The 72,089-nt window shown below is 33.8% G+C and overlaps 3 protein-coding genes across 6 annotated transcripts in view; 1 reads left to right on the top strand and 2 right to left on the bottom strand.

Annotated features, from left to right (window-relative positions):
• LOC142973055 (very long chain fatty acid elongase AAEL008004-like) overlaps nt 1–18,109 on the bottom strand; it is a 27,655-nt gene extending 9,546 nt beyond the window's left edge. The window contains exons 1-4 of one of the 3 annotated variants that reach the window (XM_076114598.1): nt 17,771–18,109; nt 11,717–11,788; nt 1,830–1,911; nt 107–297 (exon numbers count right to left, since the gene is read on the bottom strand). In XM_076114598.1, coding sequence (XP_075970713.1) covers nt 107–297; nt 1,830–1,878 — 240 coding nt within the window. In that variant the 5' untranslated portion in view covers nt 1,879–1,911; nt 11,717–11,788; nt 17,771–18,109. Of the gene's footprint in view, nt 1–106; nt 298–1,829; nt 1,912–7,922; nt 8,140–8,404; nt 8,525–11,716; nt 11,789–17,770 lie in introns of those variants that run through there. The other 2 variants (XM_076114600.1, XM_076114597.1) reach the window with 2 other exon arrangements.
• Nucleotides 18,110–28,248: 10,139 nt separating this feature from the next.
• Elovl7 (ELOVL fatty acid elongase 7) lies at nt 28,249–52,424 on the top strand. The gene is made up of 9 exons (XM_076114596.1): nt 28,249–28,409; nt 43,334–43,479; nt 43,733–43,840; nt 43,958–44,038; nt 45,320–45,376; nt 47,006–47,111; nt 49,066–49,202; nt 49,660–49,815; nt 50,175–52,424. The coding sequence occupies exons 2-9, from the start codon at nt 43,339–43,341 to the stop codon at nt 50,319–50,321; spliced, it is 933 nt and encodes a 310-aa protein (XP_075970711.1). The 5' UTR covers nt 28,249–28,409; nt 43,334–43,338; the 3' UTR covers nt 50,322–52,424.
• Nucleotides 52,425–55,061: 2,637 nt separating this feature from the next.
• LOC142973052 (uncharacterized) lies at nt 55,062–62,409 on the bottom strand. Of its 2 annotated transcripts, none has more exons than XM_076114594.1 (3): nt 62,258–62,409; nt 58,245–58,499; nt 55,062–57,509 (listed from the first exon to the last, which is right to left on the bottom strand). In XM_076114594.1, exons 1-3 carry the CDS (start codon nt 62,298–62,300, stop codon nt 55,660–55,662), a joined length of 2,148 nt encoding a protein of 715 aa, XP_075970709.1. In that variant the 5' UTR covers nt 62,301–62,409; the 3' UTR covers nt 55,062–55,659. The 2 variants fall into 2 exon arrangements, with proteins under 2 accessions (XP_075970709.1, XP_075970710.1); XM_076114595.1 differs by having other exon boundaries at nt 58,275–58,499.
• Nucleotides 62,410–72,089: the final 9,680 nt, after the last annotated feature.

Raw genomic sequence — 72,089 nt, 5'->3', positions numbered from 1 at the left:
ATGGGGTTTACTGGCCGAGTTCATTGGCCAACGGCGATCACTACCCTTGCGCGAGGTTATTTAGCATTTATAGCAGCTCGTGTAATTACGTAGTGGGTCGACCAACCTCATAGAATATCCACGCGCTGAATATAGTTTGTGCGAGATTGTAGACAACTAGAACACTTCGTAGCTCGAAGGGTTTACGGTTTGCCATTAGCCGGGGGCCCAGTTCTTTCGAGCAATACGCATAACAAACGCAAGCTGCTAACGTGGGCCACGGCGAAGACATCATCGCCCAGTCCTTGACGCGAGGATCTAAAAATGATAAAAAATATACAGATTAAAATTAGGCGATGAATATATGTTACAAAGTTTGAAACTGACAGTGGATATTAGTTGATACAATATTACTTCCTTTGAGCAAATATTAGCTAACATCTTAGTTCATCAATAACGAAACACGCATTGGAAGACTTTGGTCCAACAATGGCATTGGTAAATAGTAAAGGGAAATTACCCGTACTGTAAATAAAATAATATAAAATACACATATTCATTTAAGAAAACGTGAACTGTGTTTTATGTTGTTTAAATATTGCGATATTTTCCTCGTGGCTTGTATTATTCCATGAATGTTTTGTTTGTTTTTCTTTTGAAGTAGCACTTATTACGATATATATACCTTTATGTACACGCACTAAGTTCTTATTTTTAAAGTCACTTAATATTTGATGTAAAACTCTACTATGACGTTTAATATAGATTGTTCGTTTTTTCACATGTTATTTCTGAAGTATAATAACCAATATTATATTTTTATTACTTAATACAAAATAGACGCAGCGACATGAAAATTAAAGTTGTTTTACCAACACTCAAGGTTACTTTTAGACAGGAAAAAATATTTTACAAGAACAAAATGTATACTTACCCCTGAGCACTAGTCTAGCTACAGTCTAGTACAGCTAAATGAATATGAATAATAATGCTACTTTAACTTTAACAAATTATTGTTCCTATTTCAATTCATTGTATTAAAATGTCCAAAACATACGGATTTTAATAATTTGTGGTGTTATGTAACTCGTTGTCTATAAATAACGACATATTATCTTAGACGGAAGTAGGCTTTTTCATAAAAATGTAATGATCTTCGCTATTATGTATTTTAAACAATAATTAATCATAGAATCGCTTTGTTGTATCGTATGGTCGATCTCAACAATTAAAATAGTTTTGCAGAATAATGGCGAAAGAATATTAAGTTAGAATTACATTTTTAGTATTTTATCAGCTTAGTTACGTATTACTGCTTGGGGACAGGTATAACGTTATTCTTTATTTCCCAGATATCATGTATGTAGCTCAGTTACCGAGACTGATAGGTTTCGAGGCCGCCAGTTGACATAACTTCTGCCGGAGAAGGCAACGTTACACCAGAGTGGGGCTGCTGAGTGTGAATCGTTCCGTGCTTCTTATGTAATGTATTGAGCAAACTCTTAGACTCGACTAAACGCGACCGGTGCACGTTGTCTTACATACTCGACACACGGTTTATTCAACTATTTCTTTATGAAACTGATTAGCTGTTATTACAGATTAAAAAAAACCGTTGCACAATTAATTGGCTATCGAAAATAAATAACTGCATTAAATCTCTAACTAAAAGGTCAAGCTATGTCAAATACCTCAATAAGTAGCTAAATACGTAATATCTAATAGACAAAAAAAGTAGTTCAACCTAAACCGACCGTGATTTTTTCATTGCGTACCGCATTTGGTTATGAATGTCAATGTTAAAAATGTTTTGAGCCCGTTAAAAATAAATAGAAGTGAAATCTACTTACCGCCCCTGTTGTCCATTAGATCTCGGTACCAATCATATATGGTAGCCATCTTTGGGTAGGTTTCTCTATCGACTAATTAAATCTGAAACAAAGAAAACACTATTTATAACAAGTGAGATAGTCGACCTTGGGATAAGTGCTGTTGACCGATATCAATAAATACGTTTGTCACCTATTTGTTAGTTGCAGATAAATGCAAATTGACTTATCAACTTTAGGGACAGAGGTTGTCATTTATTTTAATGTCTGACGAATCATTTTGACGCTTGCTGCAGATTATGTTTTTTATATAGGTATCCTTAGTAAAAAAAAATGAAAAGCTGAAGTTTTCAAAATTAGGTAAAAAAATATAAAATCATCTCTCGTGCGTAGTTACCAGCTGCTTGTTTGTTTGTAAAAATCAAATTAACATGGATATAAGGTGTCATCATAGTAATTTATGACTGCCATGCAATCACTCATAATCTACCCACGTGCCTATTGTACCAACATACTTTCTTCGATTGCTTTTATTAATCTGGTATATTGTCTAATAGTCTTGAACCCGAAGGGCCTTGATGTACAAGTGTGTGCCTAATGGACCGTAAACTATAACTGACCGTTTAATGTTTCTAGAGCGTAACACGTGGCAGTGAATTGTGTATTCATACTATTCATAGTTCTATGACGTACTGAAAAAACCTGTATTGTTGATAACCTCATGTATTGGTCGTTGGGCTTCTCTAGAACATAATAGACATGCTAGGTCCATTTAGAGTTATGTAATGCCCTCAAAGTTAACTTAATTACTAAATTTAGTTACAATGCGGCCATGGCACAAAATAACAGAAATAGTTAGTCACAGTCTTTTAATCGACAAAATTCAAATTCAAATTGTAAAAAAGTATTTAGTTAAAACAGTTTAATAACCTAAAAGCTGAACTGATAAATTAAAAAGATAGGTGAATTCAACATCATGTAAATTCTTAAACTCACAATTTTGTAAACACTGAACGTTTTCTATTCATAACACTAATCACAAACAAACCAAAAGTAATGTGGCGGTCAATGTACTTGTCGTAAATTGTAAACAAATCATGCAAATGAAACGGTAAAAAATCGATTAACATTATTTTAAAAATATTTTTAGACAACATGCAGTGCATTGTACTTTGCATGGTCATGTTATGATTTTGTCATAAAGTGTGACATTCACGCGGAACAGAATCAGAAACACGACATTTCATTGGAATTCACATCGGTATCTTCTTTTTAGTATATTATTCAAGTTTTCATAAAAAAATAAAAAAGAAAAAAGCAAGATATTAAATAGTTTGATATTTATAAGATGCGATTATAAACCAGATGTAGCTTAAATTGCGGATTTAAGCTACATCTGGTTTATAAGGTTATGAAAAATATTTTATTTTTCAGTGTTCATTAAGGTTAGGAAATTATTCCTTTTTTGTTGAGTTAAACATGTCTAATTTTAATAAAACATATTAAGTACCTATCTATTTCGTTTTCATTCTCATGCTATTTTGACATAATCTTACAACGCGTCTTTCTCGCCAAAATTCATACATGAAAAATTGTGGTTGTGGTTCTGTTATAACGTTATTTACCACTGAATATGACAACATTAAAGAGCAGTGATAGCCGAGTGGTATAAGTTGACACCTCCCACGCAAGTGGTCGCAGGTTCGAACCCAAGGTAACACACCAATGACTTTTCGAAGTTACGTGTGTATTAGAAATAATTGTCACATGCTCCAACGGTGAAGGAAAACATCGTGAGGAAACCTTGCATGCCTAAAAATTTGTTTAATACATTTATTGAGGGCATGCAAAGTCCCCAACCCGCACTTGGCCAGCGTGGTGGACTCGAGGCCTAACCCCTCCCTCATTACGGGAAGAGACCCTTGCCCAGCAGTGGGACAGTAATGGGTTAAATGACAACATTAGGTATGACTGAGGACACCGAAACGAGATTTATAAATTTTTACAAAAAAAATATTTTTTCAAAGACAGAACGGCATTGTTTTAGTCTTTTGGCACGATTTTGTACAGCATCCGTCTAAACTATTTCACGTTGAGCATCTGCGGCAGTTTTTAATGATAGAGTGTACTTATATTTTTGTATAGCGTTCATAAAAATAAAACTATCTAGGTATAATAAAAATTAATCGAACTTTACGATTGATTACACTATAAGGATATAATAACAAAAAAAGAGTGCCACATGAAGAATATTCTGGAAGCAGATCGACACTATAGTTGACTCCACCCGAATAAAGTTTTGAACATTTCAATCATAACCAGTCAATAATACTGGTAATTTTGACACTTTTCGCTGATCTCGTATGTCATCAATAACTTCATCATCTGTACGTGGAAACCTATTAACCTACGTTATTCACGAAACGGACAAAATATTTCACATCCGTTCATGATACAATTACAGTACCGGAGACAGCCGGAGCAGACAAGCACTAGTATCTTTAAAATGGGTCATCTAAAAATTCGCATATGGAATTACTTATTAAGAAGTTTCCGCAGTTACATCATTCCACACATTGGTACGCGAGAGAAAGGGAGGCGATTCGAGCGAGCAATGGACCTGTTTGCTTCGACGACGTTGCATCCGATACCTGATCTGACATAGGTAATACGGTTCATAATCACACTAAGTATTTATCTAATATATCGTGTAGGACGTGAGGAATGGACTTCCTTTTAGCTTCAATTTTACTAATGGTTATCTATTATAATTAGTTCTTCAAGAATTAATTAGTATAAATAGTATTTATAACGATATTGATAGATATCATTAGTATCAGCAAGTCAAGTAGACATTCAAGGCTTGGGATCAATCGGAAGCAACATTGGCACGTAGGTTTATTTTCAAATCTCACGTCGAAATATGTAATGTTTTGCGACTATCGGCACGTCTCGTAATCTTTTGTCACTAGCATCACAACCTTCGTTGCCATAAAATTGCTCACGTTATGAATCAAAGCTCCGAAGTATGTCGGTTATGTTTCCTATTAAAGCAAACAATCAAGGGAAATTAGATGCAAAGGACGTCAATAACATCGCACCATGTGCCTTATAATTAATCGGGTCGGACAAGTGGCAAGGTTTAGTTGATGGTCATAATAAATCATGACCGTGAAATATTATAAATCGTTTTATGTGTACTTTGCCGCGGTGCGAGCCGGTAGTATCTGAAAAGAACAAGATGACACGACGCTGAGTGAGGTGCAGCCGCTGTTGCACAACCGCCTATTGTGGGCGACCTTGACCTGCTCTTCACGGCAAAATTCACTTACACTCACCTACACTTGAGCCCAATTACCTATTTGTAAGTATAACTCTTACATAACTTTCGCGTTTTATACATGTTTTCATGAAATATTTTCATAATGTTCGATTGACTATTAAACATTACACCAATCATTAGGTAATGTTAATGAATCATCGTTAATACTTTAAGACCTTGACTGGGTTTTCTTAGACTCAGATCAATCTGCTCTGCAAGTTTATAAATTGCTTTAAAATCCGGTAGTAAGTTCTTATCATATTAAATAAAATTGAAACTAAATAATAATTCGAACTCCTGTAACCACGGGAAAAATATATAATTACATATTTATTATACGTACAAGAAATATAGGGTACGAACTCGTGTACCTACCTATATATTTTACAGAAGACATTTACACACAAATTACGGGCTTTTTGCATAATAATCGATACTACAGGTTAAATGGTTATAATTAAAGTATCCTTGTCGAAGGAAATTCCATTTGCACAAGCGGCAAGGAGACCGTAAACGTTTTCGTCTCGAGTGTTCTATGAAGCAGTCACAACTTTCACCAGGCCTCGGTCCGTAGTCCGCAGGTTTTACGTAAGGGTGTTGCGCCAGACGTCCGCGCCCGCGCCCTGCGGTACCACTGACCCACTGCCACAGACTCGTACGCAGAACACCCCACTATTCTACATCTATCCCGCAGACTTTAAGCGTTGCGTTATGTTTATATATAAACATTCCACACGTTTCTCTTTAAATATTACAGAAAAAGTCTAATAGTTAAAAAATACCTATACGGTATACTACAGTTATGAAATTTTGACATGCTTCGAAATATTTAATGTGGGGTAAGTTAAGTATAGTTTAAAAATTGAAGTTCCACGTCGATGCACAGTGTCGAAAATTGTTGGCATGAATTAAGTTACATTAAGCGACTACTTGTAACTTCTGGAAATATAGTGAAGTGTAATAAATCCTCCATGTAACGTAATCGAATTAATTACTAATGAATAAAGCAAGAAAAATATGTAAGACTATAATGACGGATTAATAAATGTATAAATTAAATAGAAAAACTGTAATAATACAATAATTTTTCTTATCAGCCAATCATGAGACTATTATAATGACGTCTTAAGTGTTACTTATTTTTTGCGCCTATCGTGTACACGTTGTGTACACAGCCGACGGTGTTTGTGTGACATTAGTTAAAAAAAGGCTATTTGAAACTTCTGGCAATGTGATTAAGTTAAACTGAAGTTATTCTAGCAATTATTGTGCTATTTGTTGGAATAAAGTATTGTGTCGTAAAGGTTGAAAATTCAACACCGCCTCTCAATCTACAAAGTAAGATGTTAATAAAATATTGTTTGTTGTTAAGAAATTGTATTCTATTTTTGTATTTAAAGGGATTCTTTGTGCAAAATACCAGCTTCAAAATAAACTATGATATAGACCATAATTTTATTATCTGTTGATCATTTTTTCCTTAACATATCATTATCTTAGCCACGAACTTGAATGCACCGCTGCAGGGTATAAATTATAATATTATTGACACCTTAATTGTTTACCTCGTTCTTCTAATAATTAAACATAATCATTTCCTACTGACACTGATATTATTACCATATCCATGATTGCACACTACCACGCAAGTAAGTTTTAATTATTCGGTATTTATAAAGCTACAAGGAATTAGACTATTCGTCACGATTGAAGATAAAAAAAAACATTACTCACTACTTTATCGATTCATATCAAAGTATAACATCAGGAATATAGATCCGAAAAATATTGATGTCTTTTAGGATAAGCATGTTTATTGACTACTGTTGTATCAATCTATTTACTTACTCGATATAATACTATATAGATTGAACTACTAACGCCATTGTTAGCTATTTTTTATAGGCTATTTATAACGCTATGCCTCTGCTTATATACTGATATAAGATAACGTTTCATGAACTGGATTAGATGACAGTTTGACTCAATAAAATATAGTATGGGGTTTAAGACTCCCGTGAGCTAGCAACGGTAGTACCGGTATACGGAAATATATAATATCACGAATAGAAATGATAAGGTTATCGGTATAACATATCGTGTATAGGCACATTCGTGAAACGATGTGGAACTCAGTCGCAGACATCTGTGACACGAACGCGGCGTTGCGTAAATTCATCGATATGCAGCGATGATCAATTAGATAGGAACCTCGTGAAATCTTTGTCAGTCGCTTATGTAACCTATGATCGAACAATAATAGACCCGATTAAATCGATGCGATTCACATATCGGCTCATATCGGTAAACGATTACCTTGAATTTTTTACATAAGAAAATCCAAAAACCCCGTTATCGCTCGTTTATAATTTTTTTTAACGTTAGATTTGGACACACTTTACAAATGCTAAAATGGTAAAAGATCGATACACGAATAGCACTTAGGTGATACAAGAAATCATATTATTTCACTAGTCTTCATAGTAATAGTAGAGTTGTTAAAATATGGAATGCTTGTTTTGAAACTATATTTTTTCCCAAATGTGAATTAGATTCAGAATATATTTAGTTTTATCGGAAAAATATTTATTGAAATATTATAAACTAGTCACACTCATTAAAAAAATATTATTTTAGTTTCATTAGAAACGCACATGGATAGGATATTTTATAACACGCACATGGAGTTTCAGCAGAGAACAACGAAGACGACACTTTTTACGCGGATTAATTTACACTTCTGACAGAAAGTTTAATTGATAGAGCACAGAACTTATGATTATAGTACTTACGTGTACGGATGTTCGGTAAAACGGGCGTGTAACGACGAAAGGACGATACAGTCCTTTCTATAGGAGTGTGCCTGTTAGGTACACCGCGTGAATACAAATAAAAAGCAAGCAGGTCGACTTTCGCGTTGTTGATGTATGGTACACGCGCAGGTGTTGGCGTCCACCGGCGCGGCGGACAGTGACTGACAAGCGCGCGCGCCGCCACCGAACGACCACCGAGCGCCGTCGTCTTTGCAAACTCTCCTGCGTCACATGTCGCGTCACAACAAACGTCATTGTGCCCACCGGCAGAGATCACAGTTGACCCTCGACCTCGCCTTGACTATTTGTCATGTTAACTCATTTGCGGCCTACACAGCAGCACTAGCTTAAGTGGTTAAAGGAAAAAATATTTTTTTTCCTATTCATCGGTAAGGATATAACTAATACTTAAAAAGAACAATCCGTAAAACTATATCGATTACAGACAATATATCACTCACCTTGAGACGGGTAACGTTACAATAACCATATTTGTAAATGATAACTATTTATTAAAAATATATTTTCGTGAATGTAGAGCGGCTTTTACAATTTGACAGATCATGACCTATGCTATTACAATGACCATTATAAGGTATAAAAAAGGTTATGTAGAGCCATGTTTTACAATATTGTAAATAGGTTTTTACTTTGAGTACATTTGTAAATAAGATTTAAAGCACATATAGTGTAAACGCGTTCGTAATCAATATCGAAATGAAATAAATAGGAACGTTTTTATTTTTCTCTTACAATATTTTTCATGAAAATCAGTAAACTGTTCAAGCATAACGCAAAACATTAAAAAAGTAAATTGTGAACGCGACTCGTGTAGTTTTAATGTTGGTAGAGTCACTTAATACTACGATAAGTTAATTAAAAATATTAAAATGTGTGTGAGATACAGGTTATGTTTCCACGCGGGTCCAATCTCTTGTGTAGGCTTGTAACGTTTTATTAATTAGATATTATAAACTAGAACTACTTGGAGCCAGTTTTACAGTTTAGAAATGAGTGCTAGATAATTTATCTGCTAGGTAATGTGACAGCAAATGTATGAAAACCTACTTGATATGCTATAGATTCATACAGAAGTGATTAACCGGGCCTGAATATTATAAAGTATTGTACTTACTGTGTTGATCATTTTAAATATTTCTTTATCAGTGTTGCGATCTTAAATTGTAGATATCTCGTTTCGGTGTACTTAAAATCTCCAACCACTTACATCGTAGACACCACTACAATTTACGAGCACAGAACGCAATGTTTTTATACTTTATTTTACAAACTTCTGTCACAGGAATGTATGATTTTTAAATTAATAATCCATTTCATAATAATGTGGAATAATTAACGCACCAGCCCATCCTTTGGGATTCCCAGTCCGCACCTTTTTGTGACAATTGGGTCAAGAGAATAAAATGTGTTGCGCCCACACCAAGCCTACGTTATATAAAACAAAATTAAACATTCCGAAGCCGAAAAAAATAAAGAATACTAATTTGGTTAAAACCCAAAAAAGTAATACATTATGTATTATGTAAAGTTATCATTTAACGTCACATTGAGATCTTTTATAAATGTTTAAGAAAGTTGTTGAACTTTTTTGAAATAGCAATAACGGTAATTTGAATTCGATCTTTATTGCCTACAAAGTAATAGGAAGAAACGAGAGGGCTACCTTTTGCATTGCCTCGAATTGTATCTACCATCTGCAAAAACCATGATTGGGACCTTTTCTGTTTTATCCTACTAATATATTATGATTAATACGAAAGTTTGTGAAGAATGTTTGTTACTCTTTCAAGGAGAAGTACAGAATATCTTAGACATAAGAATAGCACAAAGGCCACTTTTTTCCCAAATGGAACATGGGAGGTTAACAGTAATGATGACTGGATATAATTTATACACGACATACACAATCGTCCTCGGTGCCTAAAAGAGCATCTCATTTTTATGACGAATCCTTCAAAATACTACATATAAGAGCAGGCAATGTCATGTCATGACTTGTTCTTAAACTTATTTGTATTTCAATGACGATTATTGATATTTATTCAATCTAAGGTTTTAACGTCAATATTTATTCAGTAATATTAGCAGGTAAGTAGAAATTGTAAGTCATCGCTTGAAAATAATGTATCGAGGGATCATCGGAGAAAAACTAATTTTTTTAAATTTTTATTTTCAATATTTGATGAGGTAATTAACTGATAACCGGTACATACCTATAACCTAACTTAATATGTTATTAGACAATAAAATCACTGTAAGTAGTACATAAAACGCGTGAAATTAGAAACGAATGATAACAAAATTGAGAAATAAAAATAATTGGAAGTATAAAATCGATTTACCTTGCGTGTAAAGGTGTAAATTAAACAAAAATCTTTGGACAAGGTCTTCCTCGTCTACATCGCGTGTCTATCACGTAATCTAACAGTTAGTTGTGATGTCGAGATGTGTCTTGTTAACAAGTACACTTAATCTTTCATGATCGATCATGAAAACGACGGTGTCACACCAGCGAGGTAAAAAAACGTCGTATGCATTCTTGAAGTACACAAAAACCCGGAAATGATGTGATTATTCTTTTATTAAATGTCTGTATGGCACAAGTTTACCTTGTTGCAAGTGAATTGTCACATAGTTGAGATCTTCCAAGTTTTAAAGTTTTGTTTTTACTCTACATTTTAATTTTTACTGTACGTTTTATATAAAACAGGACGTGTGTGTCGTATACATATCCTTATTATGTTACTTCGGCCGGACGATTCGGCGTTTCGTCATGATATCATTGCTATAATATAACAGGTAAAAAAACGTACTTTTTGTAAGTAGAGTGGTGAATGACATGCTTAATGTCTGTAAACTAATGTTGTATTTACATAGAACAACACAAGAACAATAAATTTAGAATATCGCACATTTAATAATGATAATATCTTTCAGCGATAACAACATTATTTTAAATTAATTTGAATAGAATTAGTAACGTTACAGAAAAGTTTTTTGTTGGTTTTCATTTCGTTTTAAAGATTAACATTTTGTTCAGAATGCTTTCTTGTAATCATATGCTAACAGTAATCATGCCCTATTGAAATAGCTGTGTTTATGTTAACGAAGCCCTTGTTCCAAAATAGAAAGGAAGAGAATGCCAGGCATATTTTTGGACTATGATACAAACATCAAACACCATAATGATCCTATACTATTATATTAATACAAAGAGAACGACATTTCTGCAAGATTCTGTGTAACCACTGAAACAACGTTTTTTATCAGCCTTTCACTGTTTGAAAGATTTATATCTGCCTTTCACTGTTTGAAAGATTTATATCTGACGGTCAAAGGTAAATCTGATACAAAGGAGGATTAATAAAAATGAAAACGTGTTTACGGTGTAAATAAATCTCAAGAAAACTTTTTACTAAAAAGACCTAGACCCACTTTTTAATGATTGTTATAATTTAATTTTTATAAGAAACGCCTCAATAAAAATGTTATGAAGTGTGCAGTCGCGCATACGGCACACTTATTTTAGTTTAAAATTTTATATTGAAGACCATTTAGCATAAAATGGAGTAATTGTAGTAGTAAACTAACAAGCAAACTTACAAACAATTTTGTTTGTTTTGTAATTCAATTTAAAAAAAATTGTTTAACCAGAGATCAGTGGGAATAGTGAATTGAATAAATTAGAGTTTACAATTTATCCTTTTTACAGATAATTATTACATGAAATAAATATTAACGATTGTACTCACCACATAAACAGGTTTTTATCACAGAGCAACGGTGGTCGGGAAAGATCGAATATCCGCTAATAAGTGAAATACCTGAAATAGAAACGAATTACGTTAAACAAAGAAAATGGCACGCGAACAACCAATATTGTAATTCATTTTTTAAACAAATTTGCCTATAGTTTACGAGGTCCTACGCCACAGATTGAATACAATATTTATGAATTTAAATGCACTTATTTAATATATTTTATAGAATAAGTTTGAGATCGTTTACGGACAGCTCGTATGGTTATTTCTAGAATACCCCAAAGCAGTGAAACTTATTTGACTGTTAAATGGTAGCGTCATACATTCACCTATTGCCAATAGCCAGCCAAGCAGGTGTATTGTAGCAATACCCTTCTTGGATCGTTCGTTGCGCCGCTCTGATGATTGTACTGGATTTTTCCGTCCGGACTACGGCTAGAATATATCCAACGTTTTTTCTATTTTAAACGTGGGCAATTATTAACCGATTCTATTTATTTGATAACCATGATACTGTGTGTATTTATATAAGGTATGTTGCGTATTGTTCGTACAATGCAATGAATTTACAGTAGGTCAGAATTATTTTATTTTTGAAAGGAATAGAGAATCAAATGTAAAATCAAAAGGCCTATCTATTCAGGTCTGATATAGGGACATAATAAAAATGTAAACCTTGAAAAAAATATTGCATGTTCGTTAAAACAGATAACGGAGTGACTAATAATAATTACGATAACTGATTAGTCACTCCTTATCTGAACTACCTAATTATGTTTATTACATTACGTAACAGTATTTAGTTTAATCAATTTCTAAAATACTACGTGAGTAAGTATTTTAATGTGACGTGGTTTCGTTTTAAGTGTTTATGTGACGTTTTGCTTTTCAGTAGTAACTGTCTCATTGAAAGATTAGATTTTAAAACAAAAGCGGAAAATAATAAAATGAACCAGAATGGGAGATAGAGCTGTCTTTAATGTAGTTATATATCCTGGACGCAGGGTAAAATACTCTACATCCTTTCAAATGATCGCCAAAGCTAGTGAAAGGTTTCAGGTCTGAATCGTTTTGATTTTCTATAGATTTATAGCAATATTTGTAATACACGTCCTTCATTCGAAGAGTCTGATGTATTTGCCAAAACTCAGGAGTCCACTCTGCTTAAGCCTGTTATTAATCTTATTAACAGTATCAAATGTAAGTATAATTATATTCTAACTTCAATGAAATGGCCTTTAGACTTTTATGTAATACCCAGTGGGAATTATGATAATATAAAATCATAATCATACTCATATACTGTTACAAAAATGTAAGCGCGGGTGAGCATTTAGGTACATCGAATATTTCTCAATATTCTTATGAATCATTCATGATGGCCACGTTGCAACTTTATTTATAGAATTGTTTCCTTAATATTTACGAAGTATTAGAAACTTAACGTAACGAAATCGGCAGTAAATTAAGTAATTCAAATAATGTGGGTCACTTATACGACGCGTAGTCCAAGTATAAAAATATGCTATACGTCGTCTACATAATAAAAGGTTAACATCATTCAAATATTTCGTATACTTAAATATATTCAATCCCGTAATTGTGATCGGTCATTTCTATTTTAATCATCTTTCGTAGCGAGTATGCGTCAATTACTAAACTTAACTTCTTTGCTATTGTATTTCAACGAATGTTGATTGTGAAATTTTCACTGTTCAGCTGCACTCACCAATACGTAAAGAATCTTTCATGCTATCTCGGATGTTACACGCAACGCTAGAATTAAAGCGAATTTTATCTGCAGTTATGCGAACTATTCAATTATTAATATTTGTACTTTTATAGTCTGTAGTTATAAACGTAGAGACTTAGTATTATTTTAAAGCGAATTTTATAAAGTACTAAGTTTTATGAATACTTTAAGCTACTACCTTTAATTTTTTTTTTACTTCTAAGTGCAATGCATAGGACATAATTATAACCTGTGGATTTATAGATGTTTGAACGTGTGAAAATGTACTGACAAGTTGGCACGAAATACATAGATAAAACTTGAATTTGATTTCGTGAATAAAAGAAAAATTACATACGAGTATTGTATCTTATTTTTTCTACCCATTCAATTCTGCCAGTATTGTTTTCAATAGGGCATAACAAAAAGTAATTTATGTTGCGTAATTTCAAAATGAGAGTAATATTTTTAGAGTGTAGTTCAAGTTTAATATCGCCAGATGAGCCTCGACTGTGTATAATGACAGGTTTCTAAATAATGGTTCGATTATATAAAAAGCAAAGACATGATTGCAAGATTGGCGGAAATATAAATGTATAATAGATAGTAAATATAGCTGTAGTTTCTTTCGATGCTTTCGAAATATATATGCATGATATTATGCCGTTTGTCACTTACACAACATTTCGTATGCATATTCGTTCGGAGGTGTTTAACTTCAGTTGGTTCTAGAAGGATTTTCTTGGAATAGTATAAAAAGACGTTAAATATCACATAGAACATACTTGTGCCCACGCAGGTAAATAAAGATGAAAGACATTGTTATCATAGCACAATAGTGGTCGGAATTTCCCGGAATATTGCTGTTTTGGTGCTGGTTCGTAAAAGCAACATAGACGTGCTCAAGTTTCCACAACAATATCGTTACTATCGTTTATCCTCTAAGCGTTTACTAAATTACTAACTGATAATAATGTATGTAGCTCACCATAATTTCATTTCACATAAAGCACTATGTTCAGTTCAGATAATGGTTCATACTAATTACTTGTAGTATAGCCACAGCATATTAAATTAATTAGGTTAAAACGGTTGCAGCACTCACTTTACATGGATTTAATCAATAATTTGAAATAGAATTTTATAAAGAACATTAACGAAATTACAATTTATATATTGTAGTCTTTTTATAATCGAAAAACATGAATGTACTCCTCATTGATCGATCTACAACTTTGATCAAAGCATATCTGCAACACGGCATGAAATTCTACCGACATTATCAGATTTTCGTGTTATCAGGTTAATTCTTATTAGTAGTAGTATGACTCACTATCAGTTTACAATGTGTACTTATGATAAGTTCAAGGAATCAACGAATTTCGAGTCATAAGCGCATGTGAGTTTCTATGCGATACCGTTCGCATGGTACAAGTATCCATATTCATAAGATGTATGTAGGTATGTCGACCAATCTCTAGGAAAGAGTGACATCAGAACGGATATCTGGGCAAATAATAACCTGTTGTACTCAAACACACTTGTATTTCACGGTACTTAAGATACGAACGATATTAGATTATGTTAGATCTTACTTCTGTGTAACATACAATTAAAATGTGAGTTTGTACATCGACAACTAGAATAATAGCGGAAATTTTCCAAGACATTGTGCAATGGTCGCCATTACAGGTTATATAAACTGGTGTCAAGCTCAAAGGAGTTACCGTTAAACCGGTATCCCAGTCGTAATAATATAAAATCATAGAATGTTTAGTTAGACACGTGTATTTTCCTGCTCCATATTCATTACGATTATTATTAACATACGATCATTTTAAAGGGTTTGAAGCAAATCGCTTGTTATTAAAAAATAACTATATATACATTTAAGACACTTTTATCGCATAATTTTCTTATTTGACAGAGTTGTTTACTATAATGTGACCTTTTTACTTGGGTCAGAGAGGGACATATCGTAGACCGCTTTAGGGTAACTACGTCCCGCTTTGGGGTAACTACATCCAGTTACCCCAAAGCGGGACGTAGTTATCCTGAAGCGCGACGTAGTTACCCTGAAGCGGGATGTAGTTACCCTAAAGCGGGACGTAGTTACCCTAAAGCGGGACATATTTACCCAAAGCGGGACATTTTTGATGAGAGCGAGACTATCAAACCGCGAGGCGTATTGTCATGATAGTTATGACTGAAAATTGTTAAGTAAGATGAAGTAATGTGATCGTGGGTATATCTCCGATAACCATGTTTGCAAGAATTTGACTATAAACTAAAGGATATCGTTTAGAAAAAACATACCTAAAAGTTTTAGTAGTTTTAATAATTTCATAGTTAAAGGAAAGAATACAACATGGACGATATCAAATACGGTAATGACATTTTAAAAAGAAGGCAACCTTAACATGTGATTGCTAATCGATCTAATTAACACCTGTCAATAAGTTTTATCTGGAGTAAATAACACGAATTATGATCAATGGTCCAAATAAAACAAGATAATAATATTTTATCAATAACTAATTACGATTTGATGACAATATGTATTAGAAGATTTTAATTTAATTGTATTTTTATTATTTTTTAAGTGAATCATTAACGTGTTTACGTTAGTATTATCAACAGAACGTACATAAGATCTAGAAAAATAAACAAGTCTAATTATACGAAAACTGGTTCTTCTTAATCACGGAAATATAAAAATGAGTTTAATCTAGAAGGATACTTGCGTACGACACTTGGAAAATGCGCTCTATAAAATAAGTGCAACATATTATGTAGGTACTAGGATAATATTTTTTTTATTAAGTTATCTCATAGTTTTTATTAAGTAATCTTAAAGTTATGTCTGAGTGCCCCATTTAAGCTGTTAGTAAAAAATATAAACATTCAATTGCAATTTAAACTCCCTAACTTTGTAAATGGTCTGTGTTTGTTTAATATTATGCATTCAAATACCTATGTCATGAGTGGTTATCATAATTAGGATGTTTGTAAATAAACATTGACAAAAGTAAATTGCAATACATTATTATTGCAGAAATATTAGGTATAATCTACTGATTAATGTGTGCATTACTACAGCTGGCAAAAATCTAGAAGGCAATAAATAACAAGAGAATGCTAGCTCTACACTCAGATATTACGCTGAGTGATAAATAGACGGTGAAGAATTAGTAATTCAGTAAAAGATGAAAAAGAAATTGATGTGTACAATGGATTATGTTAATATTGAGAGAAGTGGCAAGTGAGGTTCTAGATAATCTTCCTATTATTATACATATGGCTTATGTTAAATAGTAACAAGATATCTTCTCATTTGTACAGTGTGCACTTGTGTTGTATGCTTACTTCGGGAGCACAAGTTTAGCAGTGAACTGAGATGGGTCAAAACCTTACCTCGTTTAATTAACTTTTAAGTATTTAGTTAATAATTACTACAGCTAATTAATGAGACCAAGCCTCTATATGTCTATTGAAGTTTTATAATTGAAGATAATATTGTTTTGGATAGTCCGCAATCAGATTCTCTTATCAATTATAATGACTAATACAATCTAAGAAAATGGTGTAAACCAGCAATATTACTGTTTTTATTACAGGTTTTAAGTTTAGTATTAATAATGTTGTTCTGTGAAATGGAGTTTTAGGATTTTTGGCTGTTACTGGTACAGGACTCGTACAGGGTCTTTAATATATTATACTATTAGAAGTAAAATCTGGATGGGTTCTTAGGTAATTGTAACAATTCATTATTATTGATCTTGTCAAACAACAAGTATAAAATCATGTTATTTTAAAGTAGAGTGTACATAGCTCGTTAAAAATCTCTCTAAAATAAAATATAGACATAATAGATTATGATATTAGATGTTGATGTCAAACTGGTAGGCCACATAGTTAAAAAAAAAACAATTTATTATTTCAATTCAAAAATAAATAACTGACTGATAAAGATCTAATTTCAAGTATCATATGAGTTAGTCACCTGATTACCACACATGCATACGTTTTTAAAGAAAGCAAGTAAAGTGACACACACCAAAAACATTTTAACAACTTAATATCTGCACTTTCTTTTTTATTTAGATATAAAATTTTATCCAACCATTATTTTTTTTGAAGAGGTTATTAGATTTTCTATTGAAACATTGATGTTAAATGTTACTTGATGAAGAGTTAAGAAATGTTATAGTGAAAATAACACAAATACATGGAACACAACCATTCGTGTCAAACACTAAATTACGGTGGCCGTGTACAGAATAGTGACTAATAAGATAAAAAATGAAACTTACCTATATTATTTACAATATCAATTCCAGAGAGAGCGACGAAATGTTGAAACAACAATTAGGTAACAGAAGAACTCGAACTAGAGGCAACAGTAATTGTAGGCACTGTCGGTTACTCATACAGCTTCAATCTATTCAGTAATAGGTTATAAAAATAGCTGACGCCAAAATTAGCTTACGATAATTTGTTATTATTGATAATATATTTAAGTTATTAACTTCATCCTTATTTATAAAAATAATAAAAGGCAAACTAATTAGAAAATTAAACAAATTAAAAATAATACATAATTATGTACAGTCCAGCCCACTCGGCACCACCCTCGTAGTGATGTTCCATTAAGTCGTATTTTAGTACGGAATAATAGTCGACTATTGAGCTTCTTTTTGAATTTTCACGTCACTAGACGTCATGTGAAACCGTGAAAGTGGTTCACTGCTGTTAAATCGAATCATAGACTGCATTCTATGATAATATTATAAAAAGAAAAACCGTAATGATCTTATAAAAGCTTGAAATTGTATCCTATATTATGCCTTAAAAAGGAGACACGAATAAAGAAAAATACTATTTGATGGGGTTTTGATCTTGTAGAGTCATCTAGCGTGTAGTAGACAGTATTTGATGCACCAAGGTAATTTAATAAGTCGGTAGATGGCGTAATCTACCTGTTGATGCTATTACCCCAGAGATGGCGCTGCCTGAAGTAACATTCAGATTAAACTATTGTAAAACTTATATTTAAAAAGTATGAAAGTTGATAATCTTGATGCGCAATATCACAGAGATATTTAATAAACTTTAATTATTAAGTATAACACATCAAGAGCTACTTAAGTAGAAAATCTCACATTTCTGGCTTACTGTGTACAATAATCGGCAGATTAAATGTTTACATATAATTGGGTATTCATATCTTACTTATATCTGGTCAATTGTTGTGATGGGGATAGTATTCAATAAAGCCTTCAGTCAAATTTTATAATACTGCAGTAATCAATATTCAACTATTATAATTTTCGGTTAGCAACGTGCTCTCGGTCGCAATTCTGTGTGTGTGAATTAAATTTTCATTCATTGAGGCAAAATCGGTGTTTAAATAAATCTTCTTTGAAATTTTGCTCGAGAAAACAAATAAATCTTATATAATGTATAAGTTTATTTATCTTTGTTTAGGAAGCAGGGCCTAAATAACAAGATTTATTTCACAAAAACCACCACTAATTAATAGAATTAGATTAAGTGCCTAAAAATGGTGGGCTTTATTTATTGTAGCCTGTAATTGTAGCGGTAGGAGAGTGTCACGACTACCACAAAATATTTCGTGACATCACGAAATATGGAAAACTTAGATAAGATATTATTTACTTTAGAGTAATTGGGTCCTCTGTTGCCTCCTTTGTAAACATGTCAACATTACAACGATAGATAATGTTTACGCAGGCATTTTAAAATTGAATGTCATCGTTGACTTTGATGTTTTTTGTCCAAAATCAGTGCTATTTAATTAATACTCGGTATAAAAGGAAAATTTTCGTGAGTGCTATAAAATACTAGTCAAATTATTATTAACAGTCATGGCAGACAGGTTAAACGGTAATTAAGGCAAAAAAACGTTAAGTATATAAGACGTTTTTGATGATGCTTTGTAGTCGGAATGAAAATTGTAAACCTAAGCGCCGCGCCTAAATACCGCTAACAGTTTTTAGAGCTGCTATTGGATATTATATTGCTACATATATTCATCAAGTTTGATCATATAAAGAACGTAAACTGATGTACATTATTATACATCTGTCGGCAAAAATGTCCGGTTATGTTTGAAGTTTTTAAATAAATAGATGTAAGTAGGTACAAGATTTTCCCTCTGTAACAAAAAGATTGACTCTAGTTTTTCGTTGCGTCTTATTACGTGTCTTGATACAAAATATCGCTGACTTCATTATGATTACAGTTGAATTACATTTGACCTCTAGCAATTTTGCATATTTCTTTATACGTAAATAATTATTATCCATCAATTTCTGTCTAAGCGACCATTGAACCCGAAGCATCTTTAAAAAAAGTATCTCAGTGTAATTAGGGTGATTATCTGGTATGGGAGTTTAATACGCCTAGATTATAGTTTATTTTTTACTCAGAGATAAATGTCTATAATCGGAGCGCACCGAAGAAATGATACATGAACATTGTGAACATATCGTAGGTGTTGATAAGTAATTACCTAATACGTCGTTTTCATTCATAGGGGTATTGCAATATTATAGGAATGTGTTAAAGATCTTTCAGTGATTGATTAGACACGTAACTATCACAGTTACGAACGTGGACTGTACTGATTTATACAATGTTACGAAATCTACATGTCTTATCATTAACTTAGATAAGAAAATAATTATCATTCACTTACATCTGATTAAAAAATAGACTATTGGGTTTACAAACAATAACCATCCCCAAAGAGAAATACTATTAAATAACCAAATAAATATAAAAATAATCATAAGTATTTATAACAATTTATGTTTATTAAAAAGTTTAATACATAATCTACCTTATTTTATTCACGTTATGGCCGGCTGTTAAGTTTATGGCCATTTAAAAATAAATTACTCATTTAAATTTATCGGTTGTCGATTGTTTTTGAAAAAATATTGTTTTAAATAAAGTTAGAATCATGGTTTTAATTAATTTGTTGTAGTATTAATTAGTTTGTTATCGCAAGAACAGAGAGTAATGAAAATATTTAAAAAATTGAAGAAAATTTAACTGAAACTGAAATAATGTACGTACCTTAATAACTAATAATTCATAATTATTGTGATTATTGATTATCGCGAATCGTGAATTAAGCAATAAGAGTTTGCTAGTTGCTGTACCTACGTCAATAAAACCTATGCAATGTTTAGTGAAATTGCAACGTAAAATAGTTTTTGCATGTGATCACCATTAGTTCGCGTTTCGATAATCAGATGTGACAACAAAGTGTAATACAAAATACATTAAATTTCACACCCTTATTCTGTAATATCTTTACTATTAACCCTTTTCACCATGTAGGAGCCACTGATCTAAAGACATAGTCTCATTGGAGTAACTTGTTATCGGTTGAAAAGTAACGGTGTTTTGAAGCTCTCGGTAGGATAATAATATATTTCTGTTTGCCTTTCGTTTCTAATATTCTGTGTTATCTTACTTGGATCATAATAAATAATTAAACAATCAGTTCTCTAGACATCTGTTTTCTATTTTTCTTTACAGTTCACGGCTTCGGCTTCATTTTAAATGCGCTGAATAAAATAATTTTAACTCGAACCAAGTTATTGACGACTTGAATAAGGTAAATATTTACTTTCATATGACAAATGATTTTTAATTTTAGTGATGTCACATATTTTGCATATTGGAGTGGTCTGCCAACGATCCACCATTCATGCTAGTAAATAGATGACATAACAGAAATTGATTTTGTAGTCTAGACAATGTTTCTAGATTACCTACTGACCTGACCAGTGAATATGAGTAAATATGCTTAAAACGAAACCAAGTAACACTATTATAAGTTACATAGTATTTAAAAAGTTTGGGTATTTGGATATATAGATGCACTCGGAAGACACACTGCCCCAAATGTTAACAAACAATGCATCTCTCACAGTCACAGTTATTCTTCCCAAGCAGTTATTATTTCGTTTATATTTAATTACAATAATGTTGTTTTTGATATTTTATGTCGTCTCTATTCAGATTCCGTTTTTGGTCTTAATTATCGAACTTGATAGAACGAAAATACGTCGTGGAATTTTTAGGTCATTTCTTGATGTTTCTGAATAATTTAAGTGTTAAGCTTTTTCGCTCTGGGCGTGATTATTCAAGATTATATCCGGACTTGTTTTGCGTCTTAGATTTAAGATAACATAGTGTGGGCGCGTATAAAAATAACTACCTTCATAGTTGTTTTCCTTTAATTTGACTAGGAAATACGTACGGCGAGAAACAAGTTTTCCGTTCTTGTCATATCTACTTATGTTTTCGCAATTAAGTTCTTAAAATACACCTACTTTGCCAGAAAAGAGTCGAGAGGCTATTTTAGTCATAAAACCATATTTAAACCAGAATTTTTGTGGTTGCACCATCGTTTTTATTTTTAACTGTTGTTTTTAATAACCGAGCGACTAAAATTAACCGATTTGAATAGTGTCACGTATAATGTTTTGGGTACTTCTAAGACAGTAAACATATGTTTGTTGCAAAACCAAATGATTAAATGCATCGCAATGTCTTAAATATTATGTAAAACATTAGCATTTAAATAAATATTATCTAATATGAAGCATTGCGATGCAACTGTTGCACTATGTCAAACTATTGGGTTCACAGCACCACGTAACCTTAGAGCTGCGTGCCAACTGGGACTATGATTTCTTTTAACAAAATAAAAGAAAACGATGCATTTGAAAAGTTTGTCTTAATGACGAATAAAATTAGCAAAGATGTTTCAACTAACTAGGTATCTAAGTTGCATCCCCATAGTGTTTCGATACCTTTCTTCGAAAACGTCTGGATATTGCATACTTCGTATTTTATAAACAATGTTTTACATATCAAATTTAACTTAGTTAAAAAACTAATTTCTTGTGGTTGCCAAAAACTTTATAGACAATTATTTTATAATGCCGAAATATCTTATAATTGAACTGACATTAAAACTTAATTGTAAGAGAAACAGTAAATGCCAATGTTACGTCCTTTCGTTGTTGTGAGTCTATGATGAAAGCATCAAGGTCATCCTAAGGGGTGCATCTGTCAAACAATAAGTGTTTCTTAAAGAGGTTTTTTAAAACTTTTGTGAGAAAAGATCCATATCTAATCGCGATGGGAAAACAATAACATCGGCTTAACGCGCTTGATAAACTGTAGAGCCGTTGTTTAAGTCATTTTGTACATGAGTTTTTTTTTCATATAATACCGGATTTTTTAAATAAATAAATCTATGGTTTGAGCAAAAAAAGACCTCGTTTAAAGTTTTTATGTTCGTAAATTGTTAACGATTTTTGTCTTTAGGATATTATTTTTGGTAAAACATGGCTGTGTTTATCCTTTCCGGGAAGCTAGATGAGTGATATCTTAGACTATTATGATAATATCGATATATACTCTAAAAAGGAGAACAATAAGTACAAAACTAAACCCATCTAACCGGTTAATTATTTGTGACAATTAGATGGATTTAATAACCTTGAAAAACGATAAAAATATTATAGTTTATATTGATATAAACAAACAAATTGCGAATACAAAGCGATTATTTTTCCTCATATAGCTCTACTATTTTTTTCCCAAAATTTTCCATTGTTGGACAAAGGACTCCCCTTCTATTTAACTATATTACTTCTAAAAAATTCTTTTATTTTTTAAAATACTAATAATATATCGAATAAAGACTATAAAGAGTATGTGTGTTGCCAAATGATTTAAGTAGTCGTCTTCGACACATCTGGTCAAGGGTTCGAACCCAAGGTAACACACCAATTATTATTCGTAGTTATGTGATATTAGAAATAATTGTCATCAGAGAACGCGATAAATCATCGCTTGCCTTAGAGTTTTATAAAGCAGTACCAGTCCTACAGGAATACGAAGTGCCAAATCCCAAAGTAGCCAGCGTGGTGAACTTGATTCCCCAACTCTTTCTGATTACGGAAATGAATTACACAGCTGGGGACAGTAATGATCCTTTATATTAGGTTGTTCGATGCTTTTAAACTCTCGCGTTGCATGTTTAATGTATAATAGAATACGGGAATTAACGCGAACACGCATTTTACCTTAAAATGCCTAACGTTTCGGCGCAGGTTGCACTCGCCGTGGTCCCAGGCAGACTGGAGCAGCGATGACAGGACTTCGTGTATATGAGGCGGACGAATGTCCATCCACCCTCATATTTTGATTTTTCCAACCGCCAACACACACTACACTAACCGTGTCCCTATTCTGTGAGCTAACCGATTGCGAAACATAGCGAGGTTTTGTAACAGTAATCACTGGATTCCACGTCGCGGATAATTTGAAGCCGTCTTCCCGATTGAAATTTGGATGTTTCTTGATTTCGATCGCTTCACGAACAATCCTCGAGTAGAAATGTCGTTCAGTGGAGAGGACTTGAGGGCGATGGAATTCAATCCAGTGATTAGTTCCTGCTTCGAGTAGATGTTCCGCAATGGCTGACTTGCTGATTTGACGGTTCTTAACAGCGGCGATATGTTCCTTGACCCTTTCAGCTATCGACCGCTTAGTCTGGCCTATGTAGGAACTACCGCAGCTGCAGTTGATCTTGTAGACACCTGGTGTTTGAAACGGTAGTACATCCTTCGGTGTGCCCACCATGCTGCTGACTTTTGCCCCCGGCGTGAATACTGTGCTGATGCTGTATTGTTTCAATACATTCCCTATCTTATCAGTCACTCCTCTGACGTAGGGCAAGTAGGCGGGCTGTCTGTTGACCTCCGGATGTTTACTCCGTTTCGTGATCCTGTTCCTTCGTCGACTTACGTGGTATCCGTTCATTCGTAGTACCTCCTGAACATGTTCCAGCTCCTTCCCAACATGTTCAGGGTCACAGAGGTCATGAGCTCTGTTCTTCAGTGACGTCATAACGGACTGCAAGTGACGGGGATGGTGATGTGATGTAGCGTGCAGGTATCTATCTGTGTGTGTCGGTTTCCGGTAAACACAGTGTGATAAGGATCCATCCGGTTTCGCGGCAACCCTCACATCTAGGAATGACAACGACCTGTCCGTCTCCATTTCGTAGGTGAACCTCATCTTAGGGTGAATGGAGTTTAGGTGTTCTAGATATTGATCTACTTCCTGTTGACCTCCTTGGATAATGCAGAAGATGCAGAGGAGTGACTGATAAGATAGGGAATGTATTGAAACAATACAGCATCAGCACAGTATTCACGCCGGGGGCAAAAGTCAGCAGCATGGTGGGCACACCGAAGGATGTACTACCGTTTCAAACACCAGGTGTCTACAAGATCAACTGCAGCTGCGGTAGTTCCTACATAGGCCAGACTAAGCGGTCGATAGCTGAAAGGGTCAAGGAACATATCGCCGCTGTTAAGAACCGTCAAATCAGCAAGTCAGCCATTGCGGAACATCTACTCGAAGCAGGAACTAATCACTGGATTGAATTCCATCGCCCTCAAGTCCTCTCCACTGAACGACATTTCTACTCGAGGATTGTTCGTGAAGCGATCGAAATCAAGAAACATCCAAATTTCAATCGGGAAGACGGCTTCAAATTATCCGCGACGTGGAATCCAGTGATTACTGTTACAAAACCTCGCTATGTTTCGCAATCGGTTAGCTCACAGAATAGGGACACGGTTAGTGTAGTGTGTGTTGGCGGTTGGAAAAATCAAAATATGAGGGTGGATGGACATTCGTCCGCCTCATATACACGAAGTCCTGTCATCGCTGCTCCAGTCTGCCTGGGACCACGGCGAGTGCAACCTGCGCCGAAACGTTAGGCATTTTAAGGTAAAATGCGTGTTCGCGTTAATTCCCGTATTCTATTATACATTGTTCGATGCTTGTTTTATATTAGGAGATATCTATCACTTAGCACCCAAATAAATTTGTGGTTCTTCCATGTAGCGCAAACTACGTAGTATTATTTGTGGTGGAGATTCGCGGAACAATATAAAGAACTATGTTTTATAAGCGTCCTAATATGCTGAATCATAAAAAGATGAAGTGTATTTATAGGGAAAAGAAATAAAATCAATAAAAACTACCGCAAAAAGGCCGTCAAAACAGTGGAAATAAACTCAATTCAGGCTAAAATCTATTTCCTTACTCTAAGTAGATTTACACTAAATTAATAGAAAGCTCCAAAATAAGTGTGATGCTTTCTTTACCAGATGTTTGTGAGATATATTGGGTCAATGTTTAAATAATATAATTGATGGTTTTACGTTATATACTCAGCAACTGTAGGTATACGAATAAGTTATGCATCCATAATGTCAAGTTCTTTCAAGTGGGATTTTAAGAGGTGAACATGTCAAGTTTTTACTGCATTGACCTGAATAACTGACCTACGACACCGCCCTGCGTTGACGTCTTAAAAGTCTAAGTTCAGTTGATCTTCAACAAAAAAGTAAACTCCAACAATCTGTAGTAAATATGAATATTCAAAGGTACTGTTACTTTTTATGTCAATAAACAGTAAGGCATAATGTGTCCAGTTACATTTTTAAGTACCTACTTTTGTTGCATCATAAATCAATAAAGGAAGGAAATACATACTTTTTTGCAATTATTACGCTTAATAAAATTTGATTTTTACCATTATTTTTAACATTAAATCTGTATAGCCTTGGTATAATTAGTAAAATCCTGTTTTTAAGTTCTTTTTATAGGAAAATCCCAGAAAACGGCGGATAGTTAAGATTTTAAAATGAATACTTACATGCTATACTTACTTCTTATTATAATCGAACCTTGAAAATTCAAAGTCATCCAAATAAAAATGGCCCGTCAGCAGAATTCGTTCGTATTAATTAATAAAATATGTACGTCTAATCAATTCAAATTTCATTTACCAAAATAAGCTAAGAAAAGAAAAAAACTTATGAGAGAACGGAATGGAGATCGTCGTACGCCACTGATATGTAATTTATGTAAGTAATAGGTACTCTCTTTAGAAATGAACGTAATTTTAAACCTAATATGAATAATAAGGTAGGAATGAAGTCTCTAAAATGAAATGTTTTTCAGGCAGTAAAAAAGACAGAAATGGTACAAAACTAAGATAGTAATGTTTCTGTGATAAGTAAAGAAAATGTTGTCTTTTCTAAACACTCGCTCATAATATAACAAGGAATGTACAATTAATTTCCTCATTGATTAGGCATTCTTCCTACTTACGGAAGTTCTAATTACCTATTCGTTTCTTTGGACAGGTATATCTTGTATAGGTACTGGGTAGAACAATGATCCACCCACTTGCAATGTTAATAGTGTGCAGATGTATCATCAAGCTACCGGTAACAATTTACCAGTTACAAGTAAATCGTGTCGGTGAAAACGGTGGGGGAACCCCTCTTTTGAACGATCCTGCTTGTTATTTATCTTTACTGGTGTACGTATAATAGATAATATCCTATCCTTTAAAAGTTAAGACTGAGGCTGATAGAAGTTAATATTTTATATGTACATATATCTTAATAATATAGCGTGAACTGTTCAAAGAAATAATGGCCCTGCATTGACTAAAAGTGGCTTAGCAAAGAAAGGTATATTGAAATATTTTTAAACTCATTCAATAAATCTATGGAAGTTTGAAATTACTATTAATTAGGCCAATTATTAAGTTTTACACATAAACGACAATAATATTTTTATCGTTATATTTTATTTAAAGCTGCTTAGCTGTGCTGTATTCATCGAACTTTGCGCGACAGATACACTAATTTAATGAGTAACTGACAGGAAGCCTAAACTAAACCGATATGTCTTTGCATAACATTTGAAAGATATGCCCATTATAGTTCATTTATAGAAAATAGACCGGGAAGTAATAAATATTTAGTTCTTTTAAACATTCTATTTTTATATAGAAGGAACTCATTGAAATCCTAAGCTCTAACCGGTTAGACGAGGACATCCGCGGCTAGGTAGTCCTTGGGGGCAGTCAACCGCAAAGCTGATTTAGATGATGGAATACCATAATTTAATCTAGAAGTTTTCTTACTTGGACTTGTAATGTTGGCTCTGAAATTCCTTGTTCAATCTGAAAGGTATCATCTTATTATTTACTTATCAAGTCACTGGTCACAACTGAAAACAAATCACGAAAAAAATATTAAGTATTTGCATTTATATATAGTACAATGTTGATTCCTGTTCATTATTGGATAATAATATATTTGCAACGCGAAAGTTTATAATTTGTAGTAAATAAATAATTATATTATAGTCTGTTTATATACCACAGTTGGTAGAGTCTTCAAAAGATGAATGCTGTTGTGGGTGTATTTTACAAAAAAAATTGTTTGGATCGGTGGGGACAGAAGAAGGTCCTGTGTCTCCAACTTGAACTAGGTAGTACTAGAAACACTTCGTTCCCATGTGGAATTATTCGATTATAAGTTGGACTCTTTTGTAGCGCAATAGACATTTAAAAAAATAACTGTCAATTTTCTGACTGATTGCGTAGAATGTTTTTAAAATATTTTTTGTCATTATTTCTCTCTTTCATTTAGAAACTATAGCAGTTTTATTGATTCTTCTTAATTCCACGGATCGATTATCCTGGATATTATCAGTAAGGCATCAATGGCGCAGTAAGTTAGAATCACCAGTATGAGATAGGACACGTATTGTGCAGAGGTATTGATGGTGCGAAGCCCTTATCTTGGTCGTAGCGTGACGTCAAATAGCTCTGTGATATATACGAGCGGATCAAGCGCGCGCGAACATTATTAGTGTAAAAGTGACCCGCGCATTTGCCCACGCGCCTCGCAGTTCGCGCTGTAGATCTTGACTGTTGCGCACGTTGTCCAACAGACATAGCATTGCATTACACCAGTGCCTTTAGTGAATACTTGTGTTGGAGCATTTATTAGTCCGGTAAGTTCTGATACAGAATATTTAGCGTTGATATCGAAACACCGATTTATACAAGCACATAAATGGTAGAGTTGCTCAAGTTTGTATTGCTGTAGAAATTGTAAAATGAAGGTAGTCCCCTTCGTTAATGGAATTAGTTTCCCGTAAATACAATGTTAATTATATTATTCTTATCAGTATGTGTTTATATCAGTACGTAAGTATATTTCTGTGTAGCATTATACCCATTTCATCAATATAGTTGCAACAAGAGAGCAACGTCTATTTTTCTCATTTATAAAAAGTTGATTTATAATATAATATATAACAGCTCACAATTTATAAGTTCGATTATGTTCCGTGAGTAAGCTACTTCATCCTTTCATCCTTGCAAATATGAATATTAATAACCAATAAATTTATAGAATGTATGGTCATCATGGTCGTTCGAATTAATGATGAGGTTAAATAGTTGATGCAATTCGATCAACGGTAAAATATTTAAACCCACGATTTGTAGATTATAATATTTTATATATCAATAATGGTCTTTATGTAAATAACCTTGTCGCATTTTCGTAGATTTAGGTGGAACCATCTAGTGATTAATTTAAATTCACCCCGATTCCGTTCTACGGATTAATTAGAGAAGTAGGTACAGGAAAGCATGTGTTCTCTTCCAGGAAATATAAACAAAAAGGTAGAGTCAATTTTGAATGAGACGAGATTGACAGACTCATTAATATTCACCCAAATATGTAGTACATTTTTTATATTACTATTTACCTATAATTTTACCCATGGTTGACATAAAAAATAATAGAAGTAATATCCATTGTCGTAACTAAATTGATTCATAGAATTGGGCGTATTGGTAACATTTAGTTTAATCAGATTAGAAATAAAGTAATTATATGCGAGTGTGAAAATATGCGTTTTAAATGTATCTTAATTAAGTTGCAAAAAATTATATATTCTCGAAAATTATTGCAATCTATATATTTTTATGATGAAAATTTACTATTGGGTAAATAAGAACAGAAGCGGCTTATCAACATCGTGCTCGCAGAGGTTGTTAACACTTTAAGTGCTAATTAAATCCATATATTCAAAACTTTTGTGAATAACCCAAAACGCATCGGTTGTTTAGATTATGAGCTCATTCCTGCTAAATGACGAAAATCATACGTAATTCGTTTATATTTGAATAATAAAAATAAGCTGTTACAGTTTTTTTTGCACTCTCCAAGAAAATACAGAGGTCTAAATAATATTTTTGTATCTAATTATTATTAATGCTGGTCGACTTATAAACTTTCTTTTATTGTGCATGCAGTATTTGGAAAATTGTTATTCCTATCCAACAGCAGCTTGGCCGTAAATTCTTCAAAGCCATCGATTCTCTAGACTATATTCCAGTTTTTATCCTACGATACTTAATTGTTCCTAGATTTTGAGTGCAATAAGCTCTTAGCGCGAGCTAAGAATTAAAACATTTAGAAACGATTTTGGTATTTACGTAGATTTAAACTGCATTAATGATTTTAAATAGTTTATCTTTATGATTATTATAAACCACGAAATGTGGCAAATCTTATGTATGTGATGACTGTTAAGTCTTACGTCGTAAATAGTTCTAGAAGAATCATGACGTCAAAGCGTTTTAAAAGTAGTCTCGATCAAAATAACGGGCCAGCAATGCGATGTTCTTAAACATTGAATTAATTGCGTGACGATGATGATTACTCGAGAGTAAGGACAGCTAAGTTTTCCCATTCATTTATGTTCAATGTTAAAATTGATTTCCCGATATCATAAGGAAAATTATCTAAAGGTGAACTTGATCTCATTGTTTACGGTACTTTTATTAAATCCACTTATAGAACTGCGTCTATTGACAGGTCGATTGGTCTACTGAAATAACATTTGATATATATTTCAACATATTTGCGTGCCGAACTCAATAAAAATATTATCAATTCGGTTAATATTTATTAAAAATCATAGAAATGCTGTCATTAATTCACAGCATAAAAATAAATATAAGCAAATATTAGCATGTTTCCTGTCACCAGATTAAGACATCTGCAGTACTAAGAATGTTTTCCTTCCGTGCCATTTACTTTTTACTCGGTATACCTATTATATTATGCTTACATTACCTACCGATTTTACACAATTGCAGTGAGATGCAGGAGGAAAGTACACTTATTTAGAGATTACACTTGACCCACAGACATGTTGAAAAGGAGCTTACCTCTTCAACAAGACCATGTCTAACGCAAAGGTTTCTATGTGAAAGTTCCATACGTATGATTTTCTTTGTACTAACACCATTATTTATTTGTCACGCTTCTTCAGTCAAAGCCCTCTTTAAGATCTATTGACGCTATACATCGTATGCGTTACCTTTCCAACTTGAGATTACATTATTTGCATTTTGTTTTGCATGCCTGTTGTGTGCAGATATAATTATAACCAAAGCAAATATTTGATAAAAACAAATATTAAGATTACGTAAAAGCACATTATGGTCAGCTTTTTCACGCACCTAGCATTACAGTACCAATCAAACATTTTCAAACCAAATATACATAAGGTACCTACGTCACTAAAATCTCATGAGAATAAATTAACATCGAACATAAATCAACACGTCGTATGGTACTAAAATTAACGCGTTTTTTCCAAATTCATGGAGGAAATTTGCTTATTTAGCAAACACCTATATATGTGGTTAACAGCTTTTTAAGGACAGCTGTGACTGCTCAATAATGTCAGTGTCATTCTTGTTTATTGTATTGTGTGCCATAATATTTACCAACGATACTGGTATAAATAAATTCAATTTATTTAATCAAATTAACAGTCAAACAGATTAGTAAATAATTATGTGTGTGAAACGTTCATTAAATAGCCAATAACAAATAAATCGATTGATGTTTTTATCCCATGGTACTTCGGCATCTTAACTGAATTATAATGAAAAGGACACGGCCGAGATAACTATCTGTTTAAGATTTTAAGTTGCAGTGATGTTTACTGATAATATCCTTTATGCTTATGATTTAATTAATTACCGTTCCGTATCGTTAAATACACTAAATGCCGTTGTTGCCTGCAACATGTTTTTTTATGGTCCTATGTAATCAATAATCAGTACCTCTTTATTACTTAGTATAATCGGGCATTGAACGAAGGTTGATTAATTATTATAATAAACTGTAATCTAGAGTGTAAATTGACTGAGTGGCATATTTGGCATCCTCACGTGCTTGGCGCAAGCAAGGCTACTTATGATTAGTACCTATGTTATGTCATTGATCTCAACGTATATTTAACATTGGCCCTCAAATATGCAGCCGACAATTTAAATAATCTACAATCGAGTTCTACTGCGGCGTATGTTTGTGCTTAAACCATAAAGCTTATTATTTTCATATAAGTACGGAAGTAAGGTATGAAAACAAAAAATACAAAACCTTTTTGCTCGATTCCTTCTTTGTTTTAAATGCGTATTAAAATGCGTATTGAAATACAGCAAATGATGTTATTCAAATGGAGATCATATCTGATGCCGCAATTTTAAAAGCAAAAACTTAATACTTATAATAAGTGTTTACTTGGTTTGTGTTTTAAAAAATAATTTATATGTGAAAATACAAAAAACCTCAATATAATGGCTAGAACATCCATAAAAACGTTTGCTGATCAATACTCACATTATTGAAGAGTCACATAATGTGGGTACACAAGTAGGTTTATTATTCACTTAACTTTACTAAAAAAAGTAGCAGACGGAGTACAATTACAAGAACTAAATGTCTTGAGCATCTCAAGTGTCATTCGCCATAAAAAACATAACTCTTGACGCTATGATTGTTTAACTTGGAAAATATAATGTCATAGACTTAACAAAAAAATATGTATCTTGTACCTACATGTATCACGATGACATTCAAATTATATTTGTGTGTAAAAAATAAGGGATCGCAACAGTTTGTGTTCAATAGTTCAAGCATATTATTATAAATTTATCATTGAATTCATTTTTATTTGCAGGACGCACGGATCCTTTGATTACTTCAACCATTTTTATTATCATCATTTTGTTAATTGTACCCTTTTCACCTTTCGACGCTAGATAATACATCCTGATTTTTACAGGGTTTTACTTATCGACCAATAAAAAGTAAAAACTGCCAGTAATTGGACTCTCTACACTTATATCACTTAATACGTAAATATTGATTGTTTGTTATCAACGCTTATTAGTTATGCACGATCCTGGTGTTTTACAACTTGCTATATTGCTTCATTTCATCATTTTACTATCAACATAAGTAATTGTTAATTAAAGTGTTTCTACATCGTAAAAGTTAAATTAACAAAATGTCTAAATATTTAGGTACTAATTTAATAAATCAATTATGATATATTATGATAAATGCTTTTATATATGTATTCCTTTCGTTTTGAACATATAATACAATATTTATTTTTTATGAATATTTTAAAAGAGTTTATTGCGAAAATCTTTCAACTAGTGTGATTATATGATAGGGCTCTTATATGAAAGGAACTAAGGATTGTAAATTAAGATAATTTTGTATTTCGAGATTTGAGTATAAAGTAAGGCCGGATGAGGTATTACTTCATTATTAATGAGACCAGAAAAATATGTAACGTTTAATTATTTAATAAATCATCCGGAATAAACCGCTAGTAAGTTTTTAGTTTGATTAGTCATTGCGACGCCGCCGCCGTGCCAGGTGCAATTATATTATCAATGGAAATTATCGTGTTCGATCGATGGAACTTCAGGAAAATGTTTTCCATGCTCAAAGGTTGTATTTACATATTATTATATTATTTGTTCACATGCCATAGTCAACCATTAGTTTGATAGTAAGTAAATAGAATTAGATATAACATTTGCTAATCAGATATTTTTATATATGTTTACTCGTAAGTGCATGCAAACGGTGTTGCGATATTTTTGATATTTTAAGTTAAGGTTGAATATAAAATTTAATTAAGGTAGAGGAATAGGTTAATATAGACAATACATATTGTTGTGTTATAGCTAAAACACTTGTATAGACTTCAACAATTTATGAAATATCTTTGTTCTTATTGTTCAATTAATAACTATGTTATAAAATACATCGTCCTGTAATTACGTTAGTTCACACAGTGATAATCCTAGCTCTATCATTATCTTGTTATTCGCTCCTCGTAGGCATTGTTCACTCTTATATGCAATGCACGTATTGCAGTTTACAAATCCATCATTATAAACATTTAAAATTCAGATTTTTTGTAAATATTCTTCAACTATTGTAGAATACGAATAGGTTTATTTTTCATGACACATTTTCCAGGATTTTTCAGGACGTAGCTATATTGTTGATATATATTTAGGTACATTCCCAGTTGCCTGAATATATTGTTTTTCTCATTATATGAGTTCGAAAAAACGAGAAGAGATTACACGAAATTGGTGCTAAAATTTAAGGAATGATGTTCTTTGGCCTTTAATTAATTGATATTGAACTTGTAGAGCTCTCGGGAATGAGCATCTGAGCGTGGTCGGCTATGTCAAGTGCCGTGGAAGTGTCGCAAGTATCGCGGTGTCAGTCCTCGCGTCTCGCAACACAACCGCGCCGCTATTACAGGTGTTGCAACTGGAAACCGCCCGCGCCCCCTTGATTCCCCTTTTATGTTCCGGAGATACATTTAACGCTCATAATGATAACGCAACACTGCAACATTGTTGTGATATCTGATACGATACACTTTTAATACACAACTAGGAGATGCGCACAGCTTACTTCGCGTAAAATCCACGGTATAACAATCTAACTTATATTGTAACTTCCGATAAGTAGAATATCTCAATTCGAATCAGCATGCGTATACATCTTAGTAGTCTTCACGTGTTGTTGTGTGTTTCAAAGATTTTTGTTTTACCTTACCTACGGAAGCCAAACTCGTGTATTCTATAATCTTAAAAGTGCCTAAGAGGCCGTATGATATGCATTCAATCTTTATTGAATTTAATGTATCTACAACCGCACAAACCAACAAAGCTTAGGATTTTCTGTCACTCTCCAACCTAATTCAATCATCAATATGGTTTACAGTAAGGAGAAACTTCCAACAAGTTAATCCTCATACACAAACAAACTTTAAACAAAGTCAAAGTAACACTTTCCACGCTTTTAATCTTCCTTTTATATTGTGTATTATGACAAGTTGTATGTAAAGCAATCATCTACTTACAAAGTTCTCTATAGCAATGGTAAAGAACAAAGCCACTACGGGACTTGAAAAGTGCTTTATATTCTGCGTTTCTATTCGTCAAAAAAGAAAAATATATTATGTACCATCACACAAAGATGTGGCGTGATGTGGCATAGCTTAATAATATAATATTACAATGATGTTAGTAAATATATTATATTATGTGTGTCAGTGATACACAGATGACGGGTGTACAGTGTGATTAAAAGTTTTATTACTATACTTATATCTTATTTTATTGAACCTGAAGTATGTTAAAGTGTGGAGCTTATACCTAGCTACAATAAGTAAACACAAACAATTTAATGGACAAGTATAATTCACCATTTATTTTAAACTTTATTAAATACCTAATATTTGGCAATGGTGTAGTGTTTTATAGATTTTTAATTAAAATGCATTTTATGGATTGCTATAGTGACTATAGTCGTTAATTTTGTTTTTGTTACCAATTCATTATTCAATAGTTCGAGGTCTTACAGTTGCAAAATAACCACATCGCATATACCACGTAGTATTAGCGCTAGCCTCTATCGAAATATCTTTTAAGCATGAATAAATAACGAAAATAATCTGGGTAATATGTGTGTCAAAACTTTCAACATAATATTATATGTTCACTTGTTTAAATAATAAAAAAAACAATAAAGTAATGGATCTTATATTTTAATTTAATGATATGCGATTGTTATCAATTAAATATATGTTAAAAATATTCTTAGAGGGCGGTCATTAACCTCAAACAAACAGTTACTTCCATAGATATTACTTCCTTTTTGTCTGTAAGGTCAAATTATTTTTTTATTATATTGTGTTGTAAATAATTGGTCTTCTGCTGGTAAAATACATAATACTGTACACTCATAAATCAAATAACTACTTGCATATAATATACCTAATTAAGAAGAAAAGTGTAATCGTATAAAGGAATATTAAACTACAAATTTGATAAAAAATTATAATTTGATATGTTTCTAGTTAATTCGTTTTAGTGTGATAAAAATAACATTAGATTGTTTGTTGTTTGGTAACGTTGTTTAATGAGAACGTAAAAATACAACCTAAAGACACTTAGGTAAGATCATTAATAATATAAATTTTGAATACCAAATCAGATTCATTATAAATGCAATAAAAGACTTGAGCTATAAAACTGAATCAAAATTCATTTAATAACATCGGTATGCGATTGCGCATTGTCGGACGAAGCTCGAGTTCATAAAATCAAATTCCTATCTATTATACAGCTCATTTCAATACGGCTATATAAATTTAAAATATTATATTAAAAGGTCACTCTTTTTAAAAACTAAAATCATCTGCCTGCTATTCTTGTTCTACAAATTCTTCACTAAATGACATGTAATGGCTTTTATCTTTGAAATAAAACAATAATAAGAAAAGGCTACAGAAAAAATTAAGGTTTCTTCTATTTAGAACTTGTGTTACATTCTATGTAAGTTCTAAAAAAATTAAAAATAGGCGGTAATAAAATTGACAATGCACTATAACATTATAATTATTAGTTCGTAAACAATTTTAAATACTAATTAATACAAAAAACATTGCAAAATCTGAAGGTTTTTGAAAATAAAAAAGTTGTTAACAGTATCCGTTCAAAGAGTGAAGGACTATTTCCAAAATGGATATTATGTAGTATTTACGTTGCTGGTTAGTGCTTTGGACATTCAACTCGTAACTTCAAGGCTCTTCACACTAGCCCTGTATGTCACAGCAGGGCTAGCGGATCCGGCTGCGATGAACTTTTTGATAACGAGAATAATTACCTACGTACATGTCGGATTTTTTTTTATATAATTATGTAAATAAAAACAACTTAGTAATGTATCAACTCGAATATTATGTACTTATGATTGTACATACACGTGTATATGATAATAATATCGATACATTTCCTATTAGCTTGATACAATGTAAGAAAATATTAATATGTATATGTGAGATGTAAATCCATGTTTATTATTTATGGGAATCTGAAATTATAGTACTGTATTTAATTACAGCTCTCAAGTAAACCATGATAGCTATACATACGTATTATTATCTAGCCAATCAAGCCAATCTTGTTTAGGTTGAAGAAACTATGTTTTTGTTCTAGATACCTGCTAATAATATCTGTGCAAGGATACTTACGAGTATAATTAACAGTTAAGTATACAATACCTGTGCCGCGGTAATTACTTATTCCCCCGTTGAAGGTATTGTTTCACAGTCAGTTTGTCACCGATGCAATTAATTGTAGCGTCAGCAATCTTAGTCATCTACAACGGAAACGAGATGAATTGAACACAGCTCTTTGTTAGTAGCGAGGTAATTACGCAAATATGTATAAGGTGATAGGCTCGGTATGGATAATGCCAGGGTCGTCACAATAATTAGAGCGCAGGGCGGTGCACGCCACACTCGGACGATCACGGCCGATCACCAGGGCTACACCGAATTTTTCATTTGCCAATCATTTAATAACCTAGGTCAAAAGTAAAACATGCGAATTTTGCAAATTTTATCGTATGTCGATGATTCAGTTTCGTTATATGCGCAGTTAATTAATTTTATTGCAATATTTTGCCGTCAATATATTTATTCAATTGATAATATCATCACGTCGAAGTTTACAAGCAATATTAGCGGCAACCCTAAAGAAGCACACGGCGGGCGGCGCGGCCGATGCGTCAACGACGTCGTGTGTATGCGGCGTCCGCGCTGCCGCTTTTGTCAATGCGTAATAAAGCCGGAGCACAGGCGGCCATGGCGCGTCCCAACACATCGTAGCTCTTTTATTATATCCTCGAATCAACGCACGATGCCGTTATACAGAGTTTCAGAATTGAAATTTAAAATAATTGCCAAAAGTGTTTTAGAATAATAAATACTGACTTATTATTGCTAACCAATTGCGAATTCGCGACACGGTAAAAAATATTTTATCTGTCGTTTGTTTTGTGCAAGTGTAAGCAAGTTTATCTAGAAACAGTTATGTAGAATCTGTCTATTCTTGGTAATAACACTCATAAGCAATTATGTGCACCTTAGTAGCATACATATAACTAGTCAATAACCGTTACAACAATGTGTTTGTGACGACTCTTGACAGCTGTTACGACATACAAAGGAATCCTGACGCCTTTGTAATTATGTTGCAATCCATTTTCAAAGTCAAGTTAGTGTCTTTTGTTTTCTTTTAAAACAATTTATAGGAATAAATAAACAATCAAAAACTCTCAAACTCATATCGTCCTATCGTTCCTAAATTTCGTTTTTGGACTAACATTAACTATAATTCCTTATAGTTTTCTTACATATCGAAATACTTATACATAATTATAATAATATAAACTTAAAGTTTGAAAATTTTATATAGGTGTTAAGCATCTCTAAACAGTATCCTCTGTGGTATTATAGGAATAAGCCTACTTGTTACACAACTTTATTCAGAATCGTCATGAATGTGATCTAAGAAAAGAGAAATTATTAAACATATTCGCAGAAACGATCGTCTGATGCACAAAATACGTACCGTACCACCCCCTTGTTATAATGACAATAATGAATAAATAATATTTGTTCTCTTCTATACGAAGAAAGCTGTTAAGTTGAAAACCCGTTATTTCAATTCGCGAAACGAAATGTATTATTTTTTATTACAAAGAGAATTACATACTTTACAGATGCACTCGTATTCAAAGGAAATGATGATAATAAAAACATAATTGTAATAAGTAGTGCTTTTACTTATTACTTCTGAATGTAATGACGAATTTAATGGAAAGCTTGGGCATATAAGCCGGTCTCTTCAGAAATCGTTCGCTCTTTATTCATACTTTCTTGATTGTTAATTGTTTTGTTTTCACGCTCTACATCAAATCGTAACTTACTTTAATTAATTGTCGTATTTTGTTGGGGTCCTTACTTGAACAATAAGTGCCTATGGTTTTAAATGATATGTCTATATTATCAACGTGTTTTAAAAGTTTCAAACTAGTGCGAATACAAAGACTGCTCTGTAATCTGAGAAAAAGCATAAAAGTAGTTCGCTTTTCAAACGTCTGTTAGTGCGTTTCAGTAGTGATTTTCGGTAATATCTGGTTTTAATAAATGATTAATCTGATAAAACTATGTTAAATTCTGGTACATTCCGCTCCCAACAATGGAACTCTACATTTTGCGTGACCCGACACGTACTTGGTTTGTTAATCATGCGTTGTTGTCATAGCTCGAGCTATAAATAACAAAATGCTACCAGTTTTTCTCGTTACATAATGTCGCTTTTAGGTATCAAGAGTAGTATTCCGAGATTTTATAATATACTTTACATGAGCGTGTGATTATTCTATGGATACTACAAGATCAAGTACCCTATATCAACTTTTAGTAGTAAACTTTAGTATTAGCCAGCCACTTGCCCGCGTAGTATTTGTATTGCTGTTCTTTTAAGACGTGGATTTTTCTCGACCTTTTCATTATGTTCCTTTATTGTAATCATTATATTTTAATGAAAATTTCATGCGATCGTTGAGCTGAGCAAGTCTTTGCGTTTATTAATTATCCAAAAATCATAATAATAGTAATACAGAGCTATTTTTCATATTTCCGTATTTTAACTTTAATAAAAATATTTTCGTCATATACGTAAATTATAATATGTAAGTGTTTGTGTAGCATAAAGCTGTGTCACTTGAGCACTTATAAAATGACTAGGAATTAAGGCTACCATTCAAATATTTATCTTGACAAGTAACTGATTCTAGAATCTGATATGTTTGGCATATTCAATAGTTTTATTGGCAATACATTACGGTAGAATACATTGATTTCTGTTTATACCAATACCCGTAATAAGTCGTTAACATCATTCTACTTTGACAGTATCTGTTTCGCATCTGGTCTCGTTGTGTTTGCTCAAGTAAAATTAATGTAGGCCTCTAAAATCATTTGAAGTCATTAATTATATTTATTATTACAAAACAAATCGTGTAATATCGCAACTACTTGAAATAATCTCAAGTGTATCCTACTAAATTATCTATTGCACAGTTTTATAGCTTATCCTTATTGGAATGCGTGATATTCATATATTCACGAAAACATGATTGTGAGACCACTCCTGAGATCATGGTCCATGTTTTATGTTTAAATAACAAGTTGGACTACGGAGCCTTCTGTCCAAGTCGTGGTAATTATCTAATGTCTATTTTTAGATGAACTATTGATGGATTGGACATTGGACCTTTAAAACAGGATCCTTGGTCCAACTTATTTGTTATTCATTTAGTCTCACGGTTTTGAATAGATATGTTTTGGCAATTACTTAAAAATATGTATCGTATAAAAACTAAAAATAAGCGTATACCTATGTAAAACTTTGTAAAAACCCAAAAATAATATACACATCTTGCAACCAAAATTTTTATACAATAGAACTGAAATCCAGATTACAGTTTTAAAATGCAGTTTTCTGTACACAATCTAATGTTAAGTCAGACAAGTTTGCTAGTTATCGTATTTTTCCACTAAAGCAAGGTTACAGAAAATTTATATTAAGTAGATGTCATATAAATAACAATGATTAGGCATAAAAAATACGCGATGTGGATTTTAATAGGACGAAGTAATCCTACGCTGAGCATCAACAAAATATTATGCATTATATAAGATGACAACTAATGATGATCATGATGATCACTTTAAATAAAATATAAATAGACTTTAGTTCATATTTCGACACCCTGTAACCTGTTGTTATGTAATGTACTTACATATTTATAAACACGCGGAACTTTACTGAATGGCCGTATAAGTTCATTGATCTCGCTAAAAATACTATGCGTAAAAACATATTATGTCTCCGGTAAACCAGTCTTTGAATCTTGTGGGAATTGATTATATTTAAATTATTACGGTTTTTTTATGCTTAGCACATTAAAAGTTTTTATAATTGATCCAAATTGATTGTTTAATAGTAATCATTTGTGACCTCTGTTTTATTAAGCTTTAATCGGAGCTTCGACCATCTTGATTCTTGCTTGTTTTATCCAACATAATAACGGTGAATAAGTATTGTTGTATCTACCACACAGGATGACAGTAGATGACTAATTCTTTCTGAATGCTTGGGTTTCCTGGTACTTATTATACTTAAGGCGATGTCATATCAATAAAAACAACATTTACTACTTACATAGAGCTGAAAGTTTACTATGGTCAGGTCGAGGGAGGTATGTGCTATGCTTAAAATGTTAAATGAGCACAAAATAATATTAGATGGGCAGCAGTTTTGTAACTGTTTTATAATAGAACATATTAATAATGTTTATTTTTTATTTTTATACTATGGGTCCATTGAAAGCGTGAGTCATTCATCTCAACAATAATAAATTGTATTCATAAATCTGTCAAGACAAACCCATTAAAATTATATCCATTTACACATCGCTAGTTGTCATTTAATTTTATCTTTCCCAAAAGGAAACGAGACAGCAAATTTAAGTAATTGAATGTTCTCAGTCTCCCAAAGCTTGATATAATAACATTAATAATTTATTAAATAATTTCGACGAGTCTTACGTTAATGTTATCGATAATGAGCGGTTGTAATGCTGTTCGACATCTTTACAAGGTTCGATGAAAACTGAACCTTGAGTATTTCATTCCAATAGTTTGACTGCACTGATTTACCAACAGGTTTGTGAAGTAGGTCATACTACAGTGATGAAGGTATGAAATTTACGCCCTAAAATTGTAGCATAACTTATCAAGGTGACGCGATGCACGAAAAATAAGGCATTCTTGCAAGTGTATTCACGTACAAGCAATTAACCTTGGATTGGTTGGGTGTGAATGGGTTTTCAGATGTTTATAAATCTCGTAAGAACTTTATTAAAAAAATATGAGTTTATTAAAAATTAATTTCTTTATGTTAATGTGCTTTCTTTGGTATCAAAGGTGATCATGTTAATAACATCGTTTACAAATAATAGAGTGACAAAAACGTGGATATTAAGTAAGAAGTGTATCAGCTGGACTTAGAGCCTGTAGGGATTTAAACACACTGTCGTGTCTTAAGAGTTTAGAAATGAATACGCGGTCGATGGTGATTGTCACGACCGGCTAGTAATCACATAACCTTAACCTACGTTACGTATTAGTAGGTTAAACTAATAGTTGTGTTTAATTACTTGCAGTACGTAATAAAATTGTTGAATCTTTATGTATTATTAAAATTTAAGACATACTTAAACTTTGAACAATGTGTGTACATAGATTGTGCTTGCTTTTATTTTAATGTGAAGGTCATCTGATCAATGTGAATGAAAAGTAATGTTTCGGTGATACTCGTAAAAAATATTGTGAATATGTTACTCTAACCGATTATTCGTTGTTCTCAAGAAAATAATATTTTAAACATTATAATTCGAAGGCCTGAAGAACCCAATCTATCACATAAATTGCTTTAAAAATATGTTGAGAAATTCCCAAAATTGTTTTACCTTGAAACGCACAGTCATGTTATGATCAATGTGATATTTTATTGAATGGGGACAAAAGTATGGGTGTTAGTTGTCCTTTACAGTGAAGAAATAAAAAAATGGTTATAAATGAATAAAACAAAATGCATTTGTCTTATATGTAGAGGTACATATTCTTACCACATACCGTCTACATTGTTTCATTAGCGCAACAAAATTAAATGTATTCCTTGTTTGCTGAAATAGCTCGTACTGTTTTTGTTAAACAACCGGACATCATAAATAATATTTTTTTATCTAAAATTATTTTGTTACAATTAGTCTATTAATTATAGTACAATTCAAGTATTTTGAAAAAATATATATATTTAGTATGTCAAGAACAACCGTATTTAGAACAAGTAGCATTGCTATCACGTTAATTAAGTTTAAGTAAATAAAATGCCAAATAATTTCACAACAAAGCCTCTGTCAACTTTTCTCCGCAGTTTTGAAGGATAAAGTTAAGGTGGGGCAAAGTCGACCGACCAGATTGAAAATATTGCAAAACGGATATAGTGTTCGCAGTTATACAGTCAGGGGTGGGAAAGTACAGTATCGATTCAGACTGATTCAAATGTATATTCATCGAAATTAGGTAGACTGGCCTCTATAGGTAAGCCTTCTCAAAACAGGGGAAACAGATTTTAGAGATTTTGCATACAAAACTATCCGGGAAATTCTCTATGTGGCAATCGTCAAGAGCTTCTCGGGCATCGGAACTTCATGTGAAACCTGTCCCAAAGAGGTGATAACAAAACCGCAAATTATCAATTGGAGGTCGTTTTCATTAGAACTATTTACTGCAATGCGTGTTTGCCACAAATTGTTTCTTGCACGTTTGATGTACTCGGGTATGTCACTATTCTCTTGAGACGTACGCTGCCGAGAGGATTGGAATCGGCTCGGTATCCCGTCCACCCTGACATTCGATAAACTCGACGCTCGAGAGTAAGCGGCTCAAATTACTACTACACCCGAAACCTCTCATTCTGCAATTGTGATACCGTGTGCTCACACCTTTATGTTAACGCAATCCAAACAAAAATAAAAGTGATCGTGCATTATTTGTACATTGAACACAGTTTAATTAAGTCGTTGTGATTGTTATAGTGAAAATGGAGGCGCTTAGTAGGCTAGTCGAGGGGTACCATGACCTGATGGACAACAAAAGTGACCAGAGGGTGAAAGACTGGTTCCTGATGTCGTCACCCTTCCCGACGCTGGCCATATGTCTCACATACGTCTTCATAGTCAAAGTAAGTACTTTATTATTATGTCAGTTTAATGACTACGGTTCATACGTCACTAGATCGATTAACAATTGATATCACGTCAAGCAAATTATACATCATTAAGGAATGTTTTCCATTGGAATTTACCGCCGTTTGTTGTAAATAAATACTATGTTACGTAATAAAATAAAACAGACCCCAATTAAATAACATGAGATTTAAATATGATTCATCAATTATAGGTGTTTTTTATACTCATATTATGTTTTTTCCCCAGGTTTTAGGACCGAAACTAATGGAAAATAGGAAACCGTTCGAGTTAAAAACCGTTTTGATATATTACAATTTGTTCCAAGTTATATTCAGCTGCTGGCTCTTCAACGAGGTAATATATCACGATTAATTTATTATTGTTGTTTACTTTTTTAGAAATGTGCATGGCTTATTTATTTAAATGCTAGACAAGGTGTATCTACTAATTTATGTAATTTCTTTGGCACAGAGTATAGTGAGCGGATGGTTTACTACGTACAGTTTCAGATGTCAACCCGTAGACTATTCAAATTCACCGGCTGCGATACGGGTAAGAAATACTCTTGCATAACTTATGTTTACTTGCATCCTAAATATATCACGTACAACATATTGTTGTCACCATTTTTGATATATTCTTAACTCTATAGGGAAATGTAAGTGAACTTATTCTTTGTTGATTTGAGATCAGATAGAGACAGATTTTTTTTCATCACATTAGGCATTTTTTAATAGGTAACATTAAAATAGTAATAAATTAGATCAATCCCTGCGACACTTCTGAACAAGCATCTCCTAGTATGAGGAAGTGGATAAGTCTCGAATAGACAACACAGGTCATGTGTGGGTTGCGGACTTAGCATATCCTGAAGAAATGACTTAAAGAACTAATAGGAAATTACTTGACAATCACTTGGTTGTTAATAGTAGTTAGTAGTAGGAAATCCTCTGATTAATGAATAAGTAATTCATAAATATGTAATAGAAACATAAAGCCTTTGTTCTGCATACACACATGCCTTGCTTCTGATTTCAATAATCATGAGATTATATTAGAAGTACTTTGCCCCTGCAATAACTGGTTAGCCTTATAGGCAGTAGGTAGGCATAATTCTCTCGTAAATCATTATAAGAATTATAAACAAGTAAAACAACGGGCAAAATAATATAGCTGCAATAGACTGACCTGCCCCACTATATGCATATTTTTTTACTTGAAAACCGTTGGTACGAATCAAAATTATCAAGATTGCTTATTAGTGGATAGAGCAAATCGTCCAATGAACGAATTACCTACTAATTTGATAAAATGTGAATAGTGGTCTAGTTTTTAAACGGAGAAGGGGTACGTTACTTACGTGACAGACCCGCTATGTTAATATTGCGAGAAGATTCAGGGCCATAAAATAGCGTTTAGATATTTGAGTATTGTCAGTGTAGTTGTCACAATTAGTTTGAAGTAGTACACAGAGTTGCACATGTCTCAGGCTTAGGTGAACTAAGGTTGTTTGCCTTCAAGTTCATTCGCATCGCCACATAATTACATAGTAGATACTTATTGCAATTTGTGAAGCTGGACGTAAATAAGCACAGAGCACGCGTTCTGCGCATATTTTGTTTTTATCTTATGAAACTACGAGTAGGTATTTATAGCTTATTATATAAATCGGTTACATATGAGTATGTACACAAATGACAACACGATTTAAAGATTATGCAAGACTTATACACTATAATATACTATTGAATAAAAAATAACATAATTTTAATTAAGTATATCTAAACAGTAGTACATAAACTAATTTATTTTTATGTTTTTTATTTATTTCAGACAGTGCATGGCTGCTGGTGGTATTATTTCTCAAAATTCACAGAATTCTTCGATACGGTAAGTAAATTTCGAACAGAACAAAATCGACGCACTTCGTTTAATTGTCCACCATAATAAGATTTCCGTGATGCTCATGAGCTTCGAAGATTCAATTATTCTAGTATCAATCGAAATAACAATGGACAAGATTCCACGAAGGCTGTTTTTTATTGTAGTTCAGTCGGCGTAGTTCAATGTTATCATCTACAATTATAATTATTAGTGGTGTTTATTTTCCCAATGGTATAATATCTATTCTCGATCAATTAGATATTTGATCAAGATTGTGTGACAAAATCTTGAACTGTATTCATCGTTTTAAATACGCGTACTTCATCTCGAGAAAAATATAAATATCCATGGGTGCCTTAAAATGATGCGCACATTGAACAAAACTTAAGACGGAAATCGTAAAGGAAAAATCTCGAGTGTTTAACAAACACACTACCAGTATTAAAGCAACTTTAGTAGTGTATGTATTATTGCTAAAAATATATCTTATTTTTGCTATCGAACATAATACATATTAATGTAATTATTATTAGATATACATGATATTGAATAACATAAATTTTATTGAATAATTTGACTGTTTGTTTATTGTATACTGATTATATTATATTTGCCACCACGTCTTTACCTATATAAGAAACATAAGTAGGTATTTATTTATTATATTATTTGGGTGGCACTTGTTCCTAATTTATGAAATGTGTGAGGTATTCATTTAGATTAGACATTGCAAAATAATATGGTTCTATTGCTTATTTGAAGCTAGCTAGCTATTAGCTAGTTCTGCAAACACTAGATATTTTAATATTGACTAATGAATATTCATTATTCGTAGGATCTTTGTTCATTATAACATCGTTAGAAATATTACACGCACTAAGAGTGCGTGATTAGTATTTTATATAGGTACATTTTATTTAATAAGGTCCATCCGTATAAAATTATCCAATCACATCAACAATAAACGAACGATTGATAGTCTTTTTCACGAATTCAATAAAACATAAAGAAGACAGAGGAGTAGTAAATGTCATGGAGATATGTATATCTCATGGTATAATGAGCCTCCCACAGTGTCGGCGTATTGTGAAATATGCGCAGCTGTTTGGTTCAAAAACCATCGTTATTATGTATCGAACCTTAAAATGCAATAGTGGACTGCCTTCGCCGACTTATGCATTCGGATATCTAACGTAATTTTCGCTGAGTTATTAAATAGTCAGTGTCAAGGCCGCGGCCGGCCACTTTAACTATGTTTATTTCCGGAACTGGTACGGTCAGCACGCCTTGTTTACATTATCCACTCTTTGTAGGCACTACATTCAATATTAGAGCAACTTGTTTACTTCCTTCAATTTGTGCTATGCCCACTACAGTCAACGATTGGGAATTTAATAAATTGAGAAGGTGGTTTTTGCTGAGGTGTTAGGAACATTGATTTTTTATGTCCAGTGTCCATTAATAAAAAATATCTAAATAAAGATAAAAGCTATCATGTTACACATTACGGAAATTGTATTGAGGAGTCAGTCGAAAAAATCAAGTCTTAAATTACAAAATGCACTGCATAAAGCTCAACTACTACAATAAATTATATTTTTATCCTTATACAAATATATGTAATTTGGTTTTCAGATCTTCTTCGTAATGCGCAAGAAGTTTGACCATGTGTCGAAGCTGCATGTCATTCATCACGGCATCATGCCTATGTCCGTGTGGTTCGGAGTCAAGTTCACGCCAGGTTAGTACATGACAACTATCTATATTTTCGACCAAGGTAGACCAGACGTCGTCCACTCCTACAATGTAACTATCCCATTTCTGTTCCGAAATCTGTATCTCATACTAAGTTTGAGTATAAGAAATTTAATTAAGAGTGCGGTCGAGAGACCGGCTTTGCTTTGTGTATTAAAATGTGTATTTTTTCTGAAATACACGAGAATAGTTCAGTAACTAAGGTCTTAATTTTGAAAAGATTTTGTCAAAAAGTTAAAAAAACCAAATGCAATAATTTATCTATAATTAAGTTTTTTCTAAATATTTGTGTTTTACGTTTCATCTCATGACACCGAAGATGCACTTCACATATGCATATTGTTTGCAAATTGTTAAAAAGTTACGTAATTCATAACAGGTGAATCACCTATCTTATTATTTCGTTCAATCGCATCATCAATAATTCAAAGTGACGTCCCTTTTCCACTGGAAATACCAACTACGATCTGTGATGACCGTCTAGTTCCGTGTTTTTTGTATCAAAACATCATAATTATAGGTTCTTTGGAATAAGACTCCATAAAAAACAGAGATAGCCGTTTTTATAAGCTATTTTGTGTCTAGCCTACAGAAAGGTCTTGGTAAGATTCCGTCGAAAGAACAATCTATTTTTTTATAGAATGTTTTTCCCGATGATGTAATGGACATGTAATTAATTTAGCTACATTTAATATGTTTTTAGACCTTTATTCAAGAAACCAAAAAATAATGCACGCAACAAAACAATTTATAACTCATATAACCCATACATTAAGTTAATCAGCCAACCGACACTTTTTGTTTCATGTGGGATTTTGTGGGGGTTTACCAAAATATTTTGTAATTTTTAAAACCTCTTTGTTCTATCCTTGCTATAAACGTTATAAAATTGAGAGAAAAGCAGACTACTAAAGTTAGTTATTTCTAATTGTTTTGGTTGATGGTTATGTCCTATTTTAATAAATAATACTTTAATTATAAGCTATTGTTTGTCGATGTTAGAACTAAGATGTAGGTAACAATTTATTTTCCATTGTGTAATAATGGTTTTGTACTGATTAATCTCTTTATACTTAGCACATGCTTGTCAGTTTGTGTTAAAAGGTTAATCAAATAATACTTATGCTCACTTAACTTACTAGAATATATATGCTTAGACTTACATGACATCATAATTTATATTGATATAAGTCAATTACATTTCCCGTTAATTGATACTAATTAGTAAAATAGTTTACCAACTAAAATAACTTGTTGAATAAACCAGTTCTGTATAAACTCCTAAACTATAAAAAGAAGGTGACAGAAATAGCACATTGCCTTATTTATTTTGAAACTAGGATTTGACAAAGCACGCATAATATTTGAATAGAAAATGACAATATTCGTCATTGACGTTGTAGCGAATTCTCCAGAACATATAATTCTTAAAAAAGATTTCCTTGTACGTTTGAATATATTATGTCTAAAAACGAGTATCATGTTCTCGATCCATAATGTCTACTCATAGAAACGCGTTCCACCAACATAATATTTGAGCAGCAATAAAGTGTACGACGAAGATTGTTTGAACGTCTAGCAAATCATTATTAAGATTTTTCTAGAAAGATAAGTGTTATTTGATTTGAGTAACGCCACGATTTATATTTAGACTGTCACTGTACCGCTATTAACCGGTCAGTTTATTAGACTTTACAAAAACATGTACAAATTAAATACAAGAGCTCGTAAAGCTAACAGTTATTTACTCGTAAAGTCTTAGAAATTGACAATTTAAAGTGGATTTATCGTTTTATATTGATGTCATAGCATATTTGCATACAATCATTTCGTCGATGCAATTCGTACCTATGGGTCCCGGATTCTGAAATGTTGATAATGTAAATAAAGTACACCATATTAAAATTTATTTGTTAACTAACTATGTTTTTTTCTGTCAGGTGGTCACTCTACTTTCTTCGGTATGCTGAACACGTTCGTACACATTATTATGTATTCGTACTACCTTTTGGCGGCGCTTGGCCCTAAAGTACAGAGGTACCTCTGGTGGAAGAAATACCTCACCGCTCTTCAGATGGTATGTACCTACTCATATCGTTCATAAACTTATTCTCAAATGTTTTGTTTTTTGAAAGTTTCCTTGACATTCTAAAATAGTTGTCTATCGAATGAATTTAATTAACTATTGTTTTTCAAAAACGAATGACATTTACACAGTGGCTTGGATGCACGTTTTTGAAACGTCTAATGTCGGTTTGGTTCCCCGCTAGCCACTGAATAGTCCGTACAAACGGAAAACTAGCATTCTGGAATAAAACGCCTAAAGTTGTTTCAAGCTCGTTTTCTTAGATCATATTGCAGGTAGCTAGGTATATACTTTTCCAGATTAGTAACAAATTCGCCACTAGTTACTGATTTATACTGTAGTCACGAGACACTATATAATAATGTATTATGTATATACTAGGTACGCTCGTTACCTATTAGTAAGTTGCATGTAACAGATATTTTAATTAAGTGCATTTTGTCCTCAGGTTCAATTCGTGATGGTGTTCCTCCACGCTTTCCAACTTCTGTTCATTGACTGCGACTACCCTCGCGCGTTCGTCTGGTGGATCGGAATGCACGCCGTACTTTTCTATTATCTATTCTCAGACTTTTACAAACAGGCCTACCTCAAGAAAGCCAAAGTAAGTGCATTTAGTTTATGGTTTTCCCTTTTTTTGTGTTCATTTTATTCGGTAATTCTTTTTTTCTGAGCGAGACAAGACTATTGTTCCATAGTCTAATTCTTTCATATAAACATATGTGGTATCTTTTGTAAATAGATAAATGGATACATATCATACACACACAATGAACATAGTAGGGTAAAGTAAACCTTCTTCGTCAGTAGTAACTATTAACTAGCGGCATGGCGGCAGTACGATCGTGCAGAAGCCACATATTTCACAATGATTAATAAGTTTATTTACGGTATATAAAATCAATTTACATAATTACTGCATCGTAATGCAACGGCACGTAACTAATCATTAATGTTTTGCAGAAGGACAAAGCCAAAGTGAAGGCGGAGACGGAAAAGGTGAAGATGGAAACTAAGGAGAGGATGTTGCCTCTTCTCAACGGGTTCGGCAACGGCTCCGCGCTCGGCGACGTGCGCCAGCGCATGGCCGGCGCCGTCGCCTCGCAGTGACCCCTGCCACTGAACCACACTGTACTGAAGCTCATCGCCGCCGTGTACATACACTGTGTGTATGCACATTCCCTTACATTATCACAATACCGACTGCGTTGTTCACTCGCCAGCACTATCTACGTATTACTTCCTAGAGCCTTCTCGTTAGCGACACAAAGGTATGGCGACCTGTTTCATTTATACGCCTTTTGCTGCATGTTCACACATGAAACAAATAGGGCGTCGTGTTTGCAAATTTGCTGGCTCATGATGGTAATACGAGCTGGTACTCAGAGCTCGACGCGCACCGCATACAATAATTAATTTATATTGTTGTTGTTATGTTAAGAGTATTTTTCTACATTCCATTACATACGTCATTCGAATGTTAAGTGATAGAGCTGTCATAACGACTAAGGTTGTATCCTAATAGAGAATGACAAACTCGTATCAATTAATCGGTTTAAGTACAAAACGGGAATCTCGTTGATCGTCCTGACTGCGATTTAAGAACAAAGCTCAACTAGAAGTAAGCTATTATTTGTATTATAAGTAGATACCGTAGTATAAGTGAGTGCTATGAGAGCCGAATTCCATCGCGTTGCGTGCACCGCCATTTTGTCTTATGATTCAGTCATAACGATAGATTGTCATTTTTTTTAAAGACAAGTCAATGGCTTATTATTTGAAACAGAGATGACATTGACTTATGCTTTTAAATATACAACGCGTGTCCCAATCACGACGGAATTCGAATCGCATAGTAATGTTAGTGATAGTAGGTATAATTTATTCAACCGATTATTATAAGTATTTAGAAGGTAACAAAGTGACTGGGTGCGGATACGGTAACACTGTGGTAGAGAAACGTTATGTTTTATTTAGTCGACTGAACGTAGAGTCAACTGATCGTATATTACACTGTACGTAACAAACAGTAAATATAAGTATTATTTTGTTATATTTTCTTCATCGACAACATCCGTATTTGCGACTAGTCTTCGTATGGGCGGTCTAAGTACACAATGTAAGTACCTAAGTACATAACTAGCATTAGGTAAGTAAACACGCGTGACTTTTCCTCATATTGCACCATGACTTGTATAAATGAAACAACAAAAATCATAGAATATTAAACCGATCCAAGCTCTTATTCATTAACTAATCACAAAAATGGCAATAGACAAAAAATCCTACTCGTGCCATCACATCTACAAGTCCGTTGAAAAATCTACCAAACTGAATAAAAAAATGATGCAAACAAATTATAGTTTTTATATTAAAGTACTTGTAAACTTAAAACAAGCAAACGATTTCTGCATAAGAAATAATCAATTTTCCTTTGTTGAGGAAACTAAACAACTTTTTCAAGGAAACTATTTTTTGTATTGTCGTAGTTATGATTGGCGAAGATTTATTTGATTCCTGTTATCAGCATTTAAATTGTTAACAAGATAATAGGTTTGGACCGATTATCTTGATTCTTAACGAATATCACGTATTATTAACGGCAATGTGGGATGGTCACCATGTAATATCACGACGTCGATTTAAGGAAAATGATTAGGATGTTCATGCTAATCGAAAAATACAATAAAGAGCGTTACGAGATCGTTGTGAAATACCCACTACATAAATGGCACTTTAAAGTAAATGTTAGAAAACACACCTTTAGTTATATTTACGCAGTAAGTAGTGGACATCTAGTTTGATTCCAACAGAAAAACTTATAACTCTTTGACGAGTCAGAAAATAATAAACATATAATTGTTACAAGCAGATGTTAATTGAATCTTTATAATGATGTAAGAAGTCATTTCGTAATTATTTTGTTTTAAAATTGCCCTTTTGGTTTTGAACTTTAATGTTTAACGATTTATACCTTGTATGCGATGAGTCGTTCATATCATAAGGTCATGGTTAAATATGAGTAAAGGCGTGTAGTTCGAAGAGATTATTTCAACTGAAATATACCACAATTGCATGACGCGGTTGAAACCATTCAGGAATAACGAATATTCTTATATGGTACAATATCAATGTTTTGTAAATATACTGTGAAAGGGTAAACTTACATTTATACTTTGTGATACTTAAGTTAATAAAAGAGAATTTAATATATGATTGTATTTTTTTTATCCTTTCCCACTTATCCCATTCGCACTAATTTAGCGAAATCTGAGAGTTTGAAATTAAAATTTGTACAAACTGAAAATAAACCTGAGTTTTTTTACATATGAATGTAATATAAACATGACGAGGGATTATATCTGTATTATTGCAAAAATCAAGTTTTGAGATAAAGAGCCGTCAATCGTAATTAAACACTTTCAAATAAAAAGAAACATAAATATTAAGGCTTTCCTATGATTACGACCTTTGAGCAAATGGTACCTATGTTTTTTTTAGCATAATATGTAATTTTAGTAATTTAGCTTTCGACAACCAAAAAAATATTAGCACGAAATTCTTGATATATTAAAATCAAATCAGATCAATTATCCCAGTTTCCAAATCCGCCACTAGCTCGAAAAGAGAGTAGAGACTTATGAGAAGAGCTAGCAAGAAACTCGCGGCCAAATGGTCATCTCTTTGATACACAAAGTCTTGAAGTTTGGTAACACACGACAGAGAAAATCAAGGGAACATTACTACTTTCCCGACTTTACAGGCATTTTTGGTTTCACAATTTGATTTCCACAAATTGATATTTACTCGTTTTCGGAAAAAAACATAAGAGTAAGCGTGCAGCACCAAACACTATATAAATATTTTTAACTAGCTGACCCGCGCAACTTCGCTTGCGTCACATAAGAGAGAATGGGTCAAAATGTTCCCCGTTTTTGTAACATTTTTTATTGCTACTCTGCTCCTATTGGTCGTAGCGTGATGATATATTAGCCTATAGCCTTCCTCGATAAATGGACTATCTAACACTGAAAATTTTTAAATCGGATCAGTAGTTCCTGAGATTTGCGCGTTCAAACAAACAAACAAACAAACTCTTCTGCTTTATAATATTAGTACAGGTGCCTACTTACTAAAAAAATATATTTACGGCGACATCTGTTATGCAGTAGCCTGCAACTTTTTAATCGTTTATACCCGCATAATGTATATATCTGTACTATTGGTTGTAGTAATCAAATATAATTTGTAACAATATAATGTATAAGCTATACAAATGTAACACTATTTTTTTTCGTAATATTTCAAATCGACACTTCGATGGTACGTAGCAAAAGTATGTAACTGGTTTTTTCTCTACACTTGTGCTACTCGACAATAGATGGCACTAGATAATATAAATCATAATGTGAAAAATAAACCTGTTTCTAGTTGACCATAAGTTTGAATGACAAATATTGAATTTGTTTTTTTTTTTATTTATTTATTTATATTTATGTTTATTGTATTGTGTCGTAAGCACAAAACAACTTAAAACAAGCTTTATAAAACGGATTGAAACATCTACTTCGTAAAAACGCACATCTTCGTAGGAAAATCGTAAATTCTAAGACCGAACAGGCGCTTGACCGCTTCTTTTATTACGATGTGACGCTTTAATTTATTGAAAAATGCGCAAATCTGTTCTGTTTCTCCTCTATTTGTAGTCAATCCGCTTCTACGCTCAACTCTTTCACCCGTTAAATTAAGAACAAAACATAATATTGACTCTACAACGTTTAAATAAGTATTATTAAAAGAATTACATGACAGGTTAATGCTAAAAGGTGTGCAACAGGCGCGTTTTAGTAACCGTTCTATAGTTTAACAACTTAATAAAGAGTTGAACGCAAGGTTCGCAGCTGACGAAGGTATACAAAATCCAGAATTAAGAACATCAGTGAACCGCAGGCTTATGCAGCTTAGGCCTGTTTCACAATAACGTTTGTAACGAAATAACCAGAATTATTTAATATAATCTAGATAAATAGTGCATGCCATGACCCTCTATTAAGTTGTCGGACTATAGTATCACCATAAAAGTGCAACTGAGCTCGAGTCTAGTCACCTAAATATATAGTAAACTGGTCAACTCAATAATAATTGTAATACTTACAAATACACTGTGTATTCGCGTAAAATGGATCATACAAAATTAAAGTGGCCCTAACTCCTGGAGCCCTGTGCTAGGTTCAGCACCTATATATTTTACTAAAGCCAGTGTCTACGTAAGATAGATACGTCCCATAGATATGAATAACATTGATTAAAGGTCATTATCATCCTCCCATCTGATTCATAACTGTGGTAAACCTAACTTGTGGATATCCTTTGGATAAAATGACAGCTTGAAAGACAACATTCGACCTGATATGTATGTTGTATTAATTGGAAGTGGGGAATCTAGGGCTAAAATTTTATTTCATTAAAATTGTTTATTGTCATTTGATTGTCGGTAATAAATGTTATTTAATGTACCTCTATATCCTAAGGTTGAATAAAAATCGAAGGTTTTTAACCAATATTCCATAAACTTTAAACTTTGCTTCACCTATTTATATGACTTAGGAAATATTTTTTTATCTAAGACGTTAAATTAGGTGTCAATCTTTAACTGCTTCTGCCTTTCATTGACACTTAATAATGTGTATTCAAACTGTAGGTATGTTAGCATCGGTATGCAGATTATTATCAACATATCGTCACAGAGTAGTGTTGAAAGTGTTCTTTTGTTTGTCTGCATATGTGCAGTGCTCGGCTAAACGTCTAAATTGTTCAATGGTTCTCACGTGCTTTGAGAAGTGACACAAATTGCACAAGCTATTGTTTATTAAGAAAACTTTATTTACAATGAAATATTTTACAATCTATCGTCATAACTTACTTTCTACTGTACCTAGATAGAACATAAATCTATATCGTGAAACACCAATGTCGGCAAGCGCGAGTACAACTTCAACTTGCTTCAATTCATTATCGATTGTTTGTAAATACATACTTACACAGTAACAAACGACTTAAACCAATAGAAACATCAATAATAATATCACAAATAATTTAGGGTAACTACAGGTAAGCCTCTTTAGATTTAATTAGGTACATACGTATCATTTGTAGCATTCTTTTTGACTTTCATGTCAATAAATACTGTAATAAATATCGTCAAGTTTTATTTACAAAAGTTGTACTTCGATGGTCCAAACTGACTAACTGAAAATACGTTTCACTGTTATACTTCCGGGTGACAAACTTAAATCTACAAATTCTGCAATTAGACTCAACATTAAAATGAAAGTATTCCTTTGCTACAATAAGATAGTCCGATTCTACAAAGGCTACGTTTCATTTTGTTTCTGCTCTAAAGAGGCGACTAATTTAATGGCAGTGGTTTAACATTACACAGTAAAAATTACGATCTTTTTTTATTAGTTTTTCCAAATTCTTCTATATGGTCATACTCTGTGAATCCTGGGTCGGAATCATAGTACGCGTAGTCGTAGCTGTTGTCCTCCTTGTTGTTGACAGGATTCGCGAACTTGGGTGCGTGCGTGGAGGGTCGCGGCGGCACGGTCGGTGGCTGCGTGGGCGGCGCTGTGGCGCGGCTCGCTGGTCGTGGCGGACGTGTTTCTGGCACTCTGGGCGCAACCGTCGTTGGTCTTGCGGGAGCGTCGTTGGCGGGCGCAAATGTTTGTCCAATTCCTACAAAGTCCGCTGGCCGGGATGTTGTGGTGTATGTCTGATAGTAGTCGAAAGTGCGCTGCGTGTTCACGGTCTGGGGCTGAAATGTGGTAGTGTAAATGATCTCCGGTGCTCGAGTAGTCGGCGGGGCAGTCGGTGTGGGGGCAGGTCTGAAGGGTCGCGGAGCTGCAGTTTGCGCCACGGGTTTAGGAGGAGCTTGTGTTTTGGAGAATTTTTTACGATCTTCTGGCAGTCTGTTTCCGCTGGCGGCTATGTTGAGCGAATGTGCTCCGGCAAGTAGCTCGCGGTCGTATATTTCCGGTTTGTACTGTCCGTCGTCCTCGCCTTCTGGGGGGTGATATTGACCATCGTCTTCGTCGCTCTCGGCGTAGTTATTCGTTTGCGCATGGAAACCAATGTTAGTGTTGTATGCTACAGTATTTAGATTCGGAGGAGGTTCGGGACGGGTTGTCGTGTAAATTGTAGTAATCGGGGCGGCGGTTGTCGAAGGATAGTTGTTAAAATTGTTTTGTTTTGAGTAAGAGACAAAGTTATTTTTTTCTGGTTCGTAAGAGACGCTATTATAATTTTTATAAGCGATTGTGGTGGTCGGCAAGTTACGCGTGGTGGCACTGTAGTCAATAGTCGTAGGAGGCTCTCTTGCATTATTAAAGTTTTTCGCTCGTGCAAACTCAGGATCTCTTGGAACATCTACTACACTGAAGCTGTTCTTTACTTTGAAGGGTCGATTTTCGTTTTGTGTGTTAAGCCCTGGAGTCGACTGTGCATCGTAATTGTATAACTCTACCAGGCTATCCTTTTTATTATTATACCTTTGAGCATTAGTCGACTGTGGGAAAGGTGTAGAGGATGGACTATTCGGGAAGTATCGGTTTTGTTTCGGAGTGACGCGAGGCACCTCTACGTATTCGTCCTTATAATCTTTGTATTGTGGAGGTACATTAGGGGGAGGACTAAACGATTGTCTGTTCTGAGGAGCGGGACGGCGGTTGAAATTTTGCTGAGAATTAAAGTTTTGTTGATGATTGAAGTTTTGTTGTTGTTGGTTATAGTTTTGTTGGGTGTTGTAATTTTGCTGAGATTGTTGTGGCTCTGGATAATTGGGTTGTTGTGGTGTGTTAGGAGAGGGCGTGGTGGTAGGTGCTTTAGTCGAAACGTAAATAGGGCGTTTTCTTACAAGTTTCCGTTTTGAACCACCTTCATATTGAGGACGGCTGGAAGGTTGGGGTGGTGGTGGTGGGGCTGGGGTAGTATATTGAGTGGTAGGGAAGGTTCTTTGAGTGGTGGGTCTTCTGAAAGATTGACGCGGGTGCGTTTGAGGGGAGGGTGCGGGTTGTGTTGGCTGTGCGGGAGACGCGGTAGGGGCGGACTCATCACGACCGCGGTCGCGCTGTCCACTGAAAAAGTCGGAAGAATGTGCTGCGCGTAGATCCGAGTCAGGTCTGTTGGGAGCGACGTTGTTCTGTGACAAGCGACGGTCTCCGGTCTCGGCGCGCTGGAGACCAAACTCCGCTTCATCGTCACGATTTCCATAAGACGACAACTTCTTGGTGTCAAATCCTGTTATACAGAAATAGAACTATTGTTTTTTATTTGTTGACACCGTCATTAAGTTTGGTCGGTAATAAAGCTTCAGCTCGCACATTCAGTTACGAGAAAAGGCGCTATTTTTGCGACGCCTTCCATAACTTGTGGTTATATTAAAAGCTGCTAATGCAAGCACATACGGCCGAAGCTTATATTATGCGTCATATTACTAATAGTTGCTCTACTCGATAACATATTATTATATACTACGGCATTTTTTTTAACTAGGGCCCGATATTTAGGCAATCTCATAACGTAGTACAAGATTGGGAATCTTCAAAAATGGGCAGTAAGACACAAATTTTATGTACCTAGAGGTACATTACTTTAACTTACTAATGAACTCTGCAAACATATAAAGCAAATTAATAAACTACTGTTCTAATCTAAGCAGTTTAAAAAACGCGCATGTCATAACTACATAGCTTAGGCTAATTAACAGCGACACTCACAAATATGGGAAGACGTTCCAATGAAAGAGGTGGCAATCCAAAAAGTACTCCAGCCACAGCACCCTTTCTACTTGTAGAACGTTAACGATAACGTACATAACGTACGCTACGACGATAACCTCATATAGGTTATCTGACGTACAGCTGTGCGAAGACAACTGAAAATTCCACTTCGTATCCGACACTTATCCAGAAGTGTTGAAACCGGGGCCAAGTTATTTATTTGTGAGTGTTTTGTTAGTGGCGAAGCGCTCACCGGATCCGATCCTGTAGAGATCAAACTGACCGTCGTAGATGTCAGCTGGGCAGGCGAGCGGGTCGTCGTCGCCCCAGTCCGTGCACGTCTGCGCCTCTTGGTGGAACAGCGTGCCGGGGGGACAGAAGAACCTGAAGTCTCTTATACCGCCGCCGGCCACTCGCACGCACACGTGGAACGCTTTGCAACCTGACTTCGCATCTGCGTAGTAAGCACCCAGGATGCGACCTTTACAGTTGAAACGCTCTGCTCCCCCTGCGTATACAAACACACGTGTAAACGTATATGTCAAAACAACAACTGTATTTCCCATACACTCAGTGCGACATTAATAAGTAGAATTTCCCAAATAACCGAGTTGTCTAGAAACATAGTATGTCAATAATCGCATTTTCACCAGCTAAATACCACTTTCACGCTCTGAAATAAAACTGAACATTTATGTAAATCGCTGAAAATATTTGATGTAAGAATTAATTCGTTTTGAAGTTGATTTATTGCTCGTGCTGAAGATAGTCTACGCTTTAATTACAGAATCTTGTATTTAGTTTATCTCATTGCAATCCTAACCGCGTTTGAATGTGTAATTAGTGTAGCGTCCACGAACTACAGTTGATTTCTAATTACAGTATTTTAGTTTTACGTCACTACGAAAATGTTTGAGAAATGCAAAAATGGGTTTCACCGGTATTTGTTACATAAGGATGTTATAAATCATACGGTCAGCATTTGTAATCTTACATGTATGTATTATGATTTAAATGGCCATTATTTCCACGTTTGTTTTAAATTACCCAAGTTTTGCGGTTAATACATCATGCGGTTTTAGACAAATAACCACGAAACTTTTCATTACATTTACAACCGGTAACAATTCACTTCAGGTAATTTACTAGCGAATAGGTGATTTATAAACAAAAAAATAAGTGCTTAAACTTATCATTAAACAGATTTTTCATTGATAAATAAGTAATGGCCACGTTCACAATCCTTTGACTTTGGGCCACGTTTGATGGCAATGATAGAGTATTTCTCATCGTCCAAGGCGACCATTGTACAAAAAGTACGACACTTAGAGTAAACGTGCAGCAATAACTAGGTGGAGTGTTGGTAAAACGTAGCTCTAATGAGACGAGTACATTGCGTCATATAACGAGTATCGTGAACACGCTAATCCCGGTGAATGTTGCCACTAACATCTATTCGAGAGCACTGACCTGGACCTCTACTAAATTAACGATAACATAAAATTTTGTGTATTTTTCACGGATCTATACAATCGCCTTTATATTGATTTTCCAAATCAAATCGAACTCCAGCAACAGATCGTAAGCGGCAGTAAATCGAATCTAAAGCACTTTGTTACGAAAAGTGTATGCAGGGATAATATGCAATTCGAAACAACATGTTGAACTAAATGTGTTACGAGTGTAACCAATGCTATACTTGTTAACTATATATAACACGATATTTCTGAGTTCTGTACTACACAATTTCCTATGTTTCCAATGTAGAGCTGGTTGAAGAAAGAAAATGATTAAGTATATTCTTTTCTCTGAAATATGAAACATTAATAATATAAGTCAACGATAAACTAATGTTAATTCATACTGGTCGGATGTTTAAAGTCGGTTAGCCCTGTAGTTTCTAGATACTTCTTAGTCTAACCTTCAAGTAACATTTCAAGACCTAAATAAACAGCTTATTAGCGTCTGATATGTTGGATTAATTTAGATATTTGAATAGTCGGTAAAGTTCAAACATTCGCATTCCCATGCGTGAGGCGTATATGTGGTGCTATGTGTTACACCGTGAGAGGGGGCAGTGGGGTGAGAGATAAGATCGCGGGCTCGCTTGCGCAACGCCGCGCGCCGTAAGGTGCCATAGCATCCTCTGCGAAAGGTCACCTCACTAACTTATGTAAGTGTAATAATGTCTAACTGTAAGACGCTCGCAAACTAATTTAGATTTTTTTAACAATAAAAAGGTCAGTTCGCAAATTAAAGGATTGATGGGTACCATTAGCAATCGCTGTTAATAGTTAAATAATGAACCTAGTCGAGTTAAGTAAAAATTCTTTACGCACATAAAAATAGGATTGCCATAAATATCATCAATAATCTTACAAATATATTATGATGGCATGTATAAGTAATGACTATGAACTCTATTGTGATACATTTTTAACAAAATAATAAACGATGATTATACAAATACCCGTAAAATTGATTATCGCAATTACGTGTCAAGAATTCGGCTATTAGATTATAAATATGTCACAATAGCATGTAATACCGGAACCTTTATATTCGTTTATTTGTTTTGTACACCACAATAATGTTGTAAACCAGTGAGTGGTTCACTAAACGATTTGTTCTAATGTATGCAGTGACGAAGTGACGTAACGCAGTGTTGTGATGAGTCAGCCGATATGTTCGATTTATACAATCGATCGTTACCTTATTATACTCAATGAAATTATGAAATACTACTTTGTCCAAAACAAATAAATGTCGATTCAGGTACACTTTCGCTTTCATTCATATTAACACAAGGTAAACGTTATTTTTCTCACGCTTTGATTGTTACAATTCAATACATTGATTTTCCACACAATAACAGTGTGCAAAAAAACTTATTGGTTCACATTACAAAATATTTTCCCGTGTAGGCCTGATATTAACTCACGTTTATACAAAATTATGCACATGCAAAGATGTGAATCTAACGAACAAAATGCGTGTGATTTGTAAGTATATCGTAACTTTGGAGACTAGACTAGGCACCATCTGATATTGCCCTAAAATAGCGGCCTAACCATATTTCGCGGCCGAAGGGAAGGGATTAAATATCATACACGAATGACTACATTAACCACAGACTAGGCTAGCAATTGCCTAACTGTACTTGGAGGCCGGTCTCTGCGATGCGACCTACCTAACTACAGACACCTTCAACCACAATATTTCGTAAACATCAAAGCCCAACCGCGACTTCGGCCCCATGTATGACAATCTAGAAAATTGTACACGAGATGACCTATTTGGGTCAGAGAGCGTCGTTCGCTCATTAATAATGTTAACAGTCACGACAGGGAGGTAAGTGCCCAAACACATGGACCTTGAGGCTACTCATCCGTTCGCTGGCGGCCGTCATGCCGCCCCAGTTCGTACGGAGAGCGGAGCGTGGGAAAATCACTTATGCAAATCCGGGGAATCGATTATCGTGGCGATGCGCGATCGGTTGCGCGGCGCGGGCGCTGCGACGACCAAATGGAAAGTGCATCGGTTGCGCAATGACGCCGGTGCACTACGCTCCTACCGGCGCCGTGCAAGGAGCCTGCGCATCTCATGTGCAGCTACGCAATGTGCAGTTCTATGGAATCTAATTTGGGCTTGGCACATTCGATAATTTGTATTCGTACGTTGAAATTACTCGATTTAAAATTGTTAAAGATATCATTATTTTTGTTTGCAACAGTCTATACCAATCTCACTAACAAATTTTCATAAACATCGATATACCTAAGTTTAAAATTATTCTATGGTTACAAAATAAGTTTCAGATGTGAGTAGTTTTGCATATAAACTTTTTATGTTTATAAGTAAGCATTTTGAACTCACAAATTTTAAAGGTGATTATTTATTATGATTGCCAAAAAAAAACAAAAAAGTAGTACAATTTCCCACACGCCCGGACGTCCTGCACATTAGACACACTGAAACTGCGTGTTATACTTTCACAGAGATGCGCACGCGCGTTGCAACCGTGCTGCACTAACACCATTATTTCCTCACTCAATAGCAATAAAAACACTGGATTCTCGATTACTGAGGAGAAAAACACACAAAACTGGATTCTTCGAATATGCAGCGTTACCTTATTTGGCACCTTACAATAAAAAAATGCACGCTAAACGTAATTCCGGTCACTTCCGATATAGTCACAGTTGAGTGCAGCGGGCGTCGGAACAGGTGCGGCTGAGGATCACATGCCGCTGTCGGTCGACTTACCCAAGATGGGGAGCAATGTTAGCAAGATCCACACAGGGGACATGTTGTCGCGAGGTGCGTCGCGAAGGGACTGGCGGTTGGATGCGCTCGCGCCGCCCGCCCGACCTGCGAGGAGGGGAGATCTGAAAGCTCGCCGCCCGCCCGCTGACGACCACTGCACGATCACAGCCTACGATTAAACCGTGGAACAATTCAGCGATTTATCGACGCTTAACATCATTTTCCGCTGGTAGAGTGCGATTTGATGGTGACTTTGGCATGTAATCTTTGTACATTTGGTGAAATTCACCTTTATTGTGGACATTGCCCGTCACCAAGACGTCGTGCAATATTTACAACAATTTTGAAAACTGAATATGTATTTATGTTAAGAGAGAGTTTGACCCTTATTTTTACTTCTTGTCAGTTTGGATTAAATAATCTTCGGATGCGGCCTATCATAATAGGTTAAATGAACACTCAACGCGTTGTGCAACTGATTTTCCTTAGACTATGGCATAACAGTGAAAACATTCGCGTGATTTATTAGACATAAGCGATGTCTATCTTGACGAACTATTGTTTTGTATGTTCATTAGTCAAACATTTTATTGCATTACGTCATGTGCGCCGACATTGTATCTATTAATTCTGCGTTCCTATCTATTGGGAAAACTATCAATTAGATGACTCGGTATATTGTATTGTACAAGGTAATGTTCACTTGTTTCTGATTATATCATTACGTGGAGGTGTTGAGAGCTTTAGATTTAAGTAAATAGTTTCGTTAATTATTGAAAGTAACTGGAAATTTTCACAAAACATCGCAACTCATCGAAAATCTCCTATTCTATCAAATACGAATAAGAATACGAATTCAAAAATCTTAAAAATATACTTCCAGTATATAATGAAAAGCCTTTTTTTACATACACCTATCATACAAACATTGCATAATCCCATTAGGAGTTCATTTACAAGGATGTAATTATCGCTTTACTTATACAAAAGTAGGCGCGTGAGACATAATATGTGACATAAAAAGATGCATCTGCTACACATGTATTATGTAGCGGAGATTATATACGCAGACGCACGTAACTTGACATTATGTAAATAACTATAATAATGGTATACACTATATTATTATACTTACTAGTCACTAGTCTTCATAGTAATGTCGTTAGTACAAGTTGTAGGAAGAAACACACAAATGCAACTATTGAACTGTTATATTGAAAGTTATTGAATGGTTTTTGTCGAATAGCCAATGACTTCGTACTTCTAGTTGTGAATTTAATACGAGTAAATGAAATGATAATGTGAATTTTAGTTTTTGCAACAAAAAAGATAAATAAAATCTAAAATTACTTACTGTTTTTACGTGTTTGGGAAGTATATTATTAGAATGTACTATCACTGTGTCTGGTTTTCTTTTATTTATGCGAATCAGTACTTAGTGTTTAACTAGTTTTAATCAATGTTTTGATAGTTGCTTGAAAAGTACTGTCCCCATCAATGAATTACTATGTACCAAAATAACAATGATATAAAAGTTATTTAGGTGAAAAATCTAGTAAAGAATGTCTGCCTTGGGTTAGGGAGTATCAACGTAACTAGAATAAAATGTTTTTCACAGAAGTGTACAAATGTAAAAGATATAAATCAGTGGTTAGGCGTGGGACACCATAATGATTGTGCCTACATGTAATACCTCGCAACCCACTGTTTGGTGGATTAAGTACCTGCAATTAATGAATGAAACAAGCATATTGTCTGATGACTCACGGCTAACAGTTGCCATTGAGCTGAACAAACAACGCGGTGATTTATCTAAGGAGGTTTAATTGAGGAACACAATAACTACGCGAGATAAACGCAAGGATGAGAGTTACCATACCCGTTCACATTGTTACAACTTCGCGAAGCCGAAGTGGAAAATAATAAACAAATATTTTTTTATTGCTTTAATGTCTTGATTCTTATCTTTATAATCCTTAGTGACAAGGTATACCAATTAATTCATAGAATGTATGTAAAGGAAAAATAATTTCAACTCTAAATTAAATTTCAACTAGTTTTAACACACCATTATAACAACCCAAAGTTCCAAGAAGATGAATTCAAAAATATTACCGCTAAGATTTCTGTCAAATTCTGTTTAGGCGATGCCTTTAAATATCATGATAAACAGCATTAACTTTATTTAGAGATTGATACTATGAGACATGGCAACACGGAGACGAAAATAGACTGTCATATATATCAATCGTTGACGGTGAAAGGGTTAAATTAAACGAAGAGGTTGCAAAAGTTAGTGCACGCATGGATCGGATATTTAGTTATAGCACGAGCGCGCGCGACAGGCAGGCGGGCGCTAAGTCGTGAAACATTCCCATGAGGCGTCTGCTTGCTTCACGCGGCCCTTGTTTCGTGCACACGCTCTCATCGTACCTACCACGGACCCTTATTACACTAACGACTTACTAAACTACACTACTGTTGAGTGGATCGAGATAGGGTTCGGTAGCACAAAGTTCTTCTTTATCACCTGTTTTCGGTAACTTTCAGGTCACCGTAAGGTATTTTCTTTATCTCAAAGATTGGCTTATTTTTAATACACGTAATTAACGATAAAAACAAAAAAACATACTAAAAATTCAAACATACATGTACTTTGGCAGAGTCTGAACTAAAACATAAATAGTTTTAGGATTAAAGTAAAATGAAATGCAGGCAATTTGTATCAATCAGTAAGATGGGTGTGTAACTTCATTGTTATTGCATAATTGTAATCAGTGTCATTGTTATGTAAATTAAAATAATTTTGTCCTTCTTAAAAGCTAATTATCCAATTAGTATAAAACCTATGTAACCGCTGTCAACCGTTTCCACTTTATTATCCATTTCAGACGCCCAAATCCCACGCATGTCATTTTATATTTAATTAAAACCATTTTTAGAAACAAAAACGCACCTACATTCTTATATAATCGACAACATAAATATAAAGTAAATTCATTTCATCGTGTCATGAGGTTAACATAGTGTTGTTTGAAACGAGATTAGGAACAGTTCCCATGGTAGGTAACGAGGCAGAGCCGAGGGTCGCACGACACGCCGACGACAACGGGCGGCGACGTCGTCACACCGAGCGTCGCCACCACGCCGACGCGGCCACGCAACACCCTATGTAACTGTGATCAACTGTCGCAATTTCTTACTAAATTGTAATTACCTTCATAACTCATATTCTCACATGCCTGAACGCTATAATTATTCAGCCACTCAATAAGCATGACAGTAAAGTCAACACATTAAACCGGTAAACCATAAAATTGTATACGGAAATGTAAGATTGTATCTTTTCGCTCTATTCATCCGACGCGTACAGCTTTCGCGGTGTAAATAAGTCTTTTAACACCCCATTGTTAAGAGGCGAGGCGTCTCTCGTAACTTTACGAGAAAATTCACTCAGGTGTAGTGCATTGTGATTTTCACAAGTTATTTTATACCTGCCACTCTAATGTGCGACATAAGAATGCAATAACTTACGCTTTAATACTTATGTACTAAAATAAAAATTGTGAGATTAGCAATAAATATCGTATGTTACATAATTATAAGAAATTTATAGGAAAATTATAGGAAATTCAACTTTAATTCTAGTGAAACAACCAAAAAATCGTGTAAGTTTTTCCATCGTCTCCGTAAATATTGTCCGTAAATAATAAAACACGAAGATTATGTGAGGTCAACTTTCAACTATAACACCGGTACAGTCACGATTATTGCTCATTTATCACTTGCGCTTTTGTTTTGCATCCCGCTGGCTGACAAATTATTCCTTTATATTGGACTTTATGTGATTGTAATAAGAGCTGTTGAATTGTCACCGAGTTGCTTAACAGAGTGGCGTGTATTGTCTTGCGTCCATCCGTCTGGACCATTATAACAATCAACACAATAGACGCACGATGAAGCAAACAGAAATAACTTCTAGTCTACACACTGATGCATGCCCAACTAGCACACAAGCGCTATAACAAGCTGTACAATGGCCGGTTAAAGGATTTTTATAACGCCTAAGGCTCCTTAGTAAGAAGTATAGTGGTTCTATAAGCGGCTACAGATCTCTTGTAGCGTCAAATAGGCCCATACTGTCCAGCTTATAGCTCGATATTGGATCTACAGTGGTCGTAAATAGTAATTATAATAGTACGTAGTATAGTAGTAATACAGGAGCGCTAAAATAAGATGAAGGTGGTATAATCGCGGTACAAGAGCTTTTTCGCAGCTTCGTGGCGCTTACCAGCTGTTGTACAGAGGTGGTTAGCGCCACGAGCGTTCGAAAAAGCTCTTGCAGCGCGATTATACCACCTTTACCTTATTTTAGCGCTACTGTGTAACGGTTATAAATGCTAACGCTCTAAATTAGTAATATAGTCGGTTTATTATGGTGTAAACTAAATATATTTTTTTAAAATGAATCATCAGTGACAAATGAGGAGACATTTTATTTTTACGGATTGGATTATTAAAATAACAAGTAGTCCATCGCTTTTATTTCTTTGTGTACGTGATATGAAAGTGCGAGTTCAAGTTTGCTGTCAATATATATGTATATTATCGTCAATATTTTCATGCGCCCTCAAAATATTCAGTTTTAAGTGCAAAAATTATATAGATATGTGGATTTGGAAATTGTATTTTGAACATAAATAAGACTTTGAGGGTAACAGATAATTTAATTAGGGTTATAGGTAATAAAAAATGATTTTAATTATGTTAACGTTACCAGGCTATAGATTTATATGATCTTCAAAAGATCGTAATAACCTCAAAAAATATGTTTACCAAATGCTATAATGGCGTCTCGATCAAGCAGCTCTCAGAGTTGGTTACATCTGCTCTAGCGCCTTAAGCTGTACAAAGGCTCTAGTGTTTGCTGTTGTAGACCTCAAGGTTCTGCAGTTGTGGCATAGGAGTGCTTCAATATAACTGTTTTGGTCGCACACCAGCATTTTACTCGTACTTTTAGGGGTCAGTCGTTGAATATTAAAATAGTTTGAAAATCTTTTTTATTTTATTTTATTTTATTTTATTTTATTTTATTTTATTTTATTTTATTTTATTTTATTTTATTTTATTTTATTTTATTTTATTTTATTTTATTTTATTTTATTTTATTTTATTTTATTTTATTTTATTTTATTTTATTTTATTTTATTTTATTTTATTTTATTTTATTTTATTTTATTTTATTTTATTTTATTTTATTTTATTTTATTTTATTTTATTTTATTTTATTTTATTTTATTTTATTTTATTTTATTTTATTTTATTTTATTTTATTTTATTTTATTTTATTTTATTTTATTTTATTTTATTTTATTTTATTTTATTTTATTTTATTTTATTTTATTTTATTTTATTTTATTTTATTTTATTTTATTTTATTTTATTTTATTTTATTTTATTTTATTTTATTTTATTTTATTTTATTTTATTTTATTTTATTTTATTTTATTTTATTTTATTTTATTTTATTTTATTTTATTTTATTTTATTTTATTTTATTTTATTTTATTTTATGAGACTGAACCACCACTGCACCTATGTAAATATATTATGATAATAATTTTAAGCTTTAGTATAAAGGTATATTACTCGGTTATAGCGCTTTAGGTGCTTAACATAATTCTGTAATCCCCATGGCTGTAAAAATGTTTCGAATGATACCTTATACATCTATTTGCCGTACAGAAGCCATATAAATATCTGATATAACGCTCAAGGCGCTATTAAAGACCTAGGCAACTCTTTTATAGATGAGTAATACATTAGCCCTAAAAAAATCTGTTATAGAACCTAAGGCATTACAAAAAGCTTATTTACGCTCTTGAGCGCTATAAGCGCAACGCATAACTCCGTTTAAACTCCTTTACCTCCTAAAGTCCCCTTATACAGTTAACGGTGTTATAGAAGATTCCATTAACTCAGTTATACTTCCCTAGGCTGTCTAGCGATGCAATTACATGCTCATATATCACTATAAGTCATTAGTTTCCTACTAAACGGCTACTGTCCCGCCTAGCTGTTAAAGGGTTTTTTAAATAGCTAGTATACAACTTATAGAGAATTGTACAGCATTTGAACGACTCTTATGCAACTATCAGGCTGTATAACGACTGTATAAGCAGCTTGTGTGCTAGTTGGGTGTGAACGTGTGGTCTATTTACTCTAGCCTCGTTCAACAATACTCATTAGTCAAAGACTTTGCAACACTAGTTACTAGTTAATCAGTTTTAGGTTTCATTGTAACATTTGCCTAAAGTGTACAAACATGTATGTAGGTAATGTAAACTCTCTCGGCTCCTGCACTCTGCGGGCAGCACGTGCCGTCGTGTATTCTACTATAGGCAATGTATATAGCTATGAACATACCGCAGTTTCTCGCTGAACATTTACATAAGAAAATCAGTAATTTTCGTGTAACCCGCTTGTTGGGACATTAAACATGAACAGGGAAGTTAAAAAGTAAAATGTTGATTCCAATCTTAATTTAGTGAAGTCTCATGTTATCTTCAACTTCGTGTTAAACAAATGAGATAAATCGCAAACGAACACGAGGGACACTCACGTACTTAATGTATATTTTTGCATATTCATAACATGTAGAGAGAAATCTTTGCACGAGTGAAATGTTTCTGTTATACTTTGCTCTTACATTCCCAACAATCACTTTCTTTCGTTGCGAATATTACACTTACACGTAAAACTAGAATCGTCTTATAATTGTTCAAACAAGGTTCAAACGATCGCACCGCGGACACATCCATCACACGTGATGCACCTTATAATGTAACTTAATTAACCTTTATGTCGGGTTTAATTAATAAAATTACCATCAAAGAACGCGCGCCTTTATAACCCATTTACATAATAAAGTGCTTCGTTTGACTATGATTTATTTATAGATGTTATGTTAGTTTGGCACGATGGCGTGCATCAAACGGGTTTAACACGGAGCCTCGTTTAAGGACGCAATCGTGTCTCCGGCTAATGTCGCAAACTGGTGAGCATCTGACCTGTATTACGTTTCCATAGCGATGTTAGTCGAGGTGCAGTACCGGCTCACGTATTGTATGATCAGCTGCACTTACTTTCAATTTCTAAACTAGAAGCTCATCCATCTTTAATTAGTGATTCAATACTTGTGTTGTTTCGTAAATGTTAACATAACAATTACACGCTGATGTATAGATATAATTTTTGAAATCAATCAAAGTTCGTATGCGTATGCGTATTCGCCATGACTTTGAAATGATTGATGGTGAGATACAACGAAATAGTTATGGAGTTGTAACAGGCCGGTGCGCGTTGATGTCTTTTGTACAGTGAAGGGTTTTAGAAGTTTATTATTATTATTTTATTCAAAAATAAAGATTTGGTGATGAGATTCTTAGTTTCCGATTACATTTAATCCACTGAATGTATATTTTGTCAGTTTATTATTAACAATTAGAATTCATTCGTCTATCAATATCATAAAAATCTACTAACTAAAATGTAAAAGTATTTTTTTTTTCATATGTCAAACGTTGTCAAACTCTGACTGCATATACTAGCACATGTATTTTTGAATGAGTTTACAGAACGATTAAATATTACTTCATGATAAGTGATGTAAGTTCACTTGCGAAGGTTATATTTTCATCTATGTGTGTATAAAGGTCGATTGCTCATTAAATATCCATCAAAGTATACACTATAAATATACATATTTAATTCAACCCTAATATAATATAATTAGAGTGCCTACACAATACTATCATACAACCAATTAGATAATTGATAAGTTGTAAATACCCAACTTATTACCACAACTATATAGCTATCGTCAAATGGCCAAAGGTACGCAGAACATTGATGAATTTAAACCACATGTACGAAGTAGGTACAGCTGACTTAGGTACTTAATAGTTAATGCAACGTGCGGGAATGTATGAATAATTGTACAATATGAGATAGAGACACGTTTATACATGTACGAGGTATATAACGGGGGGCTATTACGAGAGGTAAAGGGGGCTATTACGCTAAGCGCGACGTTTCGCAACGTGCGTAGAATGCGGCTCGGCCAATTAATCCGCGCGAGATGAGCGCGCTGCCCGATGTCCGCTGTACGCACGCACTCGCGCTCAGCACGGTGTATTTGATACTGTTTATTTCGTGTTCTTATTAAAAAATATATTTCCTTACCCCCTTTACCTACGGACCACGGTTTACCCAATCTGAGATTATTATTGTATACAATTTTCTACTTTAATACGTTGACGAAAAGCAAATAACAAATTCTTAGCATTCTCACACATGTTAAAGTTTTCATCCTAAAAAGAACAAATTTTAACGACACTATTATAGTTTTCTGATATACATTAATATTACCTAATATAATGAAATACAACAATAAGTACTTATTTTCTAAAACTTTAATGTCGTTCTTAAAATACAATAACGTTTCATAAATACAATAAACATACGATTAAATAGCAATACGTAAGAACAGAAGACTTTCCCTGGAACTGCAATTTAGTAGTGTAATGAGTGAATTGTTTAATTAACAGCTTATTTGCACGTGAAGGAACGCCCAGCTCGATGGCTACAATCTTAAAACTTCCGCTTCCATATATTTCTTCACGCAAGCACGCCAGTTCCTACGCTCATCATTCACCTTCACTTGTTACTGAAAATACAATGTATTGTTCTAAAACCTAATTTCACCACTGAAATATTACTGCAATCTCCAAAATTCCTTGTCTTTCATGTCCAGCTTATTGGTAATATGAGGGTCAAATATAGAGCAACACTACTAGACTGGTATGGTTTGTATAGCAATCAATAACAAAAATACATTTTCGTGTAATTATTGTACTGAACAAATGACACGTAACAATAAATACAGTCTTTTATATCTAACAGTTTTATATGGGTTATCAAGATGCCTTACCGCGAGTGCGTGTAACCAAGATGGGCCTTCCAACGATATGGTAAGTTGCGTCAGCCGCCGCGGGCGCTGCCGGGGGTCACCGGCTCGCACATCCGCGGTACACCCGCTACTCGCTCACAGTGGGACCGCCGCCGCACCATCGACCCGAGGTCACACTGATAGCGGACAACTACAACCACTAACGATGCCTAATCACAACATCTTATTGTTGGATTACTATCTTTTAAAATGTAAAAATACATGTGAAGAATGACAATGGTTTTATCTAAATATGTGCTTTAAGAGTGGAAAAAAATAGTTGCGGAAATATTTTTGTTAGTAAATAATTATGGTATGTTTTTGTGAATGGTTAACTAGATGTTAACTTGATGTTCCAAGATATTTCCTGTTTCCTGTGTTGAAATTTCAATACAATTATAAATCTCGAAACTGTAATTTAAAAATTATCTACAGTTAAACGCATTGTGCTTCAACTAGTCCACAGTGACTCCACAACAAATGCCTGTTTATAAATGGCTAGACTGAACCCTCATGATGAATCCTACACTCGATTTTCACAGAAATCAAGTAACGAGGAACGTTTATAACATGCATACTTTATCCTTTATTTAGCTAAGTTTCGAGGCCGTTCCAATATTAATGATCAAGTAAGAGGCACATCTAGAGCTCGGCACATGTAAGTAGCTTAAAATAGTTCCAGTCACTTTAATATTAAGAAATGTTATAGATTTGCCTATCCTTAAACTGAAGGTAATTCTACTTGAAATGTAATTGCTAAACTATGTTTCAAGTTCCAGATAGTTATGATAGTTGTTTAATAATAATAGTGTATTAAAGCAA

The sequence above is a fragment of the Anticarsia gemmatalis genome, chromosome 5, assembly GCF_050436995.1.
Source record: "Anticarsia gemmatalis isolate Benzon Research Colony breed Stoneville strain chromosome 5, ilAntGemm2 primary, whole genome shotgun sequence".
Lineage (NCBI taxonomy): Eukaryota > Metazoa > Arthropoda > Insecta > Lepidoptera > Erebidae > Anticarsia > Anticarsia gemmatalis.
Note: the sequence above shows the minus strand (reverse complement) of the source record. Positions and strands in the feature narration are given on the sequence as shown.

Excerpts from the sequence above, each read along its gene's own strand:
- Elovl7 (XM_076114596.1), top strand. The coding sequence starts at position 43,339 with ATGGAGGCGCTTAGTAGGCTAGTCGAGGGGTACCATGACCTGATGGAC. Across the intron at positions 43,480-43,732 it reads CATACGTCTTCATAGTCAAA|GTTTTAGGACCGAAACTAAT; the intron begins GTAAGTACTTTA and ends TTTTTTCCCCAG. Across the intron at positions 49,816-50,174 it reads CCTACCTCAAGAAAGCCAAA|AAGGACAAAGCCAAAGTGAA; the intron begins GTAAGTGCATTT and ends AATGTTTTGCAG.
- LOC142973052 (XM_076114594.1), bottom strand. The coding sequence starts at position 62,300 with ATGTCCCCTGTGTGGATCTTGCTAACATTGCTCCCCATCTTGG. Across the intron at positions 58,500-62,257 it reads AACATTGCTCCCCATCTTGG|GGGGAGCAGAGCGTTTCAAC; the intron begins GTAAGTCGACCG and ends TTGTATACGCAG. Across the intron at positions 57,510-58,244 it reads TCTCTACAGGATCGGATCCG|GATTTGACACCAAGAAGTTG; the intron begins GTGAGCGCTTCG and ends TCTGTATAACAG.